Consider the following 70,915-nt stretch of genomic DNA (forward strand, 5'->3'; position numbering starts at 1 on the left):
TATTGTCAGAAGCTATGGGGTCTATGGGGATGCCGCCTACAACCATCCCTACTTATCCAAAGGAAAGACTTATTTAAGAAAGTCACCGCAGCTGCGGCGAAAGGACGGCAGATATTCACAGTGCAACTGTGTAAACCAGAAGGAACCAGCTTGGGATTCGGCGTGATCAGACTTCGGAGCAAGGATAAGAACGAGTTTGGCATATTTGTACAAGAGATACAACTAAACGACATCGCGGGCTACGACGGTCTACTGTTAGAGGGAGATCAAATATTGGCGATCGATGGTCTGGTTAAGCTAGACATAGTAAGAAGCGCTTAAGACGCTATAATAGTTATAAATGTTTCCTGCTTTGTGACATTTTTCTTAATTATTCATAATATTAGCTTACATTCATAAGCTAAGTGTAAATCAACTGTATTAAACAGAGCAACTCATTAACGGTAGTTGTATTAAAGTGTAACTGTATTAGATTTTATTGGAATAATTATGATAAATGTGGTGTATTTACGGTGCTCATACATGGCTAGCTTAGCCTTGTAGTTTGTAGGTATGTGATTCGGGGATGATTTCTCCCTCTTACCGCGTTATCGCCGATACATGTGTGTGTGTATACATATTAATATTTTTAAATTACTTTATTTTATTATTATAAAATACTAGCAATTGGATAAATTGTTAGATCCGCCAGTATGTAGTTAAAAATAAATGCGAGATTAAGCGACCCAACTGGCCAGTATCAATTTATTTAATTAACTCACTACGTTTCGATCTTAATTAGGTCCTTTTCAAGTGAGAAACAATACATAGGTCACGCAACAATGGATCATGCGTCGCCAAATGCTGCGTCCAAACCGCATTGTGCGAACGCCACGATGTAATATGCGTCAAAAGAATAAAAAATAAAAAGTTTCCGAGAGTCGCAATGTAAAGTTTTAGGAGAATAAGACAGATCATTTTCTCCACTAGCTCCGTTCCGTGCCATATTCAAAGTCATCTACACTTCAAGATCCTTTACTACATAGTTTTGCCCGCCCGGCTTTAGTCTGCTCTTGGCAGTGGTGAAAAGTTGAAAAACGCGTGACTTCATATAGCAAAATAAATACTTTTTTCAACTCCACTATAAACTAATATTTTTCCTTGAAAGTGTAGTATTTCAAGAAAGTAATCCCGCAAAAATTATTAAAAAATATTAAAAATTGAATTTTTTATGCATTTTTTAGTGAAAAGTCCATTTTTCGGTTTTTTTAGTTAACATATCATTTATAATTTTTTTATGTTGCAAAATATTAATGAACTCTATTAGACCTTATTTTGGAAGCTTTGAACAATAGCCAGCAATTTTGTTTGAGTCAAAATAACGAATTGTACGTCTGTAATAAACGTTTTAAGTGACTGGGGTATGACATACCCTCTGTGCATAATACGTAATTTCGAAGAATTGTGCATAACAAAGGTTAAATTTATTAAAATCATTTTTATTACACATAATTCAAGTTAAAATAATTAATATTATGTGTTAATATATAACTTGAAAAATAAGCGTTTATTTTGATTATTGAAATGTTGATAGAATTTAAAATAAAATGTATTAATATACACTTCGTAGAAGTTACATTAAATGTATTACACAAGAAACTATAATATTCACAAATAAAATATTCAAAACAACATTTCTTTTAAATTGAAATAACTATCGTTTATTCGAATGCTGGCCAATCAGCAGAAACCATTAGGAGCCCGAACCTAGCACTTATCTTGTTTTTCGATTATTACATTATGCTTAAAAAGTCAAAAGAACAAATATAAATATGTAAAGTATATAGTGTGTCAGTCAATTAACATTTCTAATTTGTCAACGAATAACACATGAATAAGTTATTTTAACTTAAAACTTATAGTGGATTTTCTGCGACATGTGAAAAATGTTACAATTAACATTTTATTTTTTACTGTAAAAAAACACAAGATTACATTATATATAACTTACGTTACACTTTTTAGGCAAAAATCTATATTACTCATCGTCCTTTGCATAAGACGAATGTCGGGAACGAAGCTAGAGATCCCAATCAAATTATAGGTATGAGTCGACTGCTTTTACACAGAATACCTTATCTCAAAATTTGGAGATCATTCTTCAGTATTTCTATTGTAAATTTCCCAATCAATAAATTTCTGCTCTATCTCTTGATAAGTCCTTAAGAGAGCAATCGTTTTATAGAAAATTTTTTTATCATTTTTAAAAATATATTATATATTTAAAAATATTCAGTGAAGTTTTAGGAAGGATACAAAAAAGCTTAATGGAGCAAGAACGGTTTGTATATGTATATTGTATAGTATTGTATATGTACTGAAATATTGTTTCTAATATACAATTAAATCGTACGAAGGTCTGCTCCTTTTTATCCCTTATAACTGGAATTACTTCTATGACTTAAAATCTTTTATTTGGGTCTTAAAACTCTTTTGTCCGATGTTTGTTAGACCAAACTGTCTGCGACCTTACAAAATATTATGAGTTAGCTATTATAGACGGTATCCAAACTCGGTCAAAGACATGAGAAATGAAATTTGGGTCACTTATTATTATAAAAGTTGAACAACAGCAAGTCTCAACATATGAATTGTCCGCTGAATTCATCAAGCTGATACGGTGATACGCGTTGCGCTGAGGCGCAGAGCACTTTAAAAGATTTTAGCACGATTACCAGCTCTTAAATAAAAAAAATCCTTAAAGTAATTAAGTCAATATACGAAGATCTCTCAAGAGTCGACCTTTTGATGAGATATTTGAGTGCAAACGCTCGAAATAACAACAAAAGTCTAGTTGCGCGGGAGTGACCTTGTGGGAGATATGTGTGAGAACGCACTGACACTTGCACTGATGCATTAATGTAAGACCACTCTTTATTTAATAATTAAAATATAAAAATGGATGCAATATAATTTAGAAATGAAATTAAAGTGTAAAATGGAACTAAAGCTCAGGTGTCGCGGATCGTATTCGCTATTGTTAACTTTACTTCTTTGTCGACTGACCATTTTGCCCGACGGACGACTGACGATGGTTGACTGATTTTTAATAACTCGCAAGCAATTATATGTGCGAAGGACAAAAGATGTGACGTACCCTGAGAAATAGTCACCGGAAAAGATTAGGCTAATATAAAATTCGCGAAAACTGTAATGTAATGACCCAGGTGGTCCATTAAAGATTATATCTCGGTTAGATATTGATATACGAAAAAAACAGTTTTGTTGAAGTATCTAAAAATTTAACTAAATACAGATCTGAAAATAATTTTGTTGCACCATCAAAATAATTATGTAGAACATTCAAACTGATTGTAAAAATGTCAAAATTTTTCACAGCATTATTACCATATTTTAGCAACCTACTATAATTATTTTGATGGTGCAACAAAATTATTTTCAGATCTGTATCTAGCTAAATTTTTAGATACTTCAGCAGAACTTCTTTCCGTGCTAAACTAACGAACTTCCGAGAACACTTGATGTGGAAAAGATATATATATATACATCAGAAATGATACAACTGCAGCGATACTTTTAACAAATCTAACGTTACATCTTTGCTAGAATTAATGACGCTATAGATGAGAACCTTCATATTTCTCGAACATTCTCAAATGGCGATGACTTAGCGTTTCGCAACAAAACATTTAAAAACGGAAATTTTCATACTGCAACAAGATGAAGGCATCGACCGTACGGAGCATCGATTCTTCTTTGAAGCACGGAAGGTCACATCAGCAAGTTGTGAAGTGTACTAAAGGTTTCTTGGGTAAGTATGGCACAGTAGTCGTATCTTGTCTCATCACTCTCGTTACTCGACACAAATCTGAAAAAATAAATTAGAGAACTCATGGGACAGTCCCGTCGATCTGTTTGGGCTCATCAATTACGGATAATTAGAAGTTGTTATATCTGAAACGAGTTCAGCTCTCAAATCTTCAACACGCCTTTTCTCTCCCAGCTTCCAACTCCCAACTCCCGGCTTCCGGTTTTCGCTTCAGACGAATCAGCCGATGCAGTCTACAATTACGTCCACCACCTTCACAAGTTCAGCTGCAGTCTCGCGACCGGAGATCCCTGCAGGACCGCTTCATCATTAAAGTATAGAATGTCTGTCGACAAATATAAAATCATGCCGTAAAATAAAAATCAAAAGAGTTAAAAGAATCGCAATATATAAAGTAATGTTAGATGCCTACATGAATCTTAGAACGTATAATAAAGTGTTCTAAGACCTGAACACTTCGCAACCTTACGTATCGCTCTCTCTCCCGTTCACTCGACTTTTGCGTAGGCTTGATTCCTGTCCACTTTGCACCATCCGACAGAGCCATATCTAAGGGTCTTTGCCACGATCGCACCCCTAAACGTCAAGAAATAAAGAAAAGAACAATTTAACGGGCACTATTACATCACGAATGACCTCCAAATTTTAAGGCAATAAATTTCCTACTTCATCTCCGAGTCGACGAGCTAGATGACCTTTCTTTGCGCGTTTTCCGCTTAGTCCGCGACGAAAGCCATTTTTCGTCCTTTTTCTTCTTGTGTCCACCTCAAACTCTAAATCGGATGTACATTCGACTTTTTTCATTTTCATCACTCTTGTCATATATCGAAAATTATATAAATTAACAAAAGTTGTTCTTTCATTCTATCTATATTCATTCTCTCATCATATTGTCGGTGAAATTGAGGAGATGAAGCAGAGGTACTAGGAAACGACATAGGAGTTATTGCTTCTGTTGTTGCATGCGAAACATCTGTCAGATTATATATTTCTTTAGAACGTGGGTCATTTCCTATAGTATCATTTAAACCAACAGAACGGTTCTGTTCTGAATCGAGTGTTTTAATTAAATTTTTGGATTTGATATCATGGAAATCTCCTTGTTTTGCGAAACTTGCGGTTTTCTATTATTTCTCTTGGATAGTAATGCTGCAACTTTTGCCTGAACAGCTTTTTCTTGCATTTCTTCATTTTCACTGTCGCAAGACAGTATAATAATAACTGGTCTTTCAATTTATTTTTACTGCTCCTCTTAACAGTGTAATGAAGATTACATTCATCTTCGGATGACTCTGTGATATATTTCGGATTTCTCTTTCTTTTTCTGCGTTGGTCTATATCACTAACTTCTGTCCCTACTGTTTGATCTTCATCATTTTGAAGATTAGCTGCCTTTCGTGCCTTATTGTACGTGTCTAAAAAAATTTTACATTATAAATGATAATAATTACAAATCTTAAAAAATGTATATAAATGAATGTAATATAAACATTTACCATAGCCGTGACAAAATTTAACATCGTATATAGGCCAGCTTTTATCCGGTTCAGCTAAACTTAATATTAATTTTGATCGTTTATCTGTATTCCCACGTTTAGGAAAATTAGGCCAGTAAGCCTTTGTATTCTTAGCAATTAGCCAACAAGTGGGTACAGCGTCACTTGTTGGTTCAGTGTCCTTATCATTTGGAAGAAAAGTAACAACTGCATACTGAAACAGATACAAATTTTCAATAAGCACAAAATAAAATGGTGGATAAATTGTTAAATAATACAAAAAGTCGCACTAACCATATTTAAACAATATTAATAATAAAATAGATATGTGATTCTATATATTTACACAACATATTTATACTATTAAAAATTTGATTAGGCAATAAGAGCCGAATTTGATGTACAGTCGAAAAATTTATTATACAAAGTATATAAATCGCGAACGTTTCGACTCTTTTTGGAGTCATCCTTAGCGCATTGTCTACATTTAAAATTCGTCAGAAAATACTTCGCGTTTATTTGCTAACGACTTGTAACTACAACGAGACCTTCATTTTTAATCAAATTTTTAATATTATTCTGAGCTTCTAAAGAACATTATTTATACTATATTTTACTTATAAAGTCAGTTATGACTATTATGTATAAGAAGAACTGTAAGAAATTCTTCATTTTCCAAAGGTAATAAAACACATTTTGCAGCAAATTGTGAAATATTCCAAGCATAAACTTGAAGATCTATAATGAGCTCACTTTCCAGATACCCAATTGTGAAGAATTACATGGATAATAGTGAGTCATAGTGCAAAATTTCTGACCGTTTAATTTTATCCTGCCTTCAAATGTATGAATGATATTTCTTAGCAGTACTACTGTAACGTATTGCATTTGGTAAGAAAACATCGATCAGCTAAATTAGTATTTAAACAAATTCCATCAATCTCAATGGAAGAGTACATGTCACCTTCTATATTATCTACTATATTTTTGCATAAGCCATTTAACTTCACTGTTCGATCATCTGGCTGGAATATTTTCGATGTTAGACGACCTTTGATCTCAAAATCTTTATTAGCCAGTTGCTCAAGAGGTTTATAAGTTGAACGCAAACAATTCTTTATTGTCATAAAAAAATTCTCATACTTAAATGCGCTAAAAGAATCAATAGCACCGTGCAAACAACATTTCTCTGACAAATGGCATAAGCTGTGCACATTATATACCACAAACTGTTTTCCAAATACTTTAATGGTATGTTTTATAAATTGGCGGATTATTACATCAGCTGCAGGTGTCATATGTTGTACTAAATCAGGTCTTGCCAACATATAAATTGATGATAACAAGAAAATAAAGCTTTTTTCCACAATAAAGTGACGGCCGTCCATTTTTGGAGCGCTATTTAAAATTTTGAACAAAGAGCTCAATCCGAGCACGTGACAACATGACGCTTGGTAGTGCGTTTCGACTGTGAGTGAGACAAACGTGTTTTAACGTGCTCGGATTTAGCTTTTTGTTCAAAATTTGAACGAGATATTTGAAGTGGTTCAACTCTCCTCTATGGTCAAGTCTCCCGGACTCCCCTTACTTAGCAATGCGAATGGAAGCAAGATAAACTTATTGTTAGATTATACATATAATCTTAACGCTATAATTATAAATATGTATGATATTATAATGCATTTTAGCATATGCTAAAAAAGAAAGGATTATTTTTCTTCATATTTTTTGTCTTCTTTTAGACAGACAATATGACAACCCACAATAAATCTTCATATTGCGAGAGTTGTAGTCGATATCCCTATGTCGGCAAAGCATCCGTAGGAGAAGAGGATAGTGTTGACTTCATCTATCAATTTGTGAAGAAAAGATTTGTTGCCGTGGACCACGAAAGTATTAGCATATTACATACTGCCCCTGACATAATTGGGCCACCCAAATTTCAAAATTACGGACAACTTTATTTACCAATCTCGGTAAGACTTCCGAATAGCCCCTACTTCCAAATTTAATGAAACTTGCAGCAATTGTATAGCATTAAAGGACACACCCACACCGTAAAGGATTTTGTATGGAAACAAATAGGAACGGAGAAATTAAAAAAATACAAATAGTAAATTGTATGATTTACTAATTACTAATGAATGATTACTGATTACATATTAATATGTATGTACAGACAGTTACATATAAACGTCGGAGTCGCGGCCGCGAGCCACTTTGCCCTCCAATCCCCATTTAGGCCCTTTGTCGCGCAATGATGTTTCAAATTTGCATACTTCTTGCATGCGCATGTGATTACAGAGAAATCGGTGTAAGATAGGATTACCTATTAACCTACACCACTCAAATTTCATCAAAATTCAACCACTAGATTGTCTATAAATTAGAATAAAAATTTTGAATTTTTGACGCCAATTTCTCCGTTCCTATAGTTTTATCGCGTTTAGGGAAACGCGCGTACTTACGACCGACAATTACGCGGATCGATGGACGCTGTCACGAGGTCACGACACTTACAAAGGATTTGGAATTTTGACTCGACGTTGCGCTCGATATCCGTTTCAGTGTTCAACGGGTCGCGAAAAACGGCGAAATGTGAGGAGAACTAGAAGATTGTCACACGCGACAAGATCGCAACCACGATGAAACTGCGTGATAAATGTAATTCGAAATGACCAATCGGCAAACAGCTAGTGTTCTCCCGCAACAAACATCTCTCTCACGTATCATCCGTAGCGAGTGCCGAGTTCAGGTGCAAAAGGAATAAACCTAGTAAATCCGAAATCTGTTTACAAATATTCACACAGAACAGAAATTCACGTGATCCACTTATGCTGGGATCCGGGATCCCCGAGCGTTTGTAAACAACGTAATCATAATCTCCAGATACTTTTGGCTATCGCTGTTATTGATGATCGTGTACTTCTTATATTCGCGCGGCTTTATCGAGGAGATCAAGTCCCACTTGACGGAAAGAACGTTAAATATAGCTGACACGATATATTTCGGATTAAATGAAAATTCTGGCGGGCCAAAGGTGTTCACTATGAACGAATTGAAGCGATATACGAATCTGGAGAATGGCTTGTATCTCTCGATCTTGGGCCAAGTCTTTGATGTAACGAAAGAGGAAAAGCATTACGGACTTTATCACATGGAGGAACTTATCACGCCTTCATTGGTAGTTAGATTAAAGAATCTAATAAAGATGCCAAAAGACAGTCAGCATGCGTCAATGTATGTGTAATTTATTTGTTTATTCGTAGGCCGTGACGCTTCCTTGGCATTTATTACTGTAGAATTTGACGATCAAGGTTTAACGGACGACATATCAAGTTTATCGCAGCGACAAGTCAAGGCATTGGACGATTGGCTACAATTTTATAACGCAAACTACATCTACAAAGGTACAATTACTTAAACTGCCATGGGACACGTAGAAGCAGTTAATCCATCTCAGAACTTTATCCTAATTAAAAGCCAAAATAATTTTGTGTTATCTTGTCGATCTGCTCAGCAAGGATAGAGAAAGGTACACTTCTGTTCTAATTTTTACTGCAAAAGAAACATTTTATGTTTTTGTGTGATCTGTGGATAATGTATGAGATGGATCAACTCGCATGTGACACTCTCTAAAATATTTCGTATTTTCTTCAGGAAATTATAGACACTATAATTGAGATGGTAGCCCAACCGCAGAATTTCACAAGGTATAAGAACAGCTATTGCTTGCCAAAAGGGAGAAAGTAATGGAGGAGAAACAGGAAAGGATGTTTCCACTTTGTAATATAGAATGGAATCGGGATACTGGTATTGTGTTCTGGTATACTGAAAGAAGGTAGGAAATTATTCAACGATTATTCATATTAGCAGATTTAACATCAAAGAAAAATTAGAGAAATATGATAAAAAAAATTTTTAATATGCAATTATATGATTCCTTTCTGTTTAACAGCGGTGGGATTGAAAGAGACTGGACGGGTGTACCAAGAATGTTCGAGACTGTAGGCGCGCTTGCGTTAACCTGGATAGTAAGGAATACGAAGATAATAAAGCTAGATTGAGGGAATACGATGGCTGCGAGAAATACGCGACAAAATGCGTTTTGAGGAATAAGACATAACATGAGAAAAATTATGAAGTGTCTTTATCTGCAAAATTTCAAATATATTCATATTTTATATTTTATATAATATCACAATGCGAAAATACATAGATTTAAGTTATTACCTTTATATAATTTCGTTTTCATTATCGTTAGCGCCTTTTATGAAAGTACAGATAAATACATTTTGTATAAAACTCAGTGATACTAACTAATATTAAAATAGATAAAATTTATAAGTTTTATTTATTTTAATACATAAAAACAATATGATATATATAATGAAACATATAATACTAAAAAAAAAGATATTTTATTCCTGAAAGAATGAAGTTTTATACTTAAATCTTCAAATGATCAGTTTTTTTGCTTCTATTCTTAATGTTGAAAACAACGTGATTTCTTTGGACACACATTACACATAAAAGAGCTTAATATATTTATGAAAATGTTTGTTTCCATTGTTACTTAATAGTATATATATATAAATTTTGAATTGAACCTGAATTACAAATGCAATATGTGGTACGAACCATATTGAAGGCTCCTATCTCCTCATTACTAGATTGAATTACATAAAAAATAAAAAATAACAGATACTAATTCTTTTTTGAGTGTTAAATTATTCTTTTTTTCATGCCACAATTCAAGTTTACAGCTGCAGTGAGGAAGTAGGAGCTCTAAAGGACTAAAAGATACATTATTGCTCCTTATAATATGACATGTATATTGCTCATATTGCGCATATTGAAGGCTCATATCTCCTCATTACCAGATTGAATTACATAAAAAATAAAAAATAATAGATACTAATTCTTCAATGATTATGCCACATCTCTTTGCACGTCGTCAGTTTGTTCAGGACTAATCTGTCTCTGCAGCTGTTGTAGCTCTCTTTCAAATTGTTCTCCAAAGGACATGAGAACTCTTTTCAAGGCATTTACAGCAGAACCCTACGCAAACAAAAAGCCCCAATAGTTCAATTAAAATATAAGATACACAGTTTATTTTTTCAAGCGATTGACGCATACAATTTTGACATTAAGTATTGCCAAGCCTCGTGTAGGTTCCTTTGTGCTGCAATAACCAACGTCCATGTGAAAATTTTCATTCTTAAGCTGGACCTTAACGTAACTGACGCAATCAGCGTAATATTTACCTCCATAAGCAAAATGTTTATCTATAACAAATTCGCGAGCTCATTTTTATATACCTAACTATATTAACACTTATGAGAATTTTTTCAGCTAATGACAGATATACCTAATATTTGTTTGACAACAGTATGACGCCAGTTGCCCTCACCAAAAACCTTATTGGCCGCCGAGATTAAATCAGGAAATTCCGCTATGAAATCTATCGGTTCTGCGGTAACAAACGTGTTAACTAAAATTATTAAAAAATTACCTTCTTAAGAAAATGTAAAGTCACCGAGTGCAAATGCCAGTATGAAAATCAATTATATATTGAAAAACTGTTGTACAAAATTGTTTTAATACATTCAATCAACGTATAAAATAATTATGCATTGCAACATAAATGATATTAATTTCCATAAGACAAATGTTTAAGTAAATAATAAAGACTGTTCAACATTTCATAATTTTAAAATGTTAAAATCGTTTTTCGCTTCTTCGCACATGTTCCCTCGTTTCACTCCTTATATAATAGAGCATTCCCATTGGAAAGTTAAAGCCAAGAACGAAGGGCAGAAATATGTTAACCAAGATACTTTTTCTACAAAGGGCTATATATGTAGGGAAAACAGAAAAGTGATAAGAAATATAGTGAAGGAAAAAAAGAAATCAAGGGGTCGATCACATAATTTTTCCTCTAGGGCGGAAACGTTCTCTGCCATCAGCCTTTAACATCAGTTATAAAGACGTTGGTGATATTGTCCATTGTCAACAATTTCTTTCAATGCAGCGCTAGAGAGAAAACGCGCTTGCGAGTGCCGCATTGTGTTGCAAAAATGAAAGGAACATTTTCTTAGGTGACGACGTGTCTTAATGTAAAATTTATACATTTTAGACTTTGCATCGTAATATCTCTGCCCGTAGGACACGTAGACGAAAAATAAAAAACACTTTTATTATGTAACTCAAATCCACTGTATCAACTGAGCCGGAAACTTAATAAATTCAGCCGTTACTGAAATTCGATAATCTAAGGGTATCTCTCAACTCTTTGGCCCGCATATAAATACAAAGTCAGTGTCTTGCTGCGTTTTCACTTGGCGCGAGACACTAACCGTATCTTTTAAAATTCAATTTTTCTGAAGTCGACTTACCCAATGACTGTGTCGCATTTCTTTTTATGTCGCTAACTTGTTTAGGAATAACCTGTCTTTGCAGCTCTTTATCAATTTTCTCTCCGAACGACAGGAGAACTCTTCTTAAAGCATTTACAGCAGAACCCTGCGCAAACAGAAATGTCTGAATTGTTCAACCAAAATATAAAATACATTACTTATTGTTTTCAAGTAACGCGCATACAATTTTAGCGTTATATATCGACAAGTTTCTTTTAGGTTCCTCTGCGTTGAAATAACCAACATCCTGGTGAAAGTTTCCATTCTCAAGCTGGACCTTAACAACACTGACGCAGCCAGCAACGTGATGTTTATTTCGAACATTTATCTCATTGTGAATTATATCGTCGGAATCTTCAAAGACATCTTCATAATCGAAATCTATAACAAATTCGCAGAACTTATTAGTTCAATATATCTGACTATTCACACTTATCAGAATTTATTCAGTTAATGTGACAGATGTACCTAAGGTTTGGCAGATCACAGTATGATTCCATTTGCCCTCTCCAAAAACTTTATTGGCCGCAGAGATTAAATCAGGAAAATCCGCTGCTAAATCCATCGGTTCTGTGGTAGCAAACATGCTGACTAAAGCACTTGATTTTTTTGAATTCTGCTTACCCAATGACTGTAACACATCTCTTTGTACATAGTTACCTTGATCAGAACTAATCTGTCTTCTTAGCTGTTTCAACTCTCTTTCCACTTTGTCTCCAAACGATAGAAGAACTCTTCTTAAAGCATTTACAGCAGAACCCTGCACAAACAAAAATGCCTTAATTGTTCAACCAAAATATAAAACATACTACTTATTTTTTTTTTTAAGTGACTGACACATACAATTCTAGCGCTATATATCAACAAGCCTTGTGTAGGTTCCTCTGCGTAGAAATAACCAACATCCTCGTGAAAGTTTCCATTCTCAAGCTGGACCTTAACTGAACTGACACAGCCAGCGCGTTGATAGTTACCTCGATTTTTAACACCACAATCGTCTACATCGAAATCTATAACAAATTGGCAAGCTTATTTTAGATTGAACTATGCGCGTTTATGAGGATTTATTCAGCTGATGACAGATATACCTAAGGTTTGGCGGACTACAGTATGATTCCATTTGCCCTCTCCAAAAACTGTATTGGCCGCTGAGATTAAATCAAGAAAATTCGTTGCTAAATTCGTCGATTCTGCGGTATCGAACGTGTTGACTGAAACATTTGATTTTTCTGAAATCTGCTTACCCAATGACTGTAACACATCTCTTTGTATTATAGTTACCTTGTTCAAAACCAATCTGTCTTCGTAGTTTCAGCTCTCTTTCCACTTTGTCTCCAAACGACAGGAGAACTCTTTTCAAAGCATTTACAGCAGAACCCTGCGCAAACAAAAATGTGTCTTAGTCCGTATCTACAATAGGTGTAGTAAGCCTCAAGCCGTAAGAAATTGACCAATTACACGCGATTGTGAGGAGAATAATCGACTGTGATTGGTCAATTTCTTACATCTTGAGGCTTACTACCACTTACTACAGCTATTGTAGATACAAACTGATTATCGTTCAGCCAAAATATAAAATGCACTGCTTATTGTTTTCAAATAACAAACGCATACCATTCTGGCGTTTTGCATCAACAAGTCTTTTGTAAATTCGTATGCGTTGATATAACCAATATCCTCGTGAAAGTTTCCATTCTCAAGCTGGACCTTAACGTAACTGACGCAGCCAGCACAGTATTTATTTCGAACATTTATCTCACAGTTACTGAAATCGGAGGACCATCCGTCGGAATCAAACTGATATGCACCGCAGCGATCTGTAAAAATTTGCGAACTTATTTTTATATACACCTGACTATTAACTTATAAGAATTTATGCAGCTGATGACATATATACCTAAGGTTTGGCGGACTACAGTATGATTCCATTTGCCCTCTCCAAAAACTGTATTGGCCACTGAGATTAAATCAAGAAAATTCGTTGCTAAATCCGTCGATTCTGCGGTATCGAACGTGTTGACTGAAACATTTGACTTTTCTGAAATCTGCTTACCCATCAATGACTGTAACACATCTCTTTGTATTATAGTTACCTTGTTCAGAACCAATCTGTCTTCGTAGTTGTTTCAGCTCTCTTTCCACTTTGTCTCCAAACGACAGGAGAACTCTTTTCAAACCATTTATAGCAGAGCCCTGTGCAAACAAAAATGTCTTAATAGTTCAACCAAAATATAAAACATACTGCTTATTTTGTTTCTAAGTGACTGACACATACAATTCTAGCGTTATATGTCGATAAGCCTCTTGTAAGTTCCTCTGCGTTGAAATAACCAACATCTCCGTGGAAGTTTCCATTCTCAAGCTGGACCTTAACAAAACTGACGCAGCCAATACGAGATTTATCTTGATCATATCTATCTCCAGCAGTATAATTTATGTCATACGTGTCAATGAAATCTATAACAAATTCACGAGCTTATTTTTATGGACCTGACTATTATGAACACTTATGAAAATTTCTTCAGTTAATGACAGATATATATACCTAAGGTTTGGCTAACCACAGTATGATTCCACTTGCCCTCTCCAAAAACTTTATTGGCCATTGAGATTAAATCATAAAAATTCATTGCTACATCCATCGGTTCTGCGGCAGTAAACGTGTTGACTAAAACATTTAATTTTTCTGAAATCTGCTTACCCAATAACTGTATCACATCTCTTTCTATTATATTTACCTTGTTCATAACCAATCTGTCTTCGTAATTTCAGCTCTCTTTCCACTTTGTCTCCAAACGACAGGAGCACTCTAAATAAAGCATTTGTAGCAGAGCCCTGTGCAAACAAAAATGTCTTAAGGGGGGAAATCACTGTGACGGCCGGAAAAAAATGCTATTTTCATGAATTTTTTTTGCGAGAAGTAATAAATTTAATAAAATTGGTTTGTCATGTTTTTAAAGCACATATATTAAATATATTGTAAAAAAAACATTAAAAAATATTAATATTTGTGCCTTCAGCGTGTGGTGCCGTATATATCCGCAAAAAAAGCTGGGCGGTCGCATATCTCGGTCAATTTTTATCCGAATGACTTGAAATTTGAACAGAATGTTTATAACAAAATTGTCTTCAGTTAAGCGTATGGATTTTTTGAAATATTAATTTTTAACAAAATAGCGCAGTTCTAAAAAAAATTCGAGATTTAGACAAAAATTTTGCCACTCTTTAAATTGTTATTCGAAAACTAATTTTCCAATCAAAAAATTCGTACGCTTAACTGAAGACAATTTTGTTATAAACATTCTGTTCCAAGTCATTCAGATAAGAATTGACCGAAATATGCGACCGCCCAGCTTCTTTTGCGAATGTACACGGCACCACACGCTGAAGGCGCAAATATTAATATTTTTCAATGATTTTTTTTACAATATATTTAATATATGTACTTTAAAGAAATGACAGACCAATTTGATTAACTTTATTATTTCTCGTGGAAAAAAATTCATGAATATAGCATTTTTTTCCGGCCGTCACTGTGGTTTCCCCCCTTAATCATTCAGCCAAACTATAAAATGCACTGCTTATTCTTCCAAAGTAACTGACATACAATTCTAACTGTTTGTATCGACAAGCCTTTCCATTCCTTTACATCGAAATAACCAATATCCTCGTGAAAGTTTCCATTCTCGAGCTGGATCTTAACGTAACTGACGCAGCCAACACAGTATTTCTTTCGATCTTCCTCGTCAAGTGAAACTTCGTCATCTGCATCCAAGGAATCTGCAACAAATTCGCGAGCTTATTTTTATAGACCTGACTATTAAAACTTATAAGAATTTATGCAGCTGATGACAGATATACCTAAGATTTGGCGGACTACAGTATGATTCCACTTGCCCTCTCCAAAAATTTTATTGGCCACTGAGATTAAATCATGAAAATTAATTGCTAAATCCATCGGTTCTGCGGCAGTGAACGTGTTGACTAAAACAATTAATTTTTCTGAAATCTGCGTATCCAATAACTGTATCACATCTGTTTGTATTATAGTTACCTTGTTCAGAACCAATTTGTCTTCGTAGTTGTTTCAGCTCTCTTTCCACTTTGTCTCCAAACGACAGGAGAACTCTAAATAAACCATTTATAGCAGAGCCCTGTGCAAACAAAAATGCCTTAATCATTCAGCCAAACTAGAAAATGCACTGCTTATTCTTCCCAAGTAACTGACATACAATTCTAACTGTTTGTATCGAAAAACCTTCTGTAAATTTGTCTGCGTTGATATAACCAATATCTTCGTGAAAGTTTCCATTCTCAAGCTGAATCTTAACGTAACTGACGCAGCCAACACAGTATTTAGTTCGAGCATTTATGTCACGGAAAGATATATCGTAATCTTCGTCGTAATCTACGTCGTCGAAATATACACCGTTGTAATTTGCATCGCCGAAATCTACATCGTCAAAATCCACGTTGTCGAGATCTATATCGTTAAAATCTGTAAAAATTTGCGAACTTATTTTTATACACCTGACTATTAACACTTATTAGAATTTATGCAGCTGATGACAGATATACCTAAGGTTTGGCGAACTACAGTATGATTCCACTTGCCCTCTCCAAAAACTTTATTGGCTACGGAGATTAAATCATGATAATTTATTGCTAAATCCATCGGTTCTGCGGCAGCGAACGTGTTGACTGAAACGTTTAAATTTTTCTAAAATCTGCTTATCCAATAACTGTATCACATCTCTTTGCACATAGTTACCTTGTTCAGAACTAATCTGTCTTTGCAGCTGTTGCAGTTCTCTTTCTACTTTGTCTCCAAACGACAGGAGAACTCTTTTTAAGGCACTTACAGCAGAACCCTGCGCAAACAAAAATGTCTTAATTATTCAACCAAAATATATAGAATACGCTACTTATTGTTTCCAAGTGACAGACGCATACAATTCTGGCGTTTTGTATCGACAAGCCTTTTGTAGATTCCTCTGCAATGTAAAAACCATCGTCTTCGTAACAGTTTCCATTCTCAAGCTGGATCTTGATGTAACTGACGCCTTTAAAACGGTATTTATTTCGAGTATTTATCTCATCGTGAATTAGCTCGTCGATATATTCATCATCGGAATCTACTTCGTTGGAATTTATATTGTGGAAATCTGCAACAAATTCACGAGTTTATTTTTTATTTCTATAAACCTGACTATTCATATTTATGATAATTTATTCAGCATGACGCAGATATACATAATGCTTGTTTGACAACAGTATGACTCCATTTGCCCGCTCCGAAAAACTTATTTGCCACTGAGATTAAATTACTATGTTCTTCTGACAATGAGATCAATTTAGGATGTTCCACTGTTGAACAACAGGGTACTGCCTTCTCAGGCTTGTGCGCATTCTCCGCCATAGCTTGTTTTGCAGCGAACTGAAAAGCGAAAACATCCATATCTTTACATCACCTTTGCATGGCCGAGAGATAGATTACTTTCCATTTTACGCTAAAAAACTACAAAAGCCAAGATCTGTGAGATTACACACAGAGATTCTGATAAACGACAAATAATTATGCCAAAAACGAATCAATCGATCACAGTCGAAAGATCTCGGTAAAGAGAACCGCACCCTGAACTTTGAAGGCTCGAAAAAACAATCGCAACAGACAAAAATTAACAACTCTTATCCTTATTACGCTGAACCATGATGTAAATATTATTATGTATTATTCACCGAACGTGGCAACGTGGCATTTTTTACATTAGAAAGTTTGGTCGACCAATTCTTTTGTATTCTTTTACGTGAATTTATTTGGATAATTATTATATTCAATAGCGCTCATTGCACCTTTTTTTAGATGCTTGTAACAGTTGTAATGTAATGAGAAATATATTTGATGCAATATCGATGCTTAAAATTAGAAAAAGATAAAAATAAAGTTAAACAGACTAAAATTCATCTATATTAGTAAAAATGGACTTAAGATATATAAGTGCTGGTCTACAACCTTGCTTTAAAGGATATTTAGGCTCTAAGCCGTAGAAATTGAGCAATCAAAATGGAATGTGAGAAGAATACTCGATTGTGATATGATCAATTTCTTACGGCTTAGAGCTTAAGTACCCTTTAAAGCAAGGTTGTAGAACAGCAGTAATATATTCTGTAAACGTTTAACGATATCGTTACGTACTTTTCTATATATATTTGCACAAAGTACATAATGATGTTAACGTTTACAGAATGGCCATCGCACACAAAATGCATAGCTTAGCATAAGCGTAGCATAATACCGCATCCAGCGTAATGTCACCATATCGATTTACATAAGATGTTCATCGAGAGTATCTCTCTCTCTCTCTCTTTCTTTTTGCTCTCGAGAGTTCTTACTCGCAGGTGGAGACGTACCATTATGCTATGCTTATGCAGCCTATGCAATTTTGTGTGCGATGGCCTTTAGTTTTGCACTAGACTAAGACGATTCATAATTCAATTATCTGATCACTCAATATTTCACAAGTTTTCATGAAATAATATATTTCAATGTTTTAAAACGTAAATAAAAAACGAGAAACACATCTAACAACTTACATCTTTATCGCAATAATTTATACTTCGCAACTGAATATGTTATTAATTTGGCATGTACGCATAAGAAAGTTACGCTATCACGAAGAACTTTCTGTTCCTTTTACTTAATAAAGATAAATAGAACGATGCAATAGCGTTAATTGCGAGCTTTGTGAACATGCACTTTTTATGGGCAGTATGATTCGGGATAATTATTAAGATTTGGGAAACCAAGCAAGACGTCTCCTTCTTTATTTGCCTTGTGTTTATCCATGGAACGATTGATAACCATCGTCGTCGGGATCGAACATAAATATGACGAACAGAACCACCCGTAACTTCCCAGGAATTATACCGCACCGCTATTTACCTTGTAATTCTTCGCACCAGCTCGGGCCGACTATTTTCACGATCTACGCGATCTAAAATTTCTAGTTCCTTAAACCTTCCTTTTTGGTTACTGGCGCTCCTGCCTCTTTACAGAGAACAATACGGCTAAAAAAATTTGTAGTTAACCGAGTTAGCTCGAGACACGTGAGCGTTCAAAATCGAGAAACGGTGCATGGATGGTTTAAATTATGTACGTACGTAAGAATAGCTCACGGGTAGTCTTTATCGCGTTTAGGGAAACGCGCGTACGATCGACGACCACGCGGATCGATGGACGCTGTGGCGATGGATTTCGACTCGACGTCGCGCTCGATGTTCGTTTCAGGGTTCAACGTGTCGCGAAAAAAACGGCGAAATGTGAGGAGAAGGTCGTCAGTGTTGTCACACGTGACGAGATCGCAAATCGCAACCACGATGAAACCGCGCGATAAATGCAATTCGAAATGACCAATCGGCAATTGGCAAACAGTGTTCTCCCGTGAGAGGGACAATGGCCGCGTTCAGCAGACACAACTGTTGAGTTCGTCTTATCAACAAACTGCGTTGATTGGTTGGTTCTAAAAGTAAGAGCCAATCACATTTGATTGCTGAACGCGGCCAATGTCCCTCTCACGTAGCGAGTGCCGAGTAGCCTGCATTCTAGCCTGCACTAGCCACACGTAGCAACCATTCTCTACATCTGAACTGACTGCACACTAGTTTAGAGTTTATCTCTTTTGAGTTCAGTAAAATTATCTTATTTATGATAATTTAATACATAAAATCTCTTATTATTTTGATTATCTGATAGACTGGATATACTATTTCATTACTCCGATCGGACCAAACATGTTAAGTTTAGCAAACAAATTATTATCTTCGAATCTCTTCTTTCTTTGGTTGAATCCTTGATTTTTCAAACCGCTGTATTCTCTTTTTAGATTTCGATTTGGGTTCTTGGACAAGTGATATGTCTTGGATATGTTAATTACTTTTACCTAAACTATGGTGAGAACACAGGAGTAGAAGACAAAATTTACTATAATTAATATGTTACTACAATTAATTATGTTAATTAAAATTTAACTTGAATTTATATAATTGCAGATACAAGCTAAAAGGCAGAGTTTAAGCTGTGATCCACAAACTCGTGTATTTCGCTGAGGGCTAATTATTTTTCATTCGTAAAACACGTTGTGCATAATCTTGCCGTTTAACTGTTTGCTATATTTTTGATCATGCCAGTAAATTTTGCGCAGTTTTTGGCGCAATAATTTGCAGTCATTTTATGAGCAGTAAGTTATGTAACATTTCTGCTATTGTTTTCTAAACATCAATTAAATTAACGGATTTATTTGTTTCCGTACAAAATCCTTTATGGTATGAACGTGTCCTCTAATGGTCAACAATTGCTGCAATTTAAGTTTCATCAAATTCGGAGGTAAAGACTATTCAGAAGTTGAGTCAATCGCTATATATTATATGTTACAAGATTTTCTGCTATTTGACAATTTTGATTTTCTAATATAGAGGATAAAGGATGGTACTGGTGTTTCAATATCTCCGTGGCAAAACAAAGCTCAAGTCAGGAGACCCATATCATTCGATTATTATAAAGCGACAAAAAGATATATTAGTATGTAATATTTAAATCGATAAATAAGATGTTAAGGAAGATTGCTGAGAAGAGAGTAAATATAATATTTTCTATTTAAAGATATCGAGTTTCATGAAGCTGTATATCCAATCAGAGTCTGTATTTACGAAAGATTTAATCCTGGAAGCGTAATTCAAATTTCGGTTCAAGATTCCAATAATCACTGGATTCAGTTGTGGAGCCTGTGGAGGTTGTGGGATGAATTGTCTCAGATTGTACCTCAGAAATCAAGATTATTTTCTCCACCGTTGCATCCGTGCAACTTCAAAACCAAAATGCTCAGACTAGTGCTTAAGGGCAGTTCAACTAAAACTTATACAAAACAGGATGCTGTGATGCTTATCGGTACATCAGATTTGATCCTTCCTAGAAATCCTAACGAGAGTTTAAGTAATCTGTTGAAAAGAATTAACAGCATGTACTCTTCACACCACGACGATGTTCATAATTTAACAGCAGATTCAAAAAGTGCACACTTGGATATAGTTCATCTGCAACAAAATTTTCCTGAATATTGTGTTATTTATAAAAGGTATATTGTTATTATTGACATTAAATAATATTTTAATCTATTTTTTCTGTTAATATAATAAAAATTAATTTAAAAATTAAGGGGATGCTGGAGTGACGGCCGAACTTTCTCGATGTTAATAATGTCAAAATTTTTAATTTTGATACATTTCCTGTATCTGTCTTTCACGATTCTTCACGATTTCTTCGAAGTCCTGCAGCATTTTTTTCCAGGCTTTCAATCTCAATTTCAAAGGTACGTTATTGTTTGTGCACGTATTCTGAAGAGTGGAAGCATTTCATTTCGTACATGTAACCTATACAACTGTTTATATTAGAAAATATAGTTATGAGGACAGCATTTTTTTTTCAATTATCACTAATTTTTTAAATTTCCACTCTTCATTAGTACCTATACTTTACTCCTGTAAAAGGATTTTGCGATCTATAAAGCCGTTTCAAAGAACGAGCCCTGACTGTTTTTGTCAGTAATTGTCCCCTGTTCAGGATCCCCTTAATTTGTTCCGATAATATTTGCAGCGACATAAGGATTTCTTATAAGAATAATTTGAAGCACAAAAAGGTATCTCAGGAGGTAATCCCTGGTTATGAGCAACTTCTTGATCCGCGTCGTATTTTCTTGAAAAGTAATTCGAATTGTGCTAAGAGAGTGAAACTCTCATTGGATGAATCCAAGGAGCTATCACGTTGCAGTTTATCTGCGCTTCCTGTAAAGTATTCTAAGGAGTCTATTTCTTATCACAATATTTATTACAATAATGACATTTCGTACTTTGAGTATATTAAAGTATTTATTTTGTATTATATTAATTATATTTTATCTTTACAGAATGAAATACTACTAAAAATATTTAAATACTTAGATGTGGTAACATTATGCCGCATGAATGAAGTAAATAATACGCGCTTTGATATTTTAACACGGGATTCTCTACTCTATACATGTTTGAACATGCGATGGATTAAATCTGACAAAAAATATATGTGCAAATTATTTTGTTACTTTACATCTAGATGTGAATATTTGCAACAATTAGATCTTACAGAATGCAACTTTGATGTTAATGATTTCGTAAATTTTCTTGATAATTGTGGCAGACGTTTAACGCATTTAAGATTAAGTCACTGCAACGATGGAGAATGTTTAAATCCTGTCCTACTTAAAACTTCAGAGAAATGCAAAAATTTGAAAGGTATATGCATATAGTATATGTATATAATTGTCAAGATTATTGGTAAATTGTATAACACACAATTTTTAATACAAATTTTTCTTAGAATTTGATCTAAGAAGTGATTCTGGCATAGACGACGAAGGATTTTCGTATCTCGAGGGGCTAAATAATTTGGAACACTTAAACCTTTCTCGTACTGGTATAACAATCGAACGTCTTTGCAAAATACTGCAAAATAATCAACGGATGCGTCAGTTATCGGCAGGCTTTAAAGACTTTATAGACGATGCAGTTCTAATAGAGTTGGAAAATTCGTGTCATGACTTGGAAGTCATAAATTCATTCCTGTACGCACGTCGTCTTACATCTGAGGGTATTAATGCTCTCGCTAACTGTAAGAATTTACAAAAAGTGAAATTTAATCTGTAAGTGTGTGTGCTACATTTTCTTTTAAAACACATTATTGTATTCTTTATTGAAATTTGTTTGCTTCTTTTGCGAGCATCTTGAAAAAGTTACATGAATTTTTTCTTTGCAATTAAAGTACTGTACTAATTACATCATTTTTGTTGCAGATACGGATGCCCAGTTGTTGATGAGAGCTTATTTAGATTACTTCCCTCTTATTAAAACTTGCAAGAAGTTTTTTTGTGCAATGGTGTTCTCACTGATCACCAGTTGGAATTACTAGCGCAGTGTAAAAACTTAAAAACGTTAAATCTTATTGCCGTGAAACTTGATATACCTGATAATTATTCCGTTATTTTGAAACAATGTCCTAAACTGCAGACGATTATTTTCACTTTCTGTAATATAAATCAATTGGTTAATCAATTGGTTAATCAATGGAAGGAAAGATATCCGCACGTGTCCGTCTATACATTCTGCAAAAAATTGAAATAGTTTTTGTTTGATAGTTTAGGACAAATCAATTTACTTTTTATATGTTTACTTACAAATTTACTTTATAAAAATTATCTGATAAATTAGGTTTAAAATACGTTAATGTTTAATAAAAACGAAATATTCACATTTATTTATAGTTTTCTTATTTTCGAATTGTTTTATCTTTCTTTTTTTTTCATAATTTGAATTTTTTGAGCGCTGGTGTCACTTCTTTGTTTGAAATAATTGTTCAGCGAAATATTAGAAAAACTACATTAATAATATCGTTAGTAAATTCTTGATATTAAAATACAAATAGTTGTTAAAACATAAATTGAAATTAGTAAAATTTAAGATTTACAGTTTTTTTTAAATAAAAGTATAATAAATACACAAATATATTTTACCAAAAAGAGGTATTTAGTAATTATAATAATTATTTTAAACACTGCACAGATATTATGCATTTAGGCACCCTCGTCAATCTCGAGTAGTTGCCTTAACTGTTCCCGAGAAAAAATATATGAGTGGCCATATATGGTCAGATATGGAAATTGGCTAGATCTGAGGATATATGATCTGGTATTATTGTATATGTTAATATCCGATCAGGTATGATCAGGTACGAACTATATATTTATTAAGTATAGACATATATATTTTATATATTTAAGTAAGTTTCAGAAAATTGTTATATATTTTCAAAAGTTATTTTTTAAGAGTGTGCTACTTTATTATAAAAGTAGACTCCACGATACAACTAATACAAAAATTGTGCCGCTCTATAGTGCGGCGAGACAGTGTCGTGTCTTTTGATCCCGTTCTTATAATACTGTTTGTCAAATTTTAAATACGAGAAACAGATCCCATCGAATCCCATCTATCGAATACTTTGAGATGTAATATCTGATCTGATTATATATAATCTTATATGACTATATATAGGTTCATATATGACTATATATGCTCTATATGGGTATGTAAAACTTATATCTGTTCATATCTCATTTATATATGTTCATATATATATCATATATGTTTATATATGTTCATATACTGTCAGATATGAATATTTTTTCTCGGGTTATCTGTCAGCCTTGTGTTGGTGATTCGTATTTGTTTAACGACAACGCTAAGGGCCAAAGCACATGACAGTCATAAGCGGGGAGCACACACTTCTGCACAACGCATATTGCGTAAGCATAAGAAAATTGATTGGTCCATACACATGTGCATAAGGAAATAAACCAATCAGTTTTCTTATGTTTACGTATTATGCGTTATGCAAAAGTCTGTGTTTCCCGCTATATAGTCGTGGACGTAAGTAACGCACAAGCTTTGGCGTATCCTGATTTGTCAGGTCGAGGACTACGACTGTCGTATATTGCTACTGTCGCGAACATAAAACTAACTGAAATATACTTCGTCAATCATCTCTATTTGTGAAAGTTCGTTTCATTTTAATGCCGCGAGCACGGATATGTATGAGATCGTCGTCGTCAGGATCTGAAAACAACCGAAAAACATGGATTAGTATCCGGGTGATTTGAAGAATTTATTCGGAAGATGTCACAAGATGACGAGTACTTACCGTAGTGTAGAAAGGAAAAGACAAGGTAAAGAACCTTCCTGCGGTAAGTTTGCAAGGTATCCTTGCGCGTGCTACTATAATAGGCAGATTAGAATCCCGTGGGAAACGTTGCCACTCCAGATTATGCGCTATCGTTCCAATGTTTTCGCTCTTTGTCGGCCGCGCATAAAAAATCACGTTTTATTATTAAATAAAAAAATATAGAATTCTTATATTTCTTTGTGAGTTACCTTTTCGATAATGCACTCGCTAAGATAGCAATATATAAAAATGTAGTACAGCATCGTGAACATGTATAAGATGGTCGTAATAATATCGTTAACATTACCGTGTTGAACGTGCTGAAACAAAAAATGTTTTATTGATGTTCATTCTTTTCATATCATTCAATAATACACATTATATACATTCGTAATAACACCTATAATATTTTGAATATTATACTTGTTTAATTAGAAAAAAAACCGGTATAAATGTCCATTACCAAGATAAGTTCGCGTCCATATAAAATTTGCATCATCCAATATGACAATAACTGTAAGAGAAGAAAGTCACGAAAGGACTTTTCTATGATGCCCACGTAGCTGAAATTAATAATTAATTACTGTCGTTGTCAAAGAATTCCGCATGATTCTTATGAGAAAAACGTCTTCGGTCACTACAACATATCACAAATTCAAGCAAATTGACCGAAGACGTTTTTCTCATAACAATCGTACGAGATTTTTTGAATAAAATTTAGGAGAAAACACTTTCTTTAATTCTAGGACTACATATACATACATGATCAAAAATTTCAAGTCACATTCTCGGAAACATTGTAACATTTTTGAAAATTTCTTTTTATTTGAACAAAATTAAAATCAAACAGAATTAAAATTAGAACTACAGATTTAATCTTTAATTTTGCAATCATATTTCACAATGCGTGTGGTATTCGCCCGGAGAAAAAATCTCCCGAAAAATTGTCAGTTCGAAGTCTTGTAATCCCGTGATAATCTCTAATCTGTTTCGATTTACCTTAGAATATGCACGTGTAGCTTGACGATGCACGAGAGGCAAGCGCAGTTACGCGCGTTCTTCGTGTAACGGTGCCTGATGGAGTCGTCATATTGCTTAAGGGTTGCGGCGAGTACGTCGAACTGTCCACACGCGTGGAACACGATGATGTACAGGAAGTAGTCCACGGTGGCAAATGCTGTGGTGCTAAAGAACGTTGTTAACGACTGCACGACGTAGAGTATCTCGTACACGGGCGACTCTTTTTCGCGGAAGGGATAGAGCCCTTCCTGTGGCAGGGTTCTAATCGTTGCGTTCCAGACACCGTTATTGCGCCACATATTCACGACCGGTGTTAACATAAATCCTAAAAAGTACGTTCACGCGTTTAATTAAGTCTATTACCTAATAAAGAAATGGATTGGTAATCGGTTTAGCGAAGATTGCATTTACTTCGCAAACTTGTAGCTGGATAATACGAGAAACGTTTCACAAATCAGAATACATAAAATACAATATAATAAATCGTCTAAACTGAATTGTATAGTTTAGATGGTTTTTACATTACTTGATTGTCCAATTTCTTACCCATTGTCGCCAGCATCAGAAGCACAGTGCTAAGTATGCTGAACCGCCTTCCTCTTTTAGCGTAATAGATCATGATTTGTCGGCTCCGCTTCGCCAGGTAGCGATAGTTCGCCCAGTCGGCGGTCATCGTGTAGAGAATGAACCGGAAGTTCCTGGCCATCACTTTCATGAAGACGAATCTCGCCAAGAGCGGAATTATTGGAACTGTACCGAGGATCTCGTGCATCACCGAGTTCCAATCCGTCACCGTGTAAAGCACGGAGTATGTTTGTACAATCGCAGGGAACACGGTGAGGACGATCAGTATGAAGATCGAGCCGCACTGTAAATTGCAGAGGAACCACGTATCCTGTGGCCAGAAGCCCAGTAGCCGCATCCCATAACGAATTATCGCGATGGCACGATCAAAGCTTCCGATCTCTTCTACGTCGTCCGGTTCTGACGGTTTCGGACGAATGATCCGGATCATCATCGATCTCCACCGTTACAATCGGCTTCGAGCAGTAATCTCGAATGGTACTGGTTGCTAAATAGTACTGGTGATCTCGAGTGCCTTTAATAACAATTGCGAATAGTATTATTAACAATTGAGATGCGATTGATAATTAATAAATAGACGCCGCTGGCGTAAACTGATACGATTTGGTTGAATGGAATTTTCAGTTAAGTGAAATATATATTTATAAAAAACGACGCTAACGATTTTTAAAAATAATTTTAACCAACGTTGGATGATCTTTATAGCTTTAACATTCCTGCTAACGTACTGGCAATTTCGACTGATGTGTTATCAGTTTTATTCGTTCGTTTTCCTATTTGAGAATTCATATTGTTCGTCGACCTATAAAATAATCAACCTGTAATAGGGCATCTTCTAATAAATTAGCTAATTTGTCTAAATTGTTCAATAAATTGCCCGTCATATTTACCTGTCATTTATTTAATCGTTGTGTGTGCTAATTTAGGATTAATAATAACTTCATGAAATGTGCGAATATTACCGTGCGGATAATCTGTTGACAAGAATATCATGCACCATTAATTGCGGGGATGCGACTGGATGGATAATCAACTTCTACGATTAATCATTATTTTAAATACTAATTGCAAATATAAATTCAATTATTATTTCTAAATCTACATTAATTATTAGCAATAGTAATTTAGATAGAAAAATAAAATATATATGTATATAGTTACAAAAATAGATATATACATAAAAAATATATAAATATAATGTAATATTATAATCACTTATCGCTTCCTTTTTGCAACGAGTTTATAGTTCATTTCAAAAGTATCTTCTTAACAATATGTGAAACTTACACATTGCAAAAATACCAAACGTGTCATTTATCAATGAAAGTTTGTTTCATTGAATGCGAGCACGCCGCGGCTATGTATAAGATCGTCGTCATCAAGATCTGAAAACATACCGAAAAACACGGATTAGTGTCCGGATCTGAAACATTCGGAAGATGTCACGAAATGACGAATACTTACCGTAGTGTAGCAAGGGAAAGACAAGGTAAAAGAAACCTTCCTGCGGTAAATTTGCAAGGTATTCTGCTTGCGCGTGCTACACTATATAATAGGCAGATTAGAATCCCGTGGGAAACGTTATTGCCACTTCAGATTATGCGCTATTGTTCCAATGTTTTCGCTTTGTCGACCGTCGCATAAAATCATATTTTATTATTAAATAAAAAAATATAGTATTCTTATTTGTGAGTTATGCTTTTCGATAATGCACTCGCTAACATTAGCAACATATGAAAATGTAGTATATACATAATATGGTCGACCTGTAATAAGGCATCTTCTAATAAATTAGCTAATTTGTCTTAATTGTTCAATGAATTGCCCGTCATTATTTACCTGTCATTTATTTAATCGTTGTGTGTGCTAATTTACGATTAATAATAATTCCATGAAATATGCGAATATTATACCGCGTGCGGATAATCTGTTGACAAGAATATCACCATTAATTGCGGGGATGCGACTGGATGGATAATCAACTTCTACGATTATTCATTATTTCAATAAATATTTGCAAATACAAATTCAATTAATACTTCTAAATCAACATTAATTATTAGCGATAGTAATTTAGATAGAAAAATGGAAATATATATATGTAATATATATATAGTTACAAAAATTATAGATAAATATATGTATATAAAAAAAATATAAATATATTACATATTTATATATAAAAGATAGGTATATATAATTTTTAGTTTTTTCGATCATATTTCGATTCTGGGGCCCGATTTTCTAACGAGAAACGTATGCGCAAACTCTGTTCTAACAGAAAGGCTGCAAATTGATTGGCTATCAAACATTTTTTAGCCAATAAGCTTGCAGCTTTTCTTACAGCAGAGTTACGGCAAGTTGTCGTTAAGAAGCCAAAGTACTGTGCTTGGTCCCTTGTTACAAAAGCTAGCAACTCGTAAGAAAGCAGTTGCCTTAGTCAGGTACTTGTGAGCGATCTACGTGTAGCCTTAGGTGGGGGAAGGTTCTCCTTCCCGAAAGTGGAACCTAACCCTAACCTGTTTGCGACTCCGTGACACCGTGTTGAATGTAAACAAGCTCACAATGCGTCCGCATAAATTCAAACTTCCTTGTGACGTGGACAGGTAAAAAATTATATATAAAGAGCGAGCGACATATTTTGAAATCAATATCCAAGATCGAGGTCTTGCATAATAACAAATAACATTATCTTTATGAAAGATATCTTTTGCCTATGAAAGAGATAGCCTGTGTTGACCTGTGCTGTTCTCTTTAGCTTTTCGCAAACCGACAAGAAGGTGGTGATTGTCTCGGTGTTTGGTAAGTCTCAGTATCGAGCAAAGGGATGCAAGACGGATATGCTGAGTTCTATACTTCAGCTGAACCTCCTGGATAAACCGGAGATGGATCAACAGTCCTGGGTGAGATAACTTTTTTAGCTCTTTCTGACTTCCTAAAAAATAATATTCCAATTCTACTATGTTCTTTTTTAACAGTGTGAAATTGAAGGATATTACAATCCTAAGGAGAAGACAGTTTATCTGCACTTAAGAGGCTTCCTTGACGCTCATGCAATTGTAGCCGAATACGATAAGTTCACAGAGAAGCAGGACTGCAAGGACTTTCTTAGTGTTTGGGCACACATGAGAGACAAATATGCAAGAGCGCTCCTAGTGCTGTTTCATATTTCTCATGTGATGGTGCTCACTCATCCGACGCACATCTTCGACTACAGTTATGTGCATTTATTCCGTGCTATGGACATAGTCAGGTTAGCATTAGATTTATTATTTTCGGTTAAGTTAAGTGTCTTTATATTGAGAACAAATATATAAACAAAAAAAAAATTTGCATCAGATTTTTCTTTTTTCAATGAAGTAATGATTGTAATGCTTTTATAATAGGCAAAAGCTTTCCCCGCAGCTTTCCGATGTGTTAAGTTCCATTCATAGTCTACCCAAGGATTGGATTTCGAATGTCAGGCCCTGTTCACCGCGGGTGTTATTTTACTTTGAAACCTGTCCTGCGGTATTCCAGGATCCGAACAGTGAGGCTAATATTAAAAAGCTAGAGCATTCCCTTGAGGATCAAATTTACCATGTGTTAAGAAAACATAGGATTGTTACAAATATCAGGTATGATAAAATAGGATTGTTACGAATATTGAGTATAACATAAACATGATTTTTCTTTATCGCAAATCTAACAAAACATTGAAACCACTTTTCTTTTTTCGTAGCTCGAATTCCTTGTTTGCGATACCAGCTAATCAGGAATTCGTGTATGTGCATACCGGCAATACAGACTCAAGGGACATGTTGGGTTACATGGCGAGAAAGTTAATACAGAGCTGTAAAGCCAGTTCCAGTAGTACACCGAGAAGTCTCACTAGTCTGGATCCACCCAATATCGCGGTGGAGGACACCGAAACTGGTAAGACTAAATGAGACTAAAATGGATGATGATAAAACAAGAGCGATGTAACATGTGAAATATAATTCGTATGTACATTTACAGAGACTCACTCGTTTAGATCGTTTTTACAACAACATATAAATTTGGCTTTTGCAAGAGGATTTGATGATAACGTCAGTCGACATTCCATACCAGCCCATTTTGAGGTGATTAAAATTTTGAATTGTGAAATATATCGTTAATTTAATGCTAGATCACGCTAAATAATTTTAGTAATTAATTAATTAATATTATACATATTAATTAATTAATATTAGTATTAAAGTAACCTCTCACGCCTAAAAATGAGTGACACTTTCCAGGTACCTACTTTAAACATATTCTGCCAAGTAGCGAACAAAGTTTTTGATTATTTTATTCATGGAACGGACAAAGAGCTGTCGACGCTTCATAATTTGTTAGATACCGACGTGAAGTTCAGTAAGAGCCGATGTAGCAAGGTACTTCCAAGAGCTTTACAAGCGTATCAAGAGAACTTGCCACAGCATTATACAAGGTAAAGCTGTTTGAGATGATCGAGATTCACGTCCACATCACGTTCCAAGCAAAATGATGGTTTTTAGAGCGTATCACGAGTCGAAACTTGCGCACGCGATGACAGTCTTCGAAATACACGCCCGTGGTCCGTTGTTCGAGGAGTTCAGTGAGAAATTGCAGGCCGAGTGTGACAAGCATTGGCGAGCCGGCAGGCAAATGTGCGAGGTGTTGTCGCTCACCGGGCATCCTTGCACGAATCCCGTTCATAGAGGAGGTAGCGAAGGTGCGGGAGGTGGGGAACAAACTGAGCCCAGAGAGGACGACAGGTATGTTTTCTTATATATGGAGGAGTAAAAGCCATAGTGATGTATATATAAGTCAAATTTTTTAAAATATATATTATATAGATTGCATCTATACACACGAGTCAATATTTTAAAATTTTTTATTTAATCACTATGGCTTTTGCCCTTCCATATATAATGCACTATTCATATATATTCTTACATATATTCTTACATAAATATATTATTTACAATATCGATTGTCTTAATTTTCATTTATAGCGAGCTGCCTGTCAGAGAGCATTGCAGCGGCGTTAGATATGTGTGTGCTTGTAATTGCGGTAGGATCCAAGGCTCGAGGGAAGATCCCTTCAGTCTGAAACAGGCGAATTACGAATATTTCCAGATGTTAGCGAAACAATGCGGTTGCGCGCAATTGGAAAGCGTACAGTTTCCCGTGTTTCAACCCAGCACACATAACTATAGGTAAAGCGTAAATGCTGCTGAAGATTTCTTCGATGGACAGTACTAATGTGCTCCTTTGTTTTTCTTTGTCTCTCAGAGCGGCGCAGTTATTTTCAGCGACGAAACGCCACGATTCCTTCAGTCGCAACGAATCCTCTACGCCACAAGAGACGCAAGCTTGCAGTTTAGGAGCCGATACCCTGAATGGCAAGTAACAGCGTTGATAAAAGAAACGTCCTTTTAATAAAACGTTTAATTTAATGAAAATATTGCAGATGAAATTACAGAATACGGTAGCGGCGGTCAATCGCCGACAGCGAGCGATCCGATAGAAGGAGACATTCCGAGATTGAGCAGTAAGACAAGTTTGACGCCGAGCGACTCACACAAAGTTGTTATAGAAATCACAAACAGCGATGCGGAAAACTCGAAAGGTATTTCGTCGCTACAAAAGTTTGAACCTAGATATAAAATATTTAATCGGAAATCTATATGGATGTATACGTGTTTTACAGACAAATCTCTAGTAAGACAGCCATCGACGACGGAATATTTGCCTGGAATGTTGCACACCGAATCACCGGCCGGGTTGCTACCGCAATTCTCCAGTTGGTCTCTAGTATGCCTTGGACCGAGCAGCCTTTATTCTCACAATTTGGGACTGCAGCATCAGATCGGGATGTTCCCTACCTCCGCGTATCTGTTACCGTGGGACGTGACTGTCAGGTGAGGAGAAAATGTCGTAACTTCTGCACGTATGTGGAGTAGCGCCTTCAACGTTCTCCGCGGAAAGGATTTTCTAAGAGGGAACAAATACACCGGCCACAGATTGGAGCATCAGAAGGAACGGAATCCGCTGTGGCCATTGGTGGGCGATCACGGGGGTTACTGTCCCCGAGGCAAGAACTTTCAGAACATAAACGTCATACGTGCCCGTAAGTCGAAGGGCAAGGAGTTCGTGGTGAAGATATTCGTCGGGGTGGAGTACGAGTGTCCGCGCGGGCATCGATTTATGGCGTCCGCGCCCGACAAGGTGCTGAAGGCGACCGGAAGCGGCATAGTGAAGGACAGCGGGAACAAGGTGACGTCCAGTACGGCCGACATGCCGCTCTACTTTCCTTGCCCGTGCAGGTTCGTGGAATATGATTGTGCTCGACTTGATAAAGTCCACGTAACGTAAATCTGCTTGACGAACAACCCTTTCGCCGTCTCTTTCTTTCAGGCATACCAAGCCTTTGATCGCCCAGCTGATGAGAATCCACGTGGTGACGCCTAAAGCGCCGGTGCACGTCACGTTGAACCCTCGGGTCCAACCTGGGCCCCCGCCCTGCCCTATATTCGTCACCGGATGCGAGGAGCCGATCAAGCTTTCCCAGAGCACATACTGGGTCTTAAGATTACCGTATCCTTTTTTATAACGAAACTTTGTACACATTTGTATATTTTGAGTGCTGACAACGCGCAAGTAAGCTAACAATAAGTCATCCTGCACTCATTAAGGGCTTTCTTTATAATTAATATATATAATTGTATAATTATAATATAATAATATGGTTATATTATAATACTGACAACGCAAGTAAGCTAAATTACACTGCATTCATCAAGGGCTTTTTGTACAATTGATATATATAATTATAATATGTAGATATTATATTATAGTTATATTACAATAGAATAATATAATTATACTACGATTAACATATAGTAATATGATTATATCATAATATAATAGAACAAGGGGATTCGACTCTCTTTCTCTCTTCGATAATTTTGCATAATTTTCTTAACAAATTCCAAAGATACGTATACATGGGCGAGAAAGGACCGTATTTGCCGCCCAAGGAACAGGTGCCTCCGTCGCACGGGCGTTTGCTAGCCGGCATGTATGGGATCTGCGAAGTCGTCAAGTGAAGAAAAAACGACGCGATGTTGAGATATTCCGCCGTGACTCAGATGACCCGTGGACAAGTGTGTTGAACGCGCGTGAACTATCGTGTGTTTTGAAATACTGTGCGTTGAAAATAAAGCAATTTGCAAATTTGTTTATTCTCTCGACTCGACTCTCGAACTCTCGACCCCTCGCAAATCCTAACAAGGCCGACGATTGGTCGCTTTTAAAATGTTCAGTGCGCCACGTGCGCCGCGTTCGCCCTCGCGATTGGCCCAGCGCCCAGCCGTCTCGAAAAGCACTTTCTTCGTATCGAGCGAGTTGAACGCGCGGAATGACAGTGATTTTCGCGCCGCGCATCTCGAAGGCTTCAATTTCGTTCAGGCGAGATCGATGCTCGAATAAAACGCGATTCTCGCGGTGACGAGTGAGCGCGACGACAAGTCAGGATCAAAATACGGCGTAGCACGTAACGTGAGCGTGATCGCGGCAGGTAACCTCGACCGCCATTTGCGCGTTTTAAACGGCGCAGCCGTTGGAGCAGCGCCGGACGAAAACACGTGCGTCACGTGCGTGAAAAGCGGTTGTCATCGCGTTTGAATCCGCGAAACGGACTTGTGCCTGCCCGTCGCTCGACACCGCGACCGCCGAGTCAGGCAAGAAGAATCTCTTGAGTCTTGTCGGGTAAATCCTTTCGTTCGCGAAACCGTGACGTGGACGACGGTCACGGGACGGACTCGAGCCCGTCTATTTTTAGTGGCGCGATTTTGCAACGTCGTTTTCTTCGACGGGAACAGCTGACCGTGCATAACTTATTCACCGCGGATCGTCGACCCCAGGTAATCGCCGTGCGTTTCAGCGTTGAATCAATGCGGAGGCTTTTGAAAGTGACGCACCAGTTGCTTCTCTTTCAGGATTGATCAATTTGCTGCGAAATGGAGAGCAGGCTCCTGCTGGTGATGCTTGTCCTGTCTCTTGAATGTAACGTCGGAAGCGCATCCGTCCTGGACTGGCTGTGGGGAACGAAAGCGAGCGATGGGAAGGATGCGAGTGTTATGGTCGCCGACGGCGTGCCCCTGATCTCGATCCCTTACGAGTCGATGACGGAAGACGAGAAGTTCCTCCAGGAGGCCGCCAAGTTCACGGATATTCAGGTGTCCTCGCCGTTGGAGACGTGTCAGCATAAAGTCATTATGAAGATCAGGACCACGTGCTCCGACATGACCGAGGAGGAGCTAGCCAAGCTAGGCGTCAATCTCCTTAACTGTCAATCAGCAGTTGAAGGCAGAAAGATGTTCCCCTGCACCGAAGAAATGGTGCGTACTTTTTGTAAAACGCGCAAGACTTGTCGTTGTTTTCATTACGCTGAGTCGACGTTCCATTAGTCTCATAAAATCTATACAGGAGATAATTGAATTATATGTATAACGTAGAAAGTAAATTTTTTGTTAGATTCTGCGACTTTCTGAGTACTTGATGCTCCAGCATGCCTAGCAGTGCTTTATTAATTAAAACTTACCGATTTATCATTTGCTAATAACACAAAAGAATAGATTACGTTAGCATTAGAACAGGATATATGTCGGAACCCTTCACGGATTGAGGGGGTAATGCTGTTCAATGCATTCCATGCCTGTTCAAACCTGCACACTTCCCCCTCCCTTTACTTCGGAAGACCTCCCCAAAGCTTATGGTTTCAGTCGCTTAGTGTTCACTGTACTCAGTACTGGCATTCAAATTGCCTTAGCCACAGATTTTATCGCGTAAACTCGTAACTTTGTTATGTAAGTATAAAAGCATGATTTCTGTTTTTCATTTTTTTAGTCTCTTAAGCAATGCACAATCGACATGGATGCTGACATGTGGAATGCGTATCACTTAATAAGTAACAGAGCGAGGGCGATTTGTTACGCAGCTCGAAATACACAATTTCGTGCTCTTACAGAGTTAACGGTCAACAAGCTGATGCAGTCTGCGCATTCCCAAATTAAGGCGCTGGATTCCTTAAAGGTAGTTATACGTTCCTTCAGCGTGGTTCAACAATTTGTTCTAAATGGAGGCATTATATTAATTTTTATTAAACAGCAAGGCCAGGATCGTCTTGAAGAACAGACAACGGAAGCTCTGTCATCATTAACTGAAGGAAACAAGGTGCTTCTGACACAGCAAGAGTACTTGAAGGACGCACAGACGACAGCTCACAACCTTGTAACAACAAATCTAAGAGAGTTGTATAATGAAAAAGCGTTAATACGATCTGGCCACGTTCAACTTGCTGCCATGACAGAAGAAATAAAAAATAAGTTAGGTTAGTAAACAAAACTTTTTATACATATTTCTTTTGTACTATTATACATAGAGAGTGTCCTCTGAATATATTTAACGTGTTCTTCAGAAAAGGCGCATAAGGATCTCGAACAACAGGCCGTTGAACGTGAAGAAAATCATAAGGAGGTATTGGAGGATTTGATTAGGATACAAGAACAAGCGCAAATGATCTGGGAGAAAATCGAGCGTAGCACTAATCGCATACTGGAGCATCACGAGGAAACTATCCGTCAGTACGAGCAAACGATGCAGATGCTCGCGCAAATTAACGATACCATCCAGTACATTTGGAATCTCACTAATACAATGCGCACAGAAGTAGACCAAAAATTGGGATGGATTACCAACTACATCGGCGATACCAGTATGTCATTACATAAAATATATTTGTCGTACGAGAGAACAATTCAGTTTAACAATTACGTGAAAAAATGCAAATTTTGTTAAATTAATTACATTATATTACTTAGTTACGTTGATTGTGTTATGTTGCAAATTCTCGTACAGATTAGAATAAGTGGAGATATATCAATAACGCAACACATCCATACTTACTTCCATATTTTCAGGTGAACAAATGCAAAGAGCGTATCGCACATTTTTACACATCGTGTATCTATTAGTGGCGATGATAGTCGCCGCGTTTTTACAAGCGCCGTTTTTAACCAGAGCTACTATCATGGGCGTTGTGCCGGCGAATCTTTTTACCTACTTGAAACACGGCATGGAGGCCTCTTTAGATTTTACATCTATGACGGTGCTAATATTCTTAATCACCGCAAGTGAGTACCATGGATGTCGAAACGCGTGATAAAATGTATCTTAAATAAATATAGAAGGCGAAGAAGTAATCATGATATAAAATACTTTATCTCGTATTACATCAGTTTACGTTTGACGCATTTATTTCTTTAACGCAGTGCATTTCGTAATGCTGGGAATACAACGTATGATCGGACCAAACACCTCGGAAGCGAAGACGGAGCTAATTAAGCTGGTCCATCAAAAAAGCCATTCGAATGGCGTTGCGTACGACAATGCACCGTCGTCGCATTCCAATTCCGTGCCGAAAATGCAGCTGCACACGAAATTAACGAGAAATGTGCAGGAATTTTACTATCTCATTGTTTCGCAAATAAATCATTACAGAGGTATTTCCCCGGTTTAAGACTGAAATTGTGCGAAAAAAATTGAGTGATGATCGCTATAACATCTAATATAATTTTTCCAGGGAAAATTAATGTCATGTTAGAGACGATCGCTTCGTGGGGTGGACGCAATTTAAATGCGCACGAGGAGCTCTCTTGTTCGTATCAACCATCGAGGAAGAGGCATGAGGACGTCGTTCGTAACGGATTGCAATTCTCGAGTTACATGTCGAACGACCTAACAGAGTGCGATTCTTCCAACGGCACCATAACAGTGCCATGGCAGCCCCAAGACTGTTCCATCATGGGTGATAACGATCATCATTATCCAAACGATTTTAATGATACAGATAAATCGTTTGAGCATCTTCGGCACAACATAAATCTGTCACGAGCTAAGAGGTGAATAACTTGCAAATCAAAAGTTAAATTATTTTAAAAAAGGATGAATCGCGTAATGTAGCTAAGAAATATTTTCAGTGGTACTCCAACATTGCTGAAATTCCCTTGTATGGGAATAACGAGAAATGGCAGGAGATGTCGGGCATTCGCTTCACCCGGATGGAACTATTGCTACCATCATTCTACGGGCATGTCTGTTAAGAGTGACCATACTGATCATCTTGATTAATCGAAGAAGGATTAATGATTGCGAAATAGTTAGTAGATAATATTTATATATATATAATAGTTGCTATAAAATTTGCAACGGGTATTTATTTTTTATTTTATATATAGTGTACGTTGTATTTTAACGAGAAAATAATCCCAGAGAAACAAAAAACCCGTGAGAAAAAAGTATGGGAAAAGATTATTAATTAAATAGGATTAAATAATTTGTATACATTTTGCAATTTTGTAAATAACATTTCACGTTCATTTGACAATAATACAACAGTAATCTCAGGTATCACTTTGATCTTGATAATATTTTTGAATATACATGTTTTAATGTTGGTATTAAGTTAATTTATATGATTTGTATTATTTGATTATTGTAATTTAAGTATATTTCTATGTTGAAATACCACCTGCGAACCTGCAAAAACTCTGATGTTTTTAATACCATTTCGGAACAAATTTCAAGATCAAACTTTCAATAATTTGGAGCGTTTGAGCCTGAAAATATACGAACAGTTCAAATTGTTCAATTTGACCTCAAGTCTAAAATGAAATAAACATTTTCTCTCTATAATGAATAATATTTTCGCTCGAATTTCTCTTAATGTTCAAATTATTCCAATAGCTTTGACTTAGTCAAATTGATCGATTATTAGCTCCGAACATTAACATTTTTACTTTGAACTATTCGTACAATTCGATCTCACAATTTATTAACAAATTTTTTGTTTGATCGTTAATAGAAATATAAGGTTCCTCTCAATGATAAATGTATAATACATATTTGAAAATATGAATACGTAATCTCCTATCTTTTCCGTAATAACGGATGATAATAATAATAATTGGTTCTGCGTTTAATGTAAATGATATTTAATATTTATAGGTTACAATCTACTATTTTATAAGGATATTTCGAGTACAAACTTATGATATAAATGATCTTATAACACTTGTATAAAACTCTGTAATTATAAACATAAATTTTTATTATAGATGTAAAAAACTTGTGGTTTTTCAAACTTGCATTAGTCCTCGCCGAAGAATCAGAAATATATGTATAAATTTTGAGGAATTAATGTATTCTAAATACAATTTCATATATGTGTATTATATGTATAATATTAAATTTATTTTACAAAGTTTATACATACATATAAATTTTGAAATAAATTTATATCTATATATACACATGTATACGTGTATTCATAAATTTACATTATTATATAAATGTTTGAAAAATCACAAGTAAGTGGCGTGGCTTGTTTCATCAACAGACTGCCATATTGAATTGCGTGCACACAGCGTCATTCGTCAGCTCCAGAAATTTCGCGTGTCTGTCGAGACCGGCTCCCACTACCAAATTGTGTAGATTGCAGTAATTCGCGCCGTAATCGAATATCATGAACCATTCGTTTGAAACAGAATCGGCCTAAGATCATATTTTTGTTAGTCCAACATTCGGCAACTTATACTTTAATGTTTTACATATAATCATCGAAAGAAATATTCGACACGTTCTTTAATATAATCGAAGAACGCGTCGAAGCATTAATGCGATAGTAGTGAGAAATCCCGTGTAATTCAATGCATTATATTTTGTAATATCATTAGTTTTATTACTTTTATTATTTATATTGTAGAATAATTTTCATGTTTAATTAAAAGTTTACCTTAGCAAGGCATGTGTTGTTCATCTCCTCGAAGATGATCTCGATCCTCTCAAGTGACTTCAGATTCGACGTCTTATGCGTCGCTCTGATTATGTTATTCTCCACAGGTATCTTAAGCTATCGTGAGATACACAAGTTACGTTATTAATTCGCGTTTGAAAATCAGATTGTACTCTCACCGTATATAGACAAGCGCCGCTGCGTTGTCGACAAGCGTTCCAAGAAGACCAATTCGTTATCTGGCGTCGGAATTTCTGCATCACATACGCGCATGGATCGTCAAACTTCCTAGAGTTGAAATATATAATTATCTTTAAAAGGTACTTATATATAACATATACTTAGTTCGATAAAATATTTAAAAACCCAGAAATCGTTTCATCTTTGTATATTTTTATCAGAATTACTTTGTTTTAATTTTAGTATTTATAAACTGCGATTTATTTCAACTCTACCCTTTAAGCGCACCCATCTCTCTTTGTAATTTAGTAGTATATTTGATGTACTAAATTTTTTCCCGTAGAATTATCAGTTCTGACATTTCTACATACTTGAGTAATAAAATAGCGAGCGCGCTACGCCGGCCGGCACGGCGATCCGTTCTCGTGGAAAAGCGCGGATCGTATATTTTTCGGGCGGTGTCGTCCCGGCCAAAGCAAAATATACGAGCCCCACGTCGCGCCGACGATATTGAGTTTCCCCTGTGTATATAACGCGTCACGAGAGCGGCGGGGACGACGCTTCAAAAGAAACTTTTCGAAAGCTCTAGTCCTCGTAAAAACGACGCGACGATCATTCGCGTTAGCTATTGCCCTAGGATGAAAGGGATCCGATCTCCCGGTGCTTGAAAGAAAACGATAACGGCAGCTGTGGCGGAATGTAAATCCGTCCGAAAAGCTCTGGAACCTGTTCGTAAAAATGCCGACATTATATTTCGATGGCAAAGTGTTCGGTAATTAGCTTTTGATGAACGACGGGTCGCTCATTCGCGAAAAAACGATGAAATTCGGCTGTACGCGATGTTTCTCTGACGATTTTCGAACTTTTAGCCTCTTGAATATCGCCACAACCATGTCTCGGAAGCGTCAAAGTCCCACACAAAAAGTTGCCTGGCAATGAGTTTAAAAAGAGCGGATAACAAAGCCAAATGTTACCTATTATCTGTTTTTTTGAAGCGCGATTTATCATTCCGATTTATCATTCGTTTGTATCATAATGTGTATATAATTACCATTTAACAATGCAGGAGGCATGCAGAGGATATGGGAACAGCATCCCGCCGATTACCAAGCACAATAAGATGGCCAGCATCCCAGCGAGGCTGTAAACACAGTACTTGCATCTTCCCTTGGACGACCCGATCGTTAAAATTACCGGAGGCTTGTCGTCCGCTGTGCAAAACAATTAACAAGTAAATCATCAAATGAGACAAAACCAAAAGGAAACGGGCTAAGACAGAAAAAGAATAAGATATCAATCTTCGCTTAAAAATTCGATTTTGCATGAAGCTTTTAGTCCCACTTAAAAATGTCGATTGGAGAAACATTTCGGCGTGCAAATGAATGCGCACTGCGGTTTTCAAAGAGAATGAAAAAGGAAGCTAACCATTTTGTTTCTGTGTGACAGAATCATCCTGCGGCCTTGCCGATGATTCTCTGGTGGTGTGGCGAAAATAATACGGAGACGAGCCAATCGTCACGTTATCTCCGTGTGCCGACATCCCGGTTCTCCTGACGCTCTTCAACGACCGGACCATATTACAGATCGATCATCTTTCACGAGAGGAGCGGCAGGAAAAAAAGGTACGCTCGTCCTTCCCCGAAATCTGTCTCTACGCTGAAGGCAGACGACTGTCGTCCCGCGTATTTATTACATTGCACGATTGTTTTCACAGAGAACCTTTTATGCGTGGAATCGGTTCTCTCGCACCGCTCGATCCTGTCCGGGAAAGTCCAAGGAAGGCAGTAGAAAAATTAAAAAATAAACACAGAAAAAAACATCCGAAAAGTCCAAGAAAGTTGTTGAGATATCGAAGAATAAGGCCGAATAGAAGAGCTCCTCCGCGGAATTATATCAGTAACACGCACTTAACGGCAGCTTCCCACGCGCGTAAATCGGTTGACTTTTTTTTCTTATAAACCTTTTTTTACGACACATCCCGATGACGCACGATGGACTTCCCTAATGAATACTATCCGCTAAAACGCGTACCATAAATGTACCCGGTCTGGCTACTACGCTTTTTTTTCTTTCCTTCTTTTTTCTTTCTCGTTACAAATAGTCATGCATCAACTCTTTGACTTCGAAGACGCGCGCGATTGGACATAATATTGAAAAAATTACATGATAAGAATAATTAATATATTTAATAAAAAGAAAGATATTTAAACAAATGTTTAAGTTTGACAATTAAAATGCTTTATTTTCCAAGATAATTACCGATTTAATTCAACTATTTTTTCAGAACGCTGACGCGAATTTTTTGATTATGGCGAATTGTATCGGAGTCGTGGTTAGTTTTTTATTTAAAATGTCGCCGGTCATGTCTCGCGGCGTGGAAAGACATCACGGTTGTATACGAGACGAGAGGAGAGACGACTTGACAGCTGGCGGTGACGAGAGATCCGGTTCACACGACGTCCCTCCCTCTTCTCGTCTTCACGAGAAGGCCAGGAGCTTCGCGAAGAAACCGAGTCTTCTTGTAATTCTCCATTCTTTTTGCGCTTTTTTGTTTATCCGTCGCGCAAATGCAGGGAGTTACTGGAGTTACTCTCAAATTTTGCAGCTTTAAAATGCATCTTTTTTCCCCGCAACCCTCAGTATATCATGAGAGATACTCGTGTATTTCTGTAATTCACGGATATGAATCAATATTGCTAATTACAGTAGGAGTAACAGAGCTATAGTAAACAGAAAGACACTGTTCTCCATTCATTCCTCTTCTCTGGTGACCCACATTCGCAGAAGTATTATATATCCCACCTCTTCTGCGTTCTTCCTTTTTCTTGTCGCGATCGCATTGCCATTAATTATATTATATCTTAAAAATCTAAATTTTTTTAAAATTGTCGACGACCAAGTTGAAATATAATTAGGAACAAAGTGGAACAAATTAAGAGACTGCAATTTACAATACATTGTGACGTAAATTTTTGCATAACTTCTTCATTGCTTGCACAACTTTCACGATAGAGTCTATAGTTGCTTCTCGAACCAATCGGCGCGCGAGTCGAGGAGGAAATAGACGATACGACGGTGACGACGGGCGTCCCGACGCTTCGCGTCGACGTTAGATTCCATTTTACCCTTCCGCTCGCGCCCGCCGTCGTCGTGATGCTCCTTTTCGCGGCACGTCTGTCGCTCTCTCGTCCACGTGCAACTTGACAGCCATAAAGACGGGCCGCTCCACCGACATCTGGCTTGACGCGCGCACTTTGTAGTCTCCTACCTATGCGTAAAAGAAGTCTCACGTCATCGTCAGCCTTTGCCGGCGCACGGAGATTGACAGGGCGAATCGTTGACGCCCTTCCAGGAGCCTCCGCGAAAGATATACAGAGTATCCCAAGACGTTACGCCGCGATGACCTTTGTCCGCGTTCGCGAATCCTTCGATCTTGACTTTGAATTCGATTTTTCCCCTTAATAAGAATTTTTGTGAAACGTATTGTGAGTTAAAGAAGAAGATGGGAAATATATAAGTTCTGTAAAAATAAAAATGACTAGAAAAAAGTCGAGCGTTAATTTATATTTTTATTTTTTAATTCTCTTTTGTTAAAAAATAATTTATTAATTTATGATTACTTATAACGTTCAATTAATTAATTAAAATTTTATTTTGCTGAACAAATAAATAGAAAAATGGAGTAAAGGAAAGCTTAAATATTTTATGAATAAATTTCTGACTTCAAGAGTTACCATAATTCCAGAAAATAGATTCTTATCGATGTCATCTAATTTTTCGCCCATTTTTTACAGGGTTGAAGGACCGGATGGCCGCCTTTGAGGGTCGGCGAGAGCGGTTCTTTTGGAGTTTCCGATAAAATGGAATCAGACGCGTATAGCGGAAGAAACGAAAGAAGGGATTCCTGCACACGGGACTCTCCCTAGAAATTTATAATTCGAACCGCCTGTCGGCAGCTAATTTCCTGTTCGGGGAGGCGTGTCTACGGCCATAACGCTTTCTCGCGGTTAACCTGGACGGTTGAGAATCTCCGATGATTCGGTCGAGGGAGAAGAACGAAGAGAGGGCGAGAGAAAGAGAGAGATAGAAAAGGAAAGCTGCATGAACTCGTGATCTTTCCCTCTCTTCTCTTCGCACTTTTTTCGGAAACGGTGGTCGCAAAGCAGCTGCTAGCTGCTTCAAGCTGTACGAAGAAATGATAATGAAATGACGAACGTCGCCACAGTCGTTAAGAAGAGCGGCACTTAGCGGTCCCTTTATTTAATATTTTAAAGGTATATCCGCATATTCCGTTCACATCTCTCTTTTCTCTACGCAAAGATTAATACAACGAAAATTTTAATTAATACAATACTTTGAGTTGATAATTAAGCGCGCACCTCAATTAAAATAACAATTAAAACATAGACGTAAGCGAAGATTTCGATGCATGATTCTATCCTGATATTGAGAGGCTTAATTAAGGTGATTTTTCAATTAAGCGTAATGACACTCGCTGCTAATTGCACGAGTTTGATAGAATCGAACACACACACACACAATCAATTTATTTCACGAACATGTAACGCAGAAATAAACGTTCTTCACGTGGAGGAAAGGAGGTCGCTCTCTCTTCATTAACACATACTTCATCGGTGACGCTTAATGAATCGGGCGTTCATATATCAGCTCGCAACAACTCGCGCAGTGTTTTTTCAAGAGGCTCAATTTATCTGCGTTGAAGTGCGACGGGGGTGGAGGAGAGAGGGAGAAAGAGAGAGTGAGAGAGAGAGAGAAAACCATTCCATGAGGAAACCATTTTCGGTGTCCAAATAAGAGGGTGTCATCCGCGACATTGGCTGGCTCCCTCAAGCCTTTCCGCGGGCCAATCGCAAGTCGGCACCGGCAATAACCCTTTTTTTCTTTCGATGGGTGTCTTCTCCCTCCTCGGAAAGACGAGGGGTGACTTTTTTTGTGCCCGGAATCCGCAACGGGGGAGTTTCGACGATCGCATGACGGTCGTGTGACCCTTTTCTCGCGCATCCCTCGCGGGACCGAGGCTGGTCTTTCTTTTTTTCTTCATCCCCGTTTTCTTCTTTGTCCCTCTTTGACGGAAACGACGGATACGCAATCGGGGGCGGCGCTTCGGTTTGTCCAAACGAGCCGCCGCCGCCGTCGTCGCGTCGTCTCAGTCGCGATCCTCGCACCGTACTTCCGGTAGAAGGCTGAGGCGTACAATTTTTTGGAATGGTTTTCTCTCCAACGCGTCGTAAATTATCCGTTGTAAATTGTCCCGCACGAGGGCCAAAAGGGAACGAGACCCACTGATTTATCTCGACTGCGCGAAATGCATCAGCTCAACCGAGTTGCATGTTTTCTAAAATCAAAGATTTTGTTTTGTTAAAATTTTAGGAGTCTAGATATTATATACATTTATTAAAAAATTATATATTTTTACCTGTTTTTATATTTTTACAAGTTTCTAAAAATAATTTAGTGGAGAATTGACGCGTTCTCTTTGACATATCTTAAAATATTAACAAAAAGCACACAACGTTGACACACGAGATTTATGCATAAAAAATTCCTGCACATATATTCTTTTTATGTGCGAGTATATTTGTCTTAACGATTGCGCGGAAAGCGCGGGCCCCGAGCGGAGGCTTATATTCGGCGAACGGTTCCGGTCCGATTTCTCGCGGTTCTCGCGCGCGTCCTTTTTGTTCCCCACAACGAAAACGCGTGTAAGCTTTCCTTGGCACCGTCGCGTCGAGCGCATCGACGCTGTCGACGGGACGCGTCGAGCGCGCCTATTAGTGGCTTTCGCGGTATCGTAAAGTAAATCCCAGGGAAAAAGAAGAAGTCGCGGGTTCACTCTTTACGATCACATCGTTCTCGCGGGCGCCGATACGGCCCGCTGATAGCCGTGGAATTCTACAGCGTCCACGTTCCGATCTATTTTAACGGCAGCGATGGCTTTATCGTTCTGTCGCGCATATCTTCCGATATCGGTTCGAGTCAATCACGAGGTAAAGTATTTATCGTCGAGTTTGATAGCGTCGGGTGTAAAGTCCGTACCTCTGCAGAGAACCGTCGATTTTCGGATCTTACTAAGATTTCTCTCGTTTCTTCGGAGAAACTCCGTCAGCTTCTAATATTTGCATCTATAATTGACTTACATCCTTTAGATATATTTTGCGACTTTTCTACAGTATGATATTTAGAAACCAGACGGTTAATTAAGTCAGTCCTTTAGTTTAAATTGAAATGACAGGAGCGCGAGACCGCGCCGGTCATGTTTGAGGAATTTTCATTCACGGATCGTTCGTTAGTCGTCGTCGCCGCCGACTGAACGAACGCGACGGGGGTTGCGCGACACTTTTCTGGCAGGAAACGTAATATCTCGGGGTGGACGCGGGGAGATACGCTCGATTATACGAGCTTTCTGTCGCGCCGGCGCCAGCGGGGCGAGGGCGACTCTCCTTCCCGAACGAATACTAAAATCATCCACCGTGTGCCAAATTTCGAAGCCGAAAGGAGCCGGCCGCAGGCCCGACGGTCTCTCGTTACACATCCGTGGCCACGGCGCATTTAGCGCGGCTGCAACAAAGTCACGAGGGGCACGAGAAAACGAGAACTCACAACGCGTTTAGGTACTTCGCGAAAACTCAGATTGAAATTATACATCCAGCGCGCGGAAGAAATGACAGATTTATTAAAAAAAATTTATTTAGATTTATTACAAGAAACTAAAATAGGAATAGCTAAAATTAAAATTGAAATGTTAAGGTGATCCTAAAGCCGTGATCCTATATATATAGCCGGTTTTTTTCAGTTTTTTTCTTAGCACTAATCTTGTAATTGGCTTTATAGAAATGCAAAATTCTTGTCTAGAATTAAAGTACGCATCAAAATCTAGGTCATGGTGGTCGAATTTATATCGAAAACGAAAAAAAATTAATATTTTTTGTTATACGTGACGACCACCACATATAAATTCGACCACCATGACCTAGATTTTGATGCGTACTTTAATTCTAGACAAGAATTTTGCATTTCTATAAAGCCAATTAAAAGATTAGTGCTAAGAAAAAAACTGAAAAAAACCGGCTAGGATCACGGCTTTAGGATCACCTTAAAAGTATATTTTAAATTTGAATTTGAATTTTAGTTCTTTCAATAAATTATAATTATAAATTTGAATTATATTACATATATGTTTATAACGTTAACGATGCCAAAAATTGCCGACATAGTGTGTGCAATAACAATATACTCTAGTTACATCGCTAAAAAATTGACGATTGTAAAGGACATTTTAGAAACGCATATTTTAACATTGGCGATAATTATAATATTTTGCATAAATCCGCGCGCTCGAAAGCAGAATGCAAAACGTCGCTCACGGTGATCGCTCGTACCTCGTGTTCCTATAAATTCTCGCAAATTATAATGGGCATGAGGCCACTTAGGCCGACGGCGGCCAACAGCTGTTTCGGTGTCGACGAGACGCGGCAGCCGGTAGCGCCTGTCCTCCTCGTGTGATCCTCCAGCTCTCTGTAACCCAGCCAGCGTCATGCACCAAATGTGCAAGTGCGGTGCGTCTCGTCGGTGACACCTGCTTACAGATGTTCCAGATACCGTAAAACGATGCCGCAGCCGCGCCTCCGAACGGTGCTGCGATCAGCCCCGCATAATTCACGATCGTTCAGCACCTCTCCTGTAAATCTCTGCAGCTCCCTCGCTTGCCAACACGTTACGCGAAAGGGTGCATTCGTATAAAATATGTCATTTTCTGGCAATTCAATATGATAACGTTATTTTTAAACATATTCCTATAATTTATATCTATATCTATATATTTATATAATATATCTAAAAATATATTCCTTTCAAAATACTTTCGTTTTATGATAAGCCATATACGTACATGTATGTTTACGAGATACATCTTTTCTCAAATATTATAATATCTTTTTTAGCGTAATTTTAATAGCACAACTATTAAATACTTAAATATGCACACAGTTGTTTAGGTTTACAAAAGGTGACACTAATTTTTACATTTTCAAATAAACAGAAGAGAAGCTATGGCGCTGAAGACACCATAGCTAAAGGTGGAGCTGCAGGTAAACCGGCAAGTATTATAGGCGCACCTGGCCGATCAGAATAAAAGAAGAGGAGGTACCAAAAATGGCGCAGTCGTCGAGTTCTCAAATGAAACTCGACTGCAACTCATCGTTTGATGCAATTTTGGGCGGCCCGGAAATATTTGTCGCTCTTTCCTATTATTGTATACGAGATCATGTGAGCCAAGCGCTTCCCTCGCGCTCCATCCTTTTATTTAATCGTTCATTCTCATTTTTCAGCTTGACTCCATTTTCCATCGAGGCCCGTAGATCAGTTTCTCGTGCTCATTCCTGGTACGCCGGCAAAAGAAAGATTGCGTTTCGCTCATTCGTTCGTGCGCAGCCGGGGGAACATCCTGAAAAAGCATGGCAGCGATTAATCTTTCATCGAGAGCAGCTCCGGTATCCCTACTGTGGATCCGCCGGGGTTCCAGTAGCAAAAAGGAAAAAAATAGGGGGCACGCTTCCTTGATACGTGGAAAAGTGTCGCGTGTTCTCGCGGCGGTCGTCCTCGTGTTCCGGGAATCCCAGGATCATTTGTTGCCGGACTCGACCTCCGACCTACGGAGGGCCGAAAAACTGGCGGCGCGAAGTCACCGGAGCACGCATAGAAAAAAATGTACCCCGATACCGTCATTACCGGCTTTGTCCTCGGACCGCCGCGCCGCCAAGGAAGCGACTTCTACGAGGCGGAGCTCGGAGCTTAGTCCTGAAGAACAGTTGGCGAATCTTTGCGACGGTATCCGCGCCGGTGATTTACGAGCATCGAGATCGTGTTCCGAGGGACGACGACTGGCGAATCCGACCCTAGCTTTGTCCCGGCACAAGAGACGATATATTTACGCGCTTTCTGGTACTCTCATTTCCCTCGATCCTTAATTATTGGTTTTCACGGCAGGGTGGACACGGCGCAGCGAACGTTACTTTTCATGTGTAAACCATTGTAAAAAAATTTTTAGTTTAGTTTTAGTTTTTTTATTATTATATACCTATATACAAGTTTTCCCTGTAATATATATCTACATGTTCTGTGATATATCTGCCAGAATTTTGCCTACGAATTTCTCAGTTTGAGTCGTGCACTAGAATCTGATTCTCATTAATAAATAATAAATAATTTTCTAGTTTTTATGGTTCATTCGAGATCCAAACCTCGGTCTCTCGCGTCGTGTAGACCACTGGCGGGATGGTGGCGAACGGAGGGCGAAGGGCTAAAGCGTTATAAAAACGAGTTCGCCACACACCGAGCCGTAACGTCTATTAAGAGCCGGCATCTTCGATCTGTTAGGGCACAGGGCGGACAAAAAAGGTCCCGCGGGATGCACCCGATCCCGCCGCCATTTCTGCCGTCGTGTCCGCGATGGCGGGGGAGCTTGAAACACTCGAATTAACGCGTCTTCAGGGGGGTATAAGACCTACGTCAATGGGTCACGGGGTCCGTGGGCCGCGACGGTTGCGACCGTCAACTGTCGACAAAAAAGGGGCCTCACGGACAGCCCCGTGGGCCTGTCGGGCTCCCTCAGCTGGAGGTCCCATCCGCGTGAGTTTCCAAATCCCCTCTCCGTTAATATTCATTACAAATCTTTTTTTTTTATAATGTAATTAAAACTTTTATTATAAATTATTCTCAAATTGCATATCCATCCGTATTGATACATTTTCCAGCTAGCAAAGTGACGTCAAGTGATGTCTTAATAACGTCTTAATGACGTCTGTGACGTCAATAAGACGTCTTATTTAGACGTCATCTTTGCTACTTGGGTTGTTACGTCAATTTTTATAAAATATTTCGTACGGTATTACACGAGATATTTCTCTTACGTCGGAGACGGCGATTGCATAAGCGTTTATATTTAAACATAATGTTTATCATTTATCGAATAAATCATGATTTCAATTTCTCCTTTTCCGCTCGTTATTCTTTTTCCTTCGCTTGATTTTCACTCGAGGAAAGGAAACTCGTGTTTCTGAGAAGATATATCTTTGAAGATTCAGATTTAAGGGATAAAACATGTGTGTATATATATATATATATATATATATATATATATATATTTATCTTTGTTGTTTTTCATGTATAAGGTTACTGTTATTCTTCCATTTTCTCTTCCACGTAGGTTCATGTCCAAACTAAACCGTCAAAGGTTCGAGATAACATCTGAGGGACGATCAAAGGAAGGTAATCTAGGTATTGTCTTTTATTTATACTTTTTAAGAAGTTTATCGCAATCTTCGGATTTTCAATATATTTTTTTTAAAAGCGTCTTATCCCAAGATGTCCTTTATTTACATACTTTTTAAGAAGTTTATCGCAATCTTTGGATTTTCAATATATTTTTTTAAAAAGCGTCTTATCCCAAGATTTCTATTCGTGAGATCATGTTCGGAAAACTAACGCGAGATGAAGTAACTACTTCCGCAGACAGTTTGAGGGATAACAAACGGACAACAATTCCCTGGAGGAGAACGAGACGCTCGTAATTCGATTCTCTATACCTGAACCGGATGTTATTTTACAGTCATACAATTTTTGAATCGCAGTCTTCGAGGTATCAGCCAACTTTACGTTATCATCCGTAGAAAATTCGTTCGTTTCGTTATTCCTTATGCCCGTTCTAGACCCGAGGATGATCCTACTTGTGGCTCTAGTGTAGACGGGTAAAAATCTATAGTTTACGTATAGTTTATGTCACGTACACTATAGAAAGGAGGATGAACCGAGAGTAGGATCATCCTCCAGTCTTGAACGGGCATTAGGCAAACGTGACGACTTTTAGTTTCGACAGGTCGAGATTCCAGAATAGGAAATCTTTATACCCCTTGTGGGGAGGGTTTAATGAAACGCGTAATTTTCTTCCCATGTACCTTGAAGAGACGTCTGGCGAACACATGTGCGTCCGCATTTTATTCGATACGACAAAAACAAAGCCCTCGTACGATGTGTGACATTGGCCGCGGGACAACGGCGAAATCTAAATTTTGCTAATCCGACGAAAGGCTTAACCACAAGACTGTTTAAAGATTATGAACAGGATTGCGAAAACAGAAAACGGTATGCGTATAATGAACCAAAAGGGATGAATCACGTTTTGGACATGAAACGATAAACTGACGAGACCCTAATTAAGATTTTTTGATGTAAAATTACAAAAGTGAAAAATGATCTCATTAGGCTAAATAAATAGCGAAGAATTATTCCCTTCAGCTATTGTTGTTATACCGCAAAGGGAGCGAATTATAACGTGCATGTTTATATTATTACATTTAAATTAAATCAACTGTGTGAAAATTTTATAAGTTCTATATGAGTAAATTAACATTAAAGAAGAGAGAGCTTTAAAGGATATTTGCGGGAACGGAAGTACGGAAAGAGATTCGCTTGATTCTCGAAGTCTATCTTCCTCCACCGTCATCCTTCATCGCCGTCACCGTCAATCGTTTCTCGTCACCGTCATCGTCGTCGTCGTCGAGCACGCGGTTTCCCAAGAGGGAAGGGACCACCCTCGTCGTCCGCGACGCAAATATCGCGTCGATTATTCGGCGATATTCAAGGCGGCCGTAATATCGTGCGATACCCCGAAGTCGTAAAGTTCACGGAGTCTGTGAAGGGATCGGAATAAGCTCCTTTGTGATAACGCAGCCGCGTGCTTTGATTTTCGACGACGCGACGTGCGTCGTCACTTTTTCTCCTTCTCTTAAATTTACCTTAATTTTGCGGTTTATGATATTTAAAAATTTAGATACATATATTGTAACTTTATCTGACTTTAATTTCAGAATTTTGAATTGAATAATTAATGTAATAAGAAAAGGTCTAATATAAAAATTACGATCGATTCTGATTAATTTTATCCATTGTATTTATCGTACAATGTAACATACATGTAAACACTCTTCGTGGCGGTCAGCTGTCCACCACGAGCGCGCGACGGTACGCACGCAACACGTGGGGGGGGGGTATGACGGGAGGTGCGCGGCGCGAGCGGTAGCACGGTATTGATCGGATGAGAGAGTCCGGCGATGCGCCGCGTAACGGGCGCGCCTCCCGTCATACCCCCCACCCACGTGTTGCGTGCGTACCGTCGCGCGCTCGTGGTGGACAGCTGACCGCCCCACAATCTTACTTTTTTTAAATTAAACATTTCGCATGATACAAACGATTTATCTAATAAAACATTACATCGTAATTATGTTAATTATTTCTAACAATTAATTATCGTAACTGTCGTAATATACAACTAAGAAAAAAAAAGGAGTAAACCGGACTATGCTAATGCGTCAGTCATGTATTTAATAAAAATAATAATTTTTAAAAAGTTTTTCGTTAAAAGATAAATATTATTTTAGGGATTTTTAGATAAATATTACTTTAGGGATTTATCTCAGCTTTGAAACTAAATTAGGGAGGGATTATTAAAAGAATTTTAAATAGTCTCACGAAGATCTGTCTGCGAATATACATAATTCGTACAGCAACTGCTCTTGTGTTTTGAAAGGAATTAAGAATAACAATATCTGCAGGAGAAAAATCTGAAGAAAATAAAGGATGTAGTGAGAAATATTATATCGAAATGTTAAAAGTCAGATTTGGAACACAGTCGTTATCGTCGGTGAAGTTTTCTATAAACAGAATCTGCTGTGTTATAATATAAAGAGAGATTGACAACGATAAAGAAAAACTATAATATCTGCGCTTTATTATCTTATCTATGTTCTAAAATTTCTTTATCCGATAGGATTCTTTCAGAACTTCCTATTCTGAGTGTAAATAAAAAATATTTTTCAACCTACCGCAAGGAATTACTTAGGCCGGTATTCATAGTCGGTTCTTTTAAGACCATCTTAAGTACAATCTTAAGATGTCATTAACCAATCACAGAGCCGTATTAGCATCTTAAGATATTACTTAAGACGGTCTTGAAATAAGATCCGACTATGAATACCGGCCACAGAGCCGTATTAGCATCTTAAGATATTACTTAACCCTAGAGAGTCTTTATGAATTTTCTCATACGTGAAAGGCCAAGCGGGGTAATAAATTACCCCAAACTTGTACCGCGTGTATAATGTTTCTATTTGTTGTTAGACAACTTTTTAATAGATAATTTTGTTTGTTCTTTAATAGGGAAGACGACAGTAGTCATCAATTTGCGGTAGTAAAAATAAAACAATAAAAAAATTTCGAAAAACAAGAAAAAGAACCAAAAATTGGGCTAAAATGACTATTTTTATAAAAAATGCTGTAGTTTTTCATAAAATTCACCGATTTTAAAAATTCCAACGGATTTTGAAAGACGAATAGACAACCTTCAAGGGTATGTAAGCAATTTTTTCGTTTCTTAAAAAAAAAACATATTTCTTTGAACATCTGAAGTAGAGGAAATGATGAAAAACTGTCGGATTGGAAAAATCGCAAGAAATGGAAAGTAAAACAGATTCTGTCAATTATTATTTATTTGAAAGGTAGTCAAAAGTTATAAAAGTATATGGAAACAGTAAAATTAACTCCACAAAAACTTTACAAAGTTTTAATCAGTTGCTGTGCAAGAACAGCAAAAATGAAATAATTGACCGAATCTTAAACAATTATATATGAAACAGGGGTAGAATTTTCCGGGGAGTGCTATAAAGTGTATAATTTTTCGTTACCGATTTTCACAAAAAATCGGAAATATACTTAACTGTGGTAAATGTCGAACGTAAACGGCCAAAGGGGGTAATACGTTACCCCAAACGATTTTCTTTTCCGGTTTTCAGCTGCTGCACGGATCTAACGCACTCGTTGAATGACGGAGGTCGACTGCCAGGTGACTAAACTGAATTATGGTCTCGGTATGAAAACTAACCTTCCTAAGGCAGGGGCGCAATTTGAATTTCGCGTGGGGTAACGTATTACCTCAGAAAGACTCTAGGGTTAAGACGGTCTTGAAATAAGATCTGATTATGAATACCGGCCTCAGAAACAAAATTTTTCGCGATGCAAACAAAAATTAAACGTTAATTATAAAATTTATTTTACAATAGATTTATAATTATTTATTTTTTTATAACATTATGCTATTACTATTACACTATTAACTCCTTGATATACACAACTGTCAAAATATACGATGACAGCTGCAAATGAAGTAAGCGCAGCGAGAGAACCAATCGGCATCGCGGAAAAGCGACAACAAGATGAATGGATGGATGGATGGAAAGATATTAAATGTAATAATTAAGAAATCATTAAGTAATACACGTATACGCAATAGAATAATCTGCGATTTTTAAATATAACGAAATATGCTATTTTGATCCAATTTATCTAAGGTTTCGGTAAAAAAGTTAAGTATTTCATTGAAAACTTGTACTAACAACCTGAAAATAATTTTGTCACGTTCGAATACAGTAATACCATCTGTTCGCAAAAGATGAAAGAGTACATTTATTGTGTAGATTTATCTTGTGTAGGTTATGCTTGTAATTTAAATCATGATAATTTACAGTTAGTATAAAACAAATTCACCGTTAAACAATCTGGACGAAACATGATCAACACATTTTTGTAATTTATATAAAAAGCTCGACATATGTTCACCATGACGGTGAAAAGTCATGGACGAAAAGTGGAAATAAGTGGAAAAGTCCGAAACAGGTAGCGTTTCTTGTCAAGCATCGTCAGTTAGGCATCTACGATGCCTACGCTATTTTTGTAACGAGTACATAGACACGTAGTTAAACTTCTAGACCTCGAAAGAGATCTTGAAATATTTTTAATTCATCCCTTCCCCCTCTTCCCGCTCGATTCTATTCTATTCCACGAAAATACGAGGAAAAATCATCTTATACGATTTTATGTTGTCGAAATGATTAACAGAATTCACCAAAATATGAAATTATTATTTGCGTAAAAACTGTAATCGCTTGAGGAAACACTTGTGTCGTGATCGCTTTCGAAGACGACGACGATAGTTCCTTTTCTATGCAAAGAGTACAAGTAGGAGGTACTACAGATAATAAGAGGCAGTCCCGAGAGTCGCCATGATCGAGGTTGTATAGAGATACCTGTTGCTATTCGAGAATCCTCATATGTTCTCACCTGCCGGTGCAATGGCTGCAGCAGATCGCCATTTTTTTCCGGCTCGCTATACTTTTGAACGGCATATATATTACTACTGACAGAGAATTTCGTTTATGAAAATATCGCGTTTCATCACGATTACGTTTTTAACTTCTTCCTCTCTAGACCCTTCCTAAATTATTTTCGTAATTATTAATGTTATAATATCAAATATTAACGAACGCTTCACCGGTGCGCAGTCACGTTTCTAGATGGTGTAGAAGTAAGAAGCAAAAGTAGTTTAGTTATAATATCATTAATATTAATAATAATCTATATATATAATTTAAAATTACAACATGAAATTCGGGGAGTATATTCCTTCCATGACGTATAAACACCCACTAAAAAGGGATTTTTAGAAATTCGACTCCTAACGGGGTGAAAAGGGGCAAAATGTGTGTTACCGTAGCGCGAAGCACGGGTATCAAGCTAGTTATTAAATAATTTAATAACTTGTATACTGTGAATTTACGTTTCACTTGTTTCTCGCACCGTTTTACTGGAACGGAAACGTATCGTTCATATCGTAAACCTGTCCGATGTCCAGCTGCATGGGCTAACACTATCATCGTCTACGTAATGTTGCGTCAGAGTTAGAGAGTTAGAGAGTCAGTGCGTGTTATAAAATCCCTTTACGAGTCGTGCTCAGATACTTGTACATTTGCGACAGAGCTGGAGGTTGGGGCACATGTTGAACATCAGTTAGGTAGTGCTTGGAAAAGAACAATATGATAAAAGAAAATATAGTCTGTGGACGTTGCAAAAGGACATGTCATTGTATTTCTCACGTACGGTTAATAGACAGATTTATTGGTGAATATTTAACGGGATGATTTATGAAAAAATGTCGGGAATCACATTAAAAAAGATAGGAAACTTATTTCAAAATTGTCTTTCGAGGTGTCGCATATATGCAAAAAATTCGAAAGTCTCTTGCTGCTGTCAATGGTAAATTGCGAACGGCTTCTATCTAAATAAAATTCCTTCATACTTTAAATTTAATTCGTCATTGAATTAATAAAAACGAGAAGAATTTCATTTCCACGAAAATCACGCTTTGCTCGCGCTCTCGTTTACTTCTCGATCTTCGATAACAAAATATTTCACTGACAGGTCTAGCAAAGTTGTTAAGAACGAGGAGGACTTTATTTCTGCTAAACTAGCGTTGCTATTAATGCGAGTGCTTCCGGAGTGCTCGTTCTCATTGATGTCAATCGTCAACTCACTTACTCGCAGGTGATAATTCCGTGCGGTATGGCGCAAGGTGCTCCACGTGTTCGCGACTCTCGGCTGGTGAATCTAGATTTACGAGTCACGAGTACGTGGCGGTGCGACACATATGTTCCCCCACACATGTGGGGCGTATGATACGAGTTACGCGGGGCGTCATTTGGTTGGACTAGGTGGATCTCTCGCAAGGTCGCATTGCCGAGCCTCGGTAGACGACCGAGGCGGTCGCTGAAGGATATCTCCTCCCGGGGATGATACTGGCTCCGAAGAGCTATCTCATTGCTTCAAATCATCGGTGGTGGTACGACATCTCGTCTCGCCTTTAGATATCCCGGCGCGGAAGGAGCGCCGACAGGGACGCTTGAACCTGCAACCGTGCACGACGCTGGGGGTGCGCATGTACACAGGCGCTCCCGGCGATTAAAGCTGCACGCCGCGCCGGCACGCGCAATTAAGACCGCGTTAATATCGTCAAACGGTGCGTGCATCGCGGAACGTGGCCGCGAAGAGGATCCGCAAAGGCCGAGAGGGTCTCCCTGCGGTGTGTGCGTGGTTTCGACGAGCGGTCAAGTGCATCAAGATTCAAGAGACAATCGGAGCTGATATAAAAAGTCGCGTTAAAAGTGACAACAATGCGGGATGCTGAGTAATTGGTAGTGGAAAATTATTTCGTATTAATTAAATTGGAAGACTGAAACTTGAAACTTGACGAAGAAGAGAACAGTGGGAGAAATGTTGAAGAATATGGAAAGTGTGCGCGCCGAGGGAGCCTTCGCGATTCTCGCTTTTGATCGCCGTATTATTTTGGTATTTGGCCGCGTTATTTATCGACCCGTCTATTGGCGATCTGATTCGCGGTTGGACCGTCGCCAAAAACGGCAGCTCACAGCTTTCTCGCCGGTTGTGTTGCGGTTCCGAGAAGCGAGATTCCGCGACGAGGGACGAATATCCGTGCCGCTAATACCGCCGCGGCGCGATACGATGATTGAGTCGTTCTCAAAGCTCGCCATTAGTTCGGGGTAACAAATCGGCCGGCTCGCCAAAATCTACCGACTTTATTTTCCTCGCCATGGCATCTTCTAAGCGTTCGCGGACAATCGTGTAAAATGAAAAAATATAAGTTAATTTTTTGAAATTTGACGATGCAAGTCTTAAAAGCACGAGTCTTTTCCTACGTAATTTTTTTTACAGTTCGAAAGAGAAAAATTCAATTAATAATTTTTTACAGCTAGTTATAAATATAATTACGCATGTAGGAAGACACGCCATCACCATGAGGACGAGCGTGGCCTATTAGACAGCGCATTAGTCTATTAAGCCAAAAGTCCCGGATTCGATTCCCGGTAGACCTAGAAAAATTATATGAAAAAAAAAATTATATTTGCTCGTTCTCTTCTCGGAAGGCAATGGCAAACCACCGAGAGTATGTCTTGCCAAGAGAATGCGATCAATTTTAAGACGAATAAAAAGCATGGACTAATGTAGTAATCATTTTCAATTAGTACAATTCAAAATGATTACTACATTGGTCCATGCTTTTTATTCGTCTTAAAATTGATCGCATTCTCTTGGCAAGACATACTCTCAGTGGTTTGCCATTGCCTTCCGAGAGGAGAACGAGCAAATATAATTTTTTTTTTTTTTATAATTTTTCTAGGTCTACCGGGAATCGAACACGGGACCTTTGGCTTAATAGACCAATGCGCTGTCTAATAGGCCACGCTCGTTCTCATGGTGATGGCGTGTCTTCCTATACATGCGTAATTATATTTATAACTAGCTGTAAAAAATTATTAATTGAATTTTTCTCAGAGATGGCGTGTCTTACATAAATCCGTAAATTCGCGTTATAATGTACAAAATATAATTATATACACGCGTAATTAAGATACTCTGGATATTTCGCGGATTATCCAAAGATCAGTGAACAAAGACGTGGCCCCGTTTTATCCCTCCCCCGAAGCTATCCTCGTGACTAAATATTCCATAGGCGTGGTGCGGGTGTCGAACGAAATGCCTAAATCACGGACACAACGGAGGAGACTCGCGAGAAAGTTGGAGAAATGTTGGAATTTATAGACACCGTCTGAAGAGCTTTCGTTCGTCACAACAAACACGTCGCGGCGCATCCAACGTGGCCATCCATCACGCGCGCCTTCGAGCGAGCGAGCGAGCCGCATTAATTTGCATCGCGAAGCTGTCGGTATTAATTCGGTCCGCGAAAAGAGAATGTCAGCCCGTGCGGCGGGTCCATTGCGGACTTAATGTCGCGGTAGATACGCGAGAACAAGGGAAATTCTGCCGGAAGCATCTCTCCGGAGATCCTCGCGCGATCTCCTGACCTTCGCACGTTAATCGCGTCGGAGAAAATATTGAAAAAACCGTGTGTTGCTCTCAGCTTCTCTTATTCTCGCTTCGCTCTCCGCTTCCTTACTCAGGAATGTATTTCTTAGTTCTTACGCTGCTCGGTGCGCGAGGGGTCCCACTTATTTTTGTCCGCGTCGTAACTCTGATCGCTGATTTTTCATCCTCGCCTCGCCTTCCGAGTTGCAGGAGTTGCTCGAAAAATGTCGATACGCTACGTTCCCGACGCGCGACGCAGCGTTTCGTGTCACGATTATTTTTGGCCGGTGAAATATATCACTTTTTACGATTTATTTATTATTTTTAATATTTATATAAGTAGGTATTCGCTCTTTTCGATGATTTTTCCTGAAATCCTTCGAATATCTTATATAACATTAAACATAATAGTTATTTGTGTAACAAGTGTTGTAAGATGGAAATTGGACGTGCGGAGTGGACGCACGAGCCGGAGACTCGCCTCCGGCTCGTGCGTCCACTCCGCACGTCCAATTTTCAACTTAACACACGTGTTACACACCCAGTATTTTATGTTGCAAGTGCGTGGAAAGTGGTCCATCACGCACGCGTCGCGTGCGTATAATGGGCTATTTTCCATGCACGTGTGACATAAACATATTTTTTTTAAACTATCATTTTTTTGGCTTCTTATAAGAATACAATGTACCGTTCGCAATTAAAATATTCATTTCTGTGCATTTACTCATTGACATTTATATCGATACATTATTATACAAATAAATGCTACAGAAAGTAGAAGAGTAATGAGAAGTAATTTTGCGAAACTTCGTGAAACATTTACAGAATATAATTATACCGCGGTATCTAGGATAAGTCTGGTGTGTGGGATCTGGGCTCACTGTAGGGGCCCAAAATGTATATATATTTTTTCTGTTAAAACAATAAACCGCGCTGTATGTGCAGCCCCTAGCGTACTTATTCATCTAACAGAGACCGCACTTTTTTCCCCGCGCACTTTCTTCTCCTTCATTTTCACATATGTCGTCTCGGTTTTCATATTAATTTATTCTACCGCGTACTTTATGGTATCTCATTTATGTTCCTCGAGAAACGTATGTATTTCTCCAAAACTTGCTATTCAGTCATCAGTGCCGCTTCGTTTTTACGCGGATCCCACCGCGCGCATGGAAGTCTTCCGTTTCATCCCCTCGTATCCCTCCCACCTACTACCTGACCTATCTATTTTCTCGGCGCCGTCCTCCTCATCTCCGTGGGTGGAGACAAAGTGATAGCCGGGGACCAGTCATGCTCGCCGCCGAAGGCGGAGTTCCTCCGGCGTGACACGATGAGCGATCGCGCCGGAGGCCTTCTTCTTCAGACGGGTAGTAACATTCGGAGAGGATGGGCGAGTGAAGGAGAGGGAAAAACAGTGAGAAACAGAGAGAGAGAGAGGGGGAGATAAAGCCAGAGAGGAAGGGATGGGACTGATGGGAGAGAGACGCCGCGACATCGTGCCGACGGCCGACGTCCGCAACATACTAGAGTAACTAGAGACGCTCATACGGCTCATTGGGGGATTCTCTTCTTCGCCGACGTTCGCCGGTTTTCACGCGGCCGGATTTTGTTCGTCGTGATTTCGATATTCACGCAGCCCCGCGCGCGCGGCCGTTTAATATGGCCTAATCGTATCGAGACGATCGCGCATTGTTCTCCATCGTAACACGTGCCGCGTATCGGTGATCAAACGATAAGTGGATGGGTGCGAACAGTCGCGGTGGTTCCGTGCTCCGTACCTGGCAGCACCAGCACCAGCACCAGCAACAGCAGGCTGGGCAGCAGTACAAACACCTGTCTTCAGTGTCTTCGGCACGCGCGCGGGACCTCGAGGACGCCCGATGCGCTGAGAGGACGAACGGAGCGGGCGGAGGTATGCGCGGCGCGGCGACGGTGCCGCAACCGCCGACGCCGGCGTCCCAGTGCGTGACGGCGCACACGGGCGCTTACTTTATCCTGCACAACAATGGGATCCAGGGTGTCAACGACGGCGCCGGTGCCGTCGTCGGCGCGGTGGCGCACAACGGCGAGGGCAACCCGGACGGCAGGTCCTCGATGGCGCATCATTACGCGGGTCGCTACACGCCGCCCGCGTCACACCTGATGGACCTGAGCGGTCCCCCGGATCACCAGCAGCATCATCAGCACGCGCACCATCACAACCTATCGTCGTCCGCCTATCATCATCCGCACAGTCAGGTCGCGGTCGAGTACAACGAGCTGAATCATATGATGTTCAAGAATCCGGAGGAGACGCGATACCACCCCCATCATCACCATCACCAGCCCCGGGACCAGCTGGAGTACGACCAGCGGCTCCACTCGACCGACAACTCGCCCGAGTTCCTCTCGGATTACAGCAGGGACCACGAGCAGCAGAGCCTGTGCCTGACGCCGTCCTCGCAGAGCGTGTACTCCCCAAGCGGCTGCGGCGGCGGCGCCGACGAGATGGTCGCCCCTAACTCCGTTCAATCGGTCCACGGCCAGACCGGGTCCTACGTGGACATGGCGGAGTACAAGCCGAACGTGATGGAGGAGAGGATGGTCGCGCGATACGGTTGTGAACAACAGGCCGCGGAGCTCGGCCACGCGACCGAGCCGTCGTCGTCGTCGACGACGACGACGACGACCAAGGGTTACGGCGACAGGGAGGGCTGCGTCAGGACGACCGTCAGGAGGAAGAGGCGGCACAGCGGCAACAACAACAGCAACAGCAGCGGCAACGGTTGCTGCAGCAACAGCAACGAGTCCGACGGCGAGAGCTCGACGGCGGCCTCGACGACGAGGACGAAGGTGCGACGCAAGAACGATCAGGAGCTCCAGAATCAAAGGGCGATGGCGAACGTTCGGGAACGCCAGCGGACGCAGAGCCTTAACGACGCGTTCGCCGCGCTCAGGAAGATCATACCGACCATGCCGAGCGACAAGCTCAGCAAGATCCAGACGCTCAAGCTCGCCACCAGGTACATCGATTTCCTGTTCCACGTGCTCAAGAGCAACACCGAGAACCTCGAGTACATCGAGAACGCAGGTAATTCGACGTATATATCGTTCAAGGTGACACGGGCGCGAAAACGTGCGAGTCAGTTACGGAAGACTTGAAGGGAATGCCCGAGAAGTGTGTTTCGTGTTTCATCTCTCACTTCAAAACACGCTGTGTTTTGATTCGGTTCGCTCGTGTTTACAAGCACACAGGCCTAGTTTACACCGATCTCTTGATACGCGTATCAAACGGTATATTTGAGCTGATCAGCCAATAATCAAATTAATTTACTAGTTATTTACTATTTAATACGCGTATCAAGTGATCGGTGTAAAAGCCCTATTCACTCCAACGTATTTTCCGCCCTTTTTAATCCTCGCATCATAACTCACGAACGAATTGACGAAATTTAATGTTCCAAAGCGCAAATTAAAGCTACTACTTTTAGCTTTAGTTTGCGCTTTGGAACATTAAATTTCGTCAATTTGTTCGTGAGTTATGATGCGAGGATTAGAAACTTGTTGGGACACGAAAGGGCTGGTTGGAGTGAATAGGGCTAGGCCACAATGTCGCTATCTACGAAACAAACGTCAGTTTATATAGCGTCAATTTAGCGCGCTCTCTTTCTTCCCCTAATATATACATTTACCAGACAGCAAAAATGTCCAAAATCGCGACGTGTAAGACGTCTCGAAGACCGATTTCCAGGTTTTTGGACATTGCGCTGTCTGGATATATAAAGAAGAAGGGCGATGTCGCACTCGAATCGCGTATTCTTAATATTTCCTTCAACCCTTAAGGTGCGATTTCATTGACGCTAGAAACCAGCGGCAGCGTCAAGAAAATGTAATGGGAGAAGAAGTTCAGACCGTCTCAGCTTTTTAGCGTACCGCAAAATTCAACGGGACTTCTTCCCCCACTACATTTTCTTGACGCTGCCGCTAGTTTCTAGCGTCAATGAAATCGCACCTTTAACTCGTCCATCGCGTGGAACGAAAATGTCACGCGCGTGGTATTTGTAACGAGCGCGGAGGGAGGGAGTCGCGCGCGAAAAAGATTGAAAATAAGGGGGATTATTTGGTGGCAACCATGTTAAAGACGCTGCGTACTGTGCTTGTTTTTTTAGTGCGTAGATATCTCGTATGATTCGGGTGGCCATCTTGCATCGCCAAAGGGATGCTGCGAGCTCACGCTATCGACTGCACGTTGTTCGGAGAGACGCTCGAGGATCGTCTCCGTCCGCACCTTGCCCCCGTAGGATGGGAGATACGTGTTTACAGCGCGGCCCCCGGGGTAATTAAACAGACTGCCGTTTCGGAGGCTTTTTCCCGTAATTTACACACGAGGATCCCGGGCGACGAGCCCGCGACTCGAGCACTCACGCCGCCCGCCGTTGCTCTCTCAAGTGCCTCTCTCCGTGAAGGAGCTCCGATCTCTCCCATATCACGCGTCCACGCGATTCACTCGTTCTCATAATATTTATGGACCAGCGAGGATTAAATCCCCCTGCCTCCCGCGCGCGGACCGGGTGGATCCCGATTTTTTTACGTCCGGAATAATAACAAACAAACGCGACGTTTAACGGTGCTCTTTATACCGCCACCCGAACTTGTAGACGCACTCGAATCCTCGCGATAACATTCAACGACGACATTAACGACCCGGATAAATACGTAAAGCCCGTGTGTCGGCGATAAAGAAGCAAAATCGTAAGTTTATCGAAACCTCTGATATACTATGCAGATGAGCAAAGCGGGAATCGAGGGAAATGAATGTCGCGAACGGCAGCGTCTCGGATGCGTGGCGGGAATGACGGCTGAAATTTTATCCGCGCGGCGGACAAATCTTGCCCAGTTCGTCCTTATCTCAGCCGAGCGACGTGAACCACCCGGTGCACGCCGAACAACGAGCACGCATTCGTAACTCGGCGTGACTTAACGATACCGGGCTAACGGCTCGGAACCGGCACCGATTGGCTCGTCGTTCCCGGTTTCTGCGCGACGCGAATTTTCGCGGGACGGAAATATATATATACGTGCCGCGCGTTTCTTTTACTCGATCTTTCTTCCTCGGGGGGGAGTTCTCTCCTACAGCGCGATACCGTGGTGCCGCGCGCCGCTTCCCTTTTATTTTGGCGCTCGCATTATACGCGGACAGAATTATCGCGTAACGATCCCTCTCCGGCCTCTTCTTTCCCTTCGATTTCTTTCGCCGGCTCTCCTTCTTGGTCCTCGCTTTTATATTTCCTCGTCGAAATAGAGCGAGACTCGAGACTCGCCGAAAGAACGATGTGGATCTTCTTGGAAATGAGATGAATATTGAAAGAGCGTAAAAAAGAGACAGATTTTGTTGTTGAATAGTTGAAACTGTTGGGTAAACGGGAACGTTTATTCTGACCGCGAAATGTATAGTATTTTTAACGAGTCTTCCTCAATTTCTTCAGAAAAATATCAATTTTTATAAATTTCTATGCGATTTTTATAATTAAGAATGTATTTGCTGATTTTTTATGAGTTTCACTTTATCTTCCTCGGCCTTCAAACAAGAAAATCCGACAGAATTGTATTAAACGATCATATTATTCTCCATAACAATTTACCCTTTAAGAAAATACGCTATATAATTACATTAGACGATGACATAATAAAAGACGCATGAAAAATATTTGTTTCAGCAGAGATGAACGCCCAGAACGCAATTTTGTCTGCGAAGGAGGTCGTGTCGTCGTCGTCGTCGAGTAATTACATAGCGCACGAGAGACTGTCGTACGCATTTAATGCCTGGAGAATAGAACGTGATTGGAACTCCTCTACGTAGGACATAGGATATAGTGCTAGGATAAAATTACGTTAAAATTTAATGAGGTAAGATGGCGAGAGACCAGGAACATCCTCGAATCCAATTCGAGAATATTTTGCTCATCTCGAGAAAAAGGATGTACACATATGCATATATGCTCCCTACACGCACGCACACATACATACATACACGCAATATGCATATATATATATATATATATATATATATATATATAGATATAAATAATTTAAAAATGGTTTGAGATAGAAATTGTGTGCGGCGCGTGTATTATAATTATAAATTATATTTTTTTATACCAAAGAAAGTTACAAATAAATTATTTTTTACTAAGAAAAAATAATGTGCAGAGTGAGGCATTTAACTAATAATAATTCAAGATATTCTTGTTATGCGTGAAATTACTGAAAAATATTTTGGATGTGAAAAATTTCACAATGTCGGGAGAAAATATGACGGGTGAAGTGAATTTTTTATAGAAGGCATTTTTATTGTAAAATATTTGCGTCACTGATATTCTTTTAGATATCCTCCAGTCATTCTTACATGAAAGTATTATCAATGATAACATGTATTACAATATACAAAGTATTACATGAAAGTATAATCAATCAATAGTCAATATAAAATAAGAAACAATTTTTTGAAAAGTAAATAGTTTATGAGACATTTTATACTTTTGTCGTATTTTGATATAAGGTATGAAATATCTCGTAAAATATTTATTTTTTACGATCTGACTGAATTTTAACGCACAGAATAATGAAATAAATTAGTTGGCGTAAACACAATACTTTTCAAGAAATATATATAATTGTAAATTAATCAGCATAAAGATATTAAAATCAGGTCTTCGAGAAAAATGGATACTTTTACGAGACATTTCCCTTCCCGTGAAACTTTCATTCAAAATATTTTCCAGTTATTTTACACATAGCGATAACCATTTTAAATCCAAGTCGAATGCTCCACTCGGTATCGAATATAGCGCGTAGGATTAAAATGTCGCTGCGGCATTTGCGCTCCGAGATTCTCGCTTAGTTTCTCTTTACGGGTTCCATTATTTTCAGAATGAAGCTTCACGATTTACAAAGTAAAATCGAAGACACTCTGCGTGATTTCTGCGAATTGAAAGCGAGTCGAAAAAACAGACAATGTTCGTGCGGCTCGCATCATCATCCTGGTCCGGTGAGACTCGCGGATCGGAGGGGGCCAGTTCGCGCGCCTCGATGGGACAATCCCGCGTACGGCGGGACCGTTGTCCCGCGGATTGATCCTGCCGGGGATAATAACACGCGTGGCGCGCGTCTCTTTCCGCCGCGGCCTTTGAAACCCAATTCACGACAGTTAATTCTGTCCCGGCTGATTCTCGGCGACGCGGCATCGCTCGCTCGCTCGCTTGCCCGCTTGCGGTAACGCAGGCTAATAATTCACGTCTTCTCGTCGGACTATTAACGGCGCGACAGCTCGAACTCGGCCGCGCCGATACCGTCGCAAAGCGCGCGCTTATTAGCCCGCGCCGCGCGTTACGCACCTGCATCAATCAGCGAAATTACATCTTGTGTGTGATCCTCCTTTCCATACTATTTCTTCTCGTTGGATACCGAACGACGTTACGTAAACTCGGACCGAACTTCTTTTTCCGAATTCCCGGAGTAAAGCGCGCCGATTTTAGCGGTCGGAGCGGTTTCGTTCGCGGACGAGCGACGACGGACCGGTCGATCATCGTCGGGGATTCCCCCGCGTCCATTTTCCGTTTTGACTACCTTTCGAGTGCGCGTTGCAGCCCGTTAACGGCGGATTTACGAGCGTTTACCCGGTCTGTCCAAACAATCTCCGCGCGGCGATTTATCGAGTCTCATAAGCCTCGGCCTCGCGCGGCGTTTCGCCGCGAATTCTCGCCGATAAAACGCCTTGGCGTAAACTCGCGCAACTGAACGCGGCGAGTATCTCTCGTTTTATTCGGGCGTAAAACATTTGTGTAACATTTCGAATGATGTTCTGATATATCGAGGTAATCCCGGATAAAATGCAAATACTTCCAATGCTGATTTCATCCAAGAAACGGGATACGAGCGCGTCATTCGTGCTCAATTGCTCATCTACGAAGAGGAGAGATAGAGAGAGAGAGAAGTCGGTCGTGCATCCACCAAATATTAATCGCCGGATCGTTCCTTAAGGATAAATGGGAAAGAGTTAACGAGCATTTCGGCGCCCATCGGTCGGGCACAATATTATTTTTTTCTCCCGAGATGACAGTCGCGGGGGCTCCCTCGTCGCGTAACGCGCATAAAATAACCGCCGCGCCGCGCCGTGAATATTCCGAATGGCGTTAGTTATTTTAAACCGGTCAAAGCAAACTTTCGGCCGCGTTTTAAACCGCTTAACGAAGACGCGCCGCGTTGAAGAGCCGTCCTTTTCCACATTCCCTTCTCCCCTGCGCTTTATCGCGGCAGCGAATCTTCGCGGAAAAAAAAATCTCGCGATCAAGACGGAGAGAGAAAGAGATTCGGTCGAGCGGATCTCATATTATGAACTTGCGTCGCGTTAAGAAATGTATTCTTATAATTTTCGGAATGATCGTGTAAGGTTTCCGAAAACGTATTTTTAGAATCGCGAGCGGATCTAACATAGCTAATCTAATCACGCTTGACGCTACGGATTATGACGGACGAGGTAATCGCGAAATATATTACGGGCGAAGAAATATCACAAGTTCGCCAAGTTCTGTCATTAACATCATTATCTCATTCGCGCACCTTCCGCGTCGCTCATCCCCTTTCCTTCCCCGCGTTCCGCGATTAACCGAGACCTAGCGGACGCTGAATCCGGGGCTCCCTCGCTATTCCGCTAACGTTAATTGGGCCGGTAAAAACATTTATCTACGTTTCGGCCGGGGCGACAGTCCTGGAGGGAATCTCGACAGCGGGTCTCGAAAGCGGCGGCCGCGTGCGCTCTCCCGTGCCTCTGTGCTTTTTATTCGTCGCGCAACGCGCCGGTGCCGCGGTGCCGCGACCATAAATCTCTTTGAATTCAATTAGCCAAGACACATCCGAGACGTTCGGCGTCCCTTCGTCTTCCTCCCGCCTCTCCGGCGGGGCCTTTTCGGGCATCTCCCCCCCCGTTCGATGACGCTTCTCGACCGTGCTGCAAAAACAAACCCGATGCGTCCGTTCCCGTCGACGGGACGGACGTCACCCGATCTAAGGCCGGAGTTGACCATTGAAAATCCGTCTCGATAATCCGGGTCCTGTCATCAATTTATCAATAATCCACCGTTGATTTTTTCAGCGGATTTGCCCATTCGAGAGCGGCCGGAACTTCGCGGCCTTAACAAACAAATGTCGAGAGACTGAGATTCTCTAATTTTACTTTCTCGAGAGAGTGCCCGCTGGATTCTGCGAAATCAATCAGGCCCGATAATTTTTCGAACGTTTCCCCGATGGTTCCCTCGGGAGAACCCGGAGCTAGGAGAGTACCGGACTCCTCCTATATGCGTCCGTAACGTGATGGCAGAAAAGAAAGACGTCGAGAATGACCGTGACAGCTGCTTCACATCGCGGGAACCCTAGACAACGAGCTGTGCAGCGAATCCAAGGACGATCCGAAAGAGCTTCCCTCCTCCTCCTCTTTCTCCTACGGTCTCTCCTTCCTTTCCGACCTCCTCGTTTCTTTCTCGCGTTAGTAATTGCCGGTATCCCCAAAAATAATTTTCACATGCGAGCGAGCGAGCGAGCGAACGAAGGCTCATCTGTCACGACGTTGACAAAACGCGTTCACTGTGTATCTACGAAACAACGTTTTGAGGATCCAATCGTCGTAATCGACGTCGTCGCGCCGGCGATTGCGAAGATTTTGGACTTTTCGCAGGAAAAACTCCAAATGTGTCTTGTACATTTATTATATATGAATCGTTATTTAAAAGGAAGAAAAAAAGGATAGTTTAGAAAAACTTGTCGTTATAGTATCTTACATTATAGTATTAACTGCTTCGAGGAAAGAAAGGAAATCGTTTCGCGTAACTTCCAAATAATAGTTTCGTATACTGTTAGTATGAGAGCTATCATTTAACCGGAAAAAAAGGAAATATAAGAGAATTGCTTATACAGATTTAATTGTCTCGAGGAAAGGTCCCGCGCGTTACTTCCAGACAATGCCGTATACTTGTATTAGTATGGACTACTATTCAAAAGGAAAAATTTAGTTTAAAGACACTGCTTGTGTATCAGTTTAATCGTTTTTCCCTTGAGGAAAGGCTATTATTCGGATAACGGTGCCGTGTACTTTTGCTAGACGATAAAGCAGCTGTTTTGTTATTTTTTGAGATTTTCTTTGCCGAATTACCAATTTTATATAGATTTAATTGTCTCGAGAAAAGGCCCTGTGTGCGTAACTTCCAGACAATAATTCCGTGTATTTGTATTAGTATGGACTACTATTCAAAAGAGAAAAGATAGTTTAGTTAAAGAAACTGCTTGTATCAGTTTGATTGTTTTTCCCTTGAGGAAAGGCTATTATTCGGATAACGGTCCCGTGTACTTTTGCCAAACGAATGCAGCTAGAGATTTATATAAAGCAGCCGTTATTTTTCGAGACTTTCTTTGACGCTGCCGCGGTTTTATTTACCAAATTTCTGATCTTTGATACGAAACAGAATGCATGATGTTAAAACACAACGGGCACGATAAAGCGACGAAAAATATGACGTACGGACTGCGTTCCTTGATATATACATATTAAGCTTCGGCGACAGCGCGACTTCCGAAGGTCTCGCAAAATCATCGCTGTGGCTGCTTTGTGCAAAACCGTCGTATCTTTTCGTTCGGCCAAGGCGCACGGAATTGTTATCGCGCGTATATTTTATATATGCACGTAACACAGAGCTATATAATTTACGACTTCACACGAGACAGGCAGGAAGGAAGCGATCCCAAATGCGCGGCGATCTCGCCTTGCCTTGGCTCGTCCGTATCACGCAGCTCTCCGCTATGATATAGAGATATACATTTATTTTCGTTGCGACGTTACGCAAGCTGTAACATTTATTTTCGTTGCGAAATAAGAATGCTGTGAATTCACGTAGGCTCTCTTCTACGGTTCGGCCCGAACGTACGTTTTTTTTTTCGTAATGTGAAGGCGCGACAAAACGAATCTTACGATTCGATGTGGAACTCACAACCACGTGGCCGGATAAATGCAATAATTTATTCATCCTGTGGTATATCGACATCGACGCGAACCTGCGAGTGCTGTGTGTGTCACGCATTATCATGTTAAATCGGTGCGAAAGGTTCGTCGTTTCTCTATATCGAAAGCTTTGCATCAGGTGAAGACCGGAAACACTTTTTGAAAAGGAGATTGAAAAGATTCTAGAAGAAAAAGAAAAAGAAGCCTACAATTTCTTGCTTTGATTTTGCTGAAAAATCGCGTTTTCGACTTTATTTGACAAACACGACGAACCTGCCGCGCCAAATTTGACACGTATCTTTCCTTGCTTATGTATATACGCGTTACAATGTAACACGATCGATAGATAAGTGCTCTGTAAATAATCGTGTGATAGATTTTTAACGGCGACTTTAAGCGAGACGACATCTCGGTATCCATTCCCTCGACTCGATGCTACCTTGCATTTTGCTTATTTATCCGAGCGATCTCTCCCTTCGCTCGCGCATTTTTTATGTACAGTATTTTTATACTGTCGCGATCACTGCGATAAATGCAAAAATATAGAAAGGAATTCTAAGCAATTGAGCGACAACAATGAATAATAAAGGAACTGTGAACACAGATATATATAATGTGTGTCTTTCTTAACCTTCTTAACTTAAGTGAACCCGCTTCTTTATCTTACACAGGATGCTTTGGAGACGTTTAATTAAGGGTTACGATATGGGTAATGATTTCTTTGTAGATTATTTAGTGTCAGTTTTTTTATTTAAAAAATGTTGCAAACCTTAAAGGTATCTCTTGAATGTTTTGAAAAAGTATTGTTGTCTATGATATATGATACTTTACATAAATAATATTAATTGCTTTTCAGAGTTTTAAATATTACATAGACATTTTTCAGGGAAATTTTCCAGGTATTTTCAAAACTTTCAGAGATTTTTCGAGATCTCCAAGAATTTCCAATTTCAAATAACATTCGAAACTTTCATTACCTGAAAACTTAAAAAAAAACAATTCGAGCGCCCGTCGCAAAATTAGCCTGAAACCCTAGCCGTAAAATTTAATTTAGAAGTTCTCCATTGTCAACCCTTCATTATTGCTTTTATTTAAGTCGTCACGTGCAGGAGCTAAGAGCTAACTGAACTTTAGACTGAGTGAGCTAAACTGGGCTTTTAGCTAAAAAGCACCATCATCTAAAGCGACGTTAACGCGAGGATTCCAGACTACAGCAGGAAATTATTGGGCCCTCATCGCGGGTTATTGTTGCGGGTTGGATGGGCGATTACACGGAGACTTAACGTAACGGCAAATCTCTCGCCTTGAGCGCTCGTGATGTCAGATGCGCGTAAACGAGCGCGTCTCGCAAAACGTTATACGGATGCGCCGGCGAGATCGTAAATCAAGGAAGGGGGAGAGGAGGTCCAGCAATTGCGGGAGAGGAGATACATCCGCGGTTACGTGCGAATGAGACGGGGACGAGCGAGCGAGGGGAGCGAGCGGGGGACGGAAGAGTCGATAAATAATTTACCGAACGCCGCCCGGCGACGGCGGCGGCGGCCCTAATGGATTATAGACGTGCCAGTGCAAATATTATTGCAAGCTAACGGAATCGTACAGTGACGCCCAGTCCAGTGCCATTGGTCCAGAGCCGTGTCATCTCCGGTATGCCCGCGCCAATCGGGACGGGATGCCGAGCTCCTCTCGTTGCCTCATCTTCGGGTCCAGAGACCCGAGAGGCGCGAGAATGCGAAATCACCAAGCGGTTTTGTCATCGTTACGAAAGCTTTCAATTTTCGATGATTCTGCTTTTTTTATCTGGATGTTTGATGAATTTTTATGCTAAAGGAGTCCCGTTGAATGCAAATCAAGAAATATTTTAATCCTTTTCTTTATCTTTTTATACATTTCTTCGATTAAACTTGATCAATCTCCTTAATTTAATTAAG

The 70,915-nt window shown here is 39.2% G+C and overlaps 6 protein-coding genes, 1 long non-coding RNA gene and 1 pseudogene across 13 annotated transcripts; 5 read left to right on the forward strand and 3 right to left on the reverse strand.

The window, feature by feature from the left end:
- The first annotated feature begins 8,152 nt into the window (after positions 1-8,152).
- Positions 8,153-10,096, forward strand: LOC139811461 (neuferricin-like; annotated as a pseudogene).
- Positions 10,097-10,140: 44 nt separating this feature from the next.
- On the reverse strand, positions 10,141-19,050 carry LOC139811796 (uncharacterized). 5 transcript variants are annotated; one of them, XM_071776197.1, is made up of 26 exons: positions 18,906-19,050; positions 18,688-18,812; positions 16,998-17,181; positions 16,698-16,909; positions 16,516-16,615; positions 16,323-16,445; positions 15,977-16,242; positions 15,799-15,898; positions 15,606-15,728; positions 15,352-15,524; positions 14,483-14,579; positions 14,290-14,391; positions 14,020-14,201; positions 13,838-13,937; positions 13,642-13,764; positions 13,359-13,561; positions 13,026-13,122; positions 12,833-12,955; positions 12,588-12,754; positions 12,405-12,504; positions 12,213-12,335; positions 11,929-12,125; positions 11,724-11,850; positions 10,697-10,819; positions 10,465-10,613; positions 10,141-10,386 (listed from the first exon to the last, which is right to left on the reverse strand). In XM_071776197.1, the coding sequence occupies exons 3-26, from the start codon at positions 17,161-17,163 to the stop codon at positions 10,258-10,260; spliced, it is 3,405 nt and encodes a 1,134-aa protein (XP_071632298.1). In that variant the 5' UTR covers positions 17,164-17,181; positions 18,688-18,812; positions 18,906-19,050; the 3' UTR covers positions 10,141-10,257. The 5 variants fall into 5 exon arrangements, with proteins under 5 accessions (XP_071632298.1, XP_071632296.1, XP_071632297.1 ...); XM_071776195.1 differs by having other exon boundaries at positions 12,213-12,314; positions 14,290-14,412; XM_071776196.1 differs by having other exon boundaries at positions 10,697-10,798; positions 14,290-14,412.
- A 5,339-nt stretch (positions 19,051-24,389) lies between these two features.
- Positions 24,390-26,634, reverse strand: LOC139811169 (odorant receptor 10-like). The gene is made up of 6 exons (XM_071775290.1): positions 26,113-26,634; positions 25,546-25,891; positions 25,010-25,109; positions 24,756-24,866; positions 24,526-24,675; positions 24,390-24,440 (listed from the first exon to the last, which is right to left on the reverse strand). Exons 1-6 carry the CDS (start codon positions 26,582-26,584, stop codon positions 24,390-24,392), a joined length of 1,230 nt encoding a protein of 409 aa, XP_071631391.1. The 5' UTR covers positions 26,585-26,634.
- A 1,995-nt stretch (positions 26,635-28,629) lies between these two features.
- On the forward strand, positions 28,630-33,392 carry LOC139811184 (nonsense-mediated mRNA decay factor SMG8). The gene is made up of 15 exons (XM_071775306.1): positions 28,630-28,757; positions 28,910-29,054; positions 29,130-29,404; positions 29,538-29,768; positions 29,873-30,066; positions 30,151-30,254; positions 30,411-30,604; positions 30,672-30,911; positions 31,152-31,355; positions 31,432-31,541; positions 31,610-31,768; positions 31,850-32,060; positions 32,163-32,465; positions 32,557-32,736; positions 33,137-33,392. The coding sequence occupies exons 1-15, from the start codon at positions 28,717-28,719 to the stop codon at positions 33,246-33,248; spliced, it is 2,703 nt and encodes a 900-aa protein (XP_071631407.1). The 5' UTR covers positions 28,630-28,716; the 3' UTR covers positions 33,249-33,392.
- A 145-nt stretch (positions 33,393-33,537) lies between these two features.
- On the forward strand, positions 33,538-39,003 carry LOC139811185 (protein brambleberry). Its single transcript, XM_071775308.1, has 9 exons — positions 33,538-34,064; positions 34,140-34,541; positions 35,050-35,235; positions 35,311-35,533; positions 35,621-35,917; positions 36,123-36,335; positions 36,474-36,704; positions 36,785-37,103; positions 37,182-39,003. The coding sequence occupies exons 2-9, from the start codon at positions 34,161-34,163 to the stop codon at positions 37,330-37,332; spliced, it is 2,001 nt and encodes a 666-aa protein (XP_071631409.1). The 5' UTR covers positions 33,538-34,064; positions 34,140-34,160; the 3' UTR covers positions 37,333-39,003.
- LOC139811186 (uncharacterized) lies at positions 38,534-40,751 on the reverse strand. The gene is made up of 5 exons (XM_071775309.1): positions 40,601-40,751; positions 40,227-40,386; positions 39,175-39,283; positions 38,996-39,112; positions 38,534-38,754 (listed from the first exon to the last, which is right to left on the reverse strand). Exons 1-5 carry the CDS (start codon positions 40,749-40,751, stop codon positions 38,593-38,595), a joined length of 699 nt encoding a protein of 232 aa, XP_071631410.1. The 3' UTR covers positions 38,534-38,592.
- Positions 39,182-49,181, forward strand: LOC139811187 (uncharacterized). Its single transcript, XR_011731569.1, has 4 exons — positions 39,182-39,315; positions 40,242-40,406; positions 40,622-40,797; positions 42,970-49,181. It is a non-coding gene; the product is annotated as an uncharacterized lncRNA (long non-coding RNA).
- Positions 49,182-58,568: 9,387 nt separating this feature from the next.
- On the forward strand, positions 58,569-69,589 carry Twi (twist). 3 transcript variants are annotated; one of them, XM_071775757.1, is made up of 3 exons: positions 58,569-61,028; positions 63,658-63,844; positions 64,868-69,589. In XM_071775757.1, the coding sequence occupies exons 1-2, from the start codon at positions 59,699-59,701 to the stop codon at positions 63,795-63,797; spliced, it is 1,470 nt and encodes a 489-aa protein (XP_071631858.1). In that variant the 5' UTR covers positions 58,569-59,698; the 3' UTR covers positions 63,798-63,844; positions 64,868-69,589. The 3 variants fall into 3 exon arrangements, with proteins under 3 accessions (XP_071631858.1, XP_071631857.1, XP_071631859.1); XM_071775756.1 differs by having other exon boundaries at positions 67,089-69,589; XM_071775758.1 differs by lacking the exons at positions 63,658-63,844; positions 64,868-69,589 and adding an exon at positions 62,107-62,261.
- Positions 69,590-70,915: the final 1,326 nt, after the last annotated feature.

The sequence above is a fragment of the Temnothorax longispinosus genome, chromosome 4 (genome assembly GCF_030848805.1).
Source record: "Temnothorax longispinosus isolate EJ_2023e chromosome 4, Tlon_JGU_v1, whole genome shotgun sequence".
Classification (NCBI taxonomy): Eukaryota; Metazoa; Arthropoda; class Insecta; order Hymenoptera; family Formicidae; genus Temnothorax; species Temnothorax longispinosus.

Coding starts and splice junctions, on each gene's coding strand:
- LOC139811796 (XM_071776194.1), bottom strand. CDS start 17,163: ATGGCGGAGAATGCGCACAAGCCTGAGAAGGCAGTACCCTGTTGTTCA. Junction 15,899..15,976: donor CGATACAAACAGTTAGAATT/GTATGTCAGTTA, acceptor TTGTTTGCACAG/GGCTCTGCTATAAATGGTTT. Junction 11,851..11,928: donor CGATATATAACGCTAAAATT/GTATGCGCGTTA, acceptor CTGTTTGCGCAG/GGTTCTGCTGTAAATGCTTT.
- LOC139811169 (XM_071775290.1), bottom strand. CDS start 26,584: ATGATGATCCGGATCATTCGTCCGAAACCGTCAGAACCGGACGACGTA. Junction 25,892..26,112: donor TCTGATGCTGGCGACAATGG/GTAAGAAATTGG, acceptor CGTACTTTTTAG/GATTTATGTTAACACCGGTC. Junction 24,867..25,009: donor ATGGACGCGAACTTATCTTG/GTAATGGACATT, acceptor TTTTTGTTTCAG/CACGTTCAACACGGTAATGT.
- Twi (XM_071775757.1), top strand. CDS start 59,699: ATGGGTGCGAACAGTCGCGGTGGTTCCGTGCTCCGTACCTGGCAGCAC. Junction 61,029..63,657: donor CGAGTACATCGAGAACGCAG/GTAATTCGACGT, acceptor TTGTTTCAGCAG/AGATGAACGCCCAGAACGCA.
- LOC139811184 (XM_071775306.1), top strand. CDS start 28,717: ATGCGTCCGCATAAATTCAAACTTCCTTGTGACGTGGACAG. Junction 28,758..28,909: donor CTTCCTTGTGACGTGGACAG/GTAAAAAATTAT, acceptor TGTTCTCTTTAG/CTTTTCGCAAACCGACAAGA. Junction 30,912..31,151: donor GAGCCCAGAGAGGACGACAG/GTATGTTTTCTT, acceptor TTTCATTTATAG/CGAGCTGCCTGTCAGAGAGC.
- LOC139811185 (XM_071775308.1), top strand. CDS start 34,161: ATGGAGAGCAGGCTCCTGCTGGTGATGCTTGTCCTGTCTCTTGAATGT. Junction 36,336..36,473: donor AATATTCTTAATCACCGCAA/GTGAGTACCATG, acceptor TCTTTAACGCAG/TGCATTTCGTAATGCTGGGA. Junction 37,104..37,181: donor AATCTGTCACGAGCTAAGAG/GTGAATAACTTG, acceptor AAATATTTTCAG/TGGTACTCCAACATTGCTGA.
- LOC139811186 (XM_071775309.1), bottom strand. CDS start 40,751: ATGGTCCGGTCGTTGAAGAGCGTCAGGAGAACCGGGATGTCGGCACAC. Junction 39,113..39,174: donor GCGGCGCTTGTCTATATACG/GTGAGAGTACAA, acceptor ATCTCACGATAG/CTTAAGATACCTGTGGAGAA. Junction 38,755..38,995: donor ACAACACATGCCTTGCTAAG/GTAAACTTTTAA, acceptor ATATGATCTTAG/GCCGATTCTGTTTCAAACGA.